This window comes from Oncorhynchus gorbuscha, linkage group LG13 (assembly GCF_021184085.1).
Source record: "Oncorhynchus gorbuscha isolate QuinsamMale2020 ecotype Even-year linkage group LG13, OgorEven_v1.0, whole genome shotgun sequence".
Lineage (NCBI taxonomy): Eukaryota > Metazoa > Chordata > Actinopteri > Salmoniformes > Salmonidae > Oncorhynchus > Oncorhynchus gorbuscha.
Window position 1 is genome coordinate 38482175 of NC_060185.1, and position 60948 is coordinate 38543122.

The 60948-nt window shown below is 44.3% G+C and overlaps 1 protein-coding gene and 1 pseudogene across 1 annotated transcript; one reads left to right on the forward strand and one right to left on the reverse strand.

The window, feature by feature from the left end:
* Positions 1–32910: 32910 nt before the first annotated feature.
* Positions 32911–33855, forward strand: LOC123992299 (olfactory receptor 1D5-like). The gene is made up of 2 exons (XM_046293459.1): positions 32911–33361; positions 33662–33855. Exons 1-2 carry the CDS (start codon positions 32920–32922, stop codon positions 33853–33855), a joined length of 636 nt encoding a protein of 211 aa, XP_046149415.1. The 5' UTR covers positions 32911–32919.
* Positions 33856–44056: 10201 nt separating this feature from the next.
* On the reverse strand, positions 44057–57276 carry LOC123992300 (annotated as a pseudogene).
* Positions 57277–60948: the final 3672 nt, after the last annotated feature.

Consider the following 60948-nt stretch of genomic DNA (forward strand, 5'->3'; position numbering starts at 1 on the left):
GAGAGGGGAGAAAGAGGTCAGAGCACAGGGTAGGGCAGTGTGAGCAGAACCAGCGGTGTCGTTTGACTTAGCAAACGAGGATCGGATGTCGTCAACCTTCTTTTCAAAATGGTTGACGAAGTCGTCTGCAGAGAGGGAGGAGGGGGGAGGGGAGGAGGATTCAGGAGGGAGGAGAAGGTGGCAAAGAGCTTCCTAGGGTTAGAGGCAGATGCTTGGAATTTAGCGTGGTAGAAAGTGGCTTTAGCAGCAGAGACAGAGGAGGAAAATGTAGAGAGGAGGGAGTGAAAGGATGCCAGGTCCGCAGGGAGGCGAGTTTTCCTCCATTTCCGCTCGGCTGCCCGGAGCCCTGTTCTGTGAGCTCGCAATGAGTCTTCGAGCCACGGAGCGGGAGGGGAGGACCGAGCCGGCCTGGAGGATAGGGGACATAGAGAGTCAAAGGATGCAGAGAGGGAGGAGAGGAGGGTTGAGGAGGCAGAATCAGGAGATAGGTTGGAGAAGGTTTGAGCGGAGGGAAGAGATGATAGGATGGAAGAGGAGAGAGTAGCGGGGGAGAGAGAGCGAAGGTTGGGACGGCGCGATACCATCCGAGTAGGGGCAGTGTGGGAGGTGTTGGATGAGAGCGAGAGGGAAAAGGATACAAGGTAGTGGTCGGAGACTTGGAGGGGAGTTGCAATGAGGTTAGTGGAAGAACAGCATCTAGTAAAGATGAGGTCGAGCGTATTGCCTACACTTCAAAACCAAAGTTGCGCCGCCCCCGAAAGGTATCAAGAAATAGGGAGCCATTTAACATTGCAACAGTTTTGTCCGATTATACCTTTATTTCTGTTGACTCCCTGTTGTGTAAGTCTGACATAGTCAGGAAATTTTCAGGTCAATGCCTGGAGGTCAGTCAGAATTGGTGTTGAGGGAGTCTAGTGGTTTTACTACCAGTCACTGTCTTCCACTGTTGTAGTGGCGGTAGGTATGAAGAAGTATACTTCATAGCTATGTTATCCACGGAGGAGCTAACCTCATGATGGAAGTAATCTAAGTATTAGACCAGTCGTACGTGGTGTGATCGTGGTTCATGACTTCTAATAACTTTTCTCCTGAACAGAGGGTTCTATTTATTAGTGGCGTGCGTAACCATTGGAAGAGTGCAATGGAGATTCCCTTCCCCGTGCTGCACTCTGAGTGACTCCTATGTTGCTATTATCAATAGCAATTTAACTTGTGAGGTTACTAATCCTCTTACTGAGTGTTGCTGGATTGACTGTGGTACTGGTACTCAAGGGATCCAGTTGTCCTACCGATTTATTCTGAAATGTTATCCTACAGGAATACATGATTAGAGCATTTTACTAGTTGCCTTGTAGTGACTACTACACATGGCAAGGAATGATTATTGTTGCCATTTGTTTTGGAGGTGGACAAGTCCACTGGACTTCCTTTACGACCAGTGTGGTACACCTCAGTACTATCTTAGACGTGTTCTAAGATAATCCCTGTCTAGGGGCCTGTCTGCTCCTCACTGATCTTAAAGGGGAGTTTACAACTAGATTTGATTTATTCATTTATCGTATGGTGTTGTCTGTAGTCTCAACCCCCCCCACAGGCCTCGATAAGGCTCATCATGGGTCTGGGCTACTATTCCCCCCCCCCTTTGTGTCTCGGGACCCCCCCACCAGTGGGTGGTGTTGGTGTCAGTGGCGCAAACGAAAAGTTCAGACCCTATGTACGAGTTGTCAGTGGCCCCGTTATTATGAGAGTGGCTGTAACCTTTCAACCAAATCTCCTGGTGTTTGTGCTTCAACACCCTCAGTGGCTGTCGAGGTCTGTAAGTCACCACCGCGTCCGCGTGTGGCAACCTCTTCAGTACCTGCAAACTGAGACGAGGATATCGGTCTGTGATATCGCAAAGTGTTTCACCAGAGGGAGTCATTGGGTCAGCTGCTGGACTGACGCTACTCTGCGCTTCAATGTTTTTCTTGCTGAGATGGCCGCAGTGCTTGCGGAAGTGTCCGAAGGGCACTTGTTCATCTCAACTACCGTATTGCACGACTGCAAGGAGGAGGGAAGTTGCTCATTCACAGAGACAGCTGGCTCGAAATCATGACAAGAATGGTCAATCAGATTGGCTGATGGAATGTGTCGAGATATCGTAATATCTCCTTGGATCGGATTCTGCCCCAAGAGGTTTCTAAACGTCTTTTTCCCAAGGGGTGCTTTCGACAGATACCCCTCATGAATGACTGTTGCAGCTAGTGTTAGGGGAAGACGGTGTGGTCACTGGAGAAGGAACTGTAGCCTGTGACCATACCTGGTTGGTTTTCCAATCCATCAATGAGAGTAACCGATCCATCAAGTCTGGTCCCAGTAGCAGGGGTACAGTTGAGGCTGATAACATACACAGGGGGGGACGAGCGATACGTCCTTGAAGTGTAGTTTCAGCATGACTCTCAATGTGAGAGGCGAGGTAGTCTGAGTGACCCCTCGAAGTGTAGTTTCGCATCGTTCCACTTTTAACCAACGTTTATTTGGCTTCAAAGTCCTTTTTAGATCATCAAACAATGTTTGAGAGATGAGTGATATTGTCGCACCCGAATCAATTAGCGCATGACAAGTTAACCTCTTGAAGCTAGGGGGCACTATTTTTATGTTTGGAAAAATAACGTTCCAAAAGTAAACGGCCTATTTCTCAGGACCAGATGCTAGAATATGCATATAATTGACAGATTAGGATAGAAAACACTCTAAAGTTTCCAAAACGGTCACAATATTGTCTGTGGGTATAACAGAACTGATATTGCAGGCGAACCCCTGAGAGAAATCAAACCAGGAAGTGGCTTCTATTTTGAAAAATCAATGTTCCATAGCCTCCCATTGCTCCAATTTAAAGGGATATCAACCAGATTCGATGCGAAAGCAAACCATGTGATTTTCTGAGGACAGTGCCCCGCATACAAGCACATGAAAAACATATATCACCTGCATTGTTTGCTGTTTGGGGTTTTAGGCTGGGTTTCTGTACAGCACTTTGAGATATCAGCTGATGTACGAAGGGCTATATAAATAAATTTGATTTGATTTGATTTGATATTTCAACTAGGCAGGTGCGACACAAAAGTAAAAAATATCGACATAACAAATTGCCTTACCTTTTCATGATCTTCTTCTGTTGGAACTCCAAAAAGTCCCAGTTACATCACAAATGGTCCTTTTGTTCGATAATGTCCTTCTTTATATCCATAAAAACTCAGTTTAGCTGGCGCGCTTCAGTCAATAATCCACCTAGTTTCCCTCCATCAAAATGCATACAAAACGAATCCCAAATGTTACTAATAAACTTTTCCAAACAAGTCAAACAACGTTTATAATCAAACCTTAGGTTTCCTAATATGCAAATAAACAATAACATTTAAGACAGTGAATCGTTATTGTTTTTACTGGAGAAAAATACCAAAGAAACCGCTTTCTTCCACGAGCTTGGAAACACTGCAGCCAAAATGGGAGCCACCTAGAAAAACTGCAATTTCTGGGTCATTTTTCCAAAAACCAGCCTGAAACTCTTTCTACAGACATTTGACATCTAGTGGAAGCCATAGGAACTGCAATCTGGGAGGACTTGGCCTTATAATTAAAGTAATAGCCATTGAAAAAAGTGGTAAGCAGAACATTTTTTGGGGGGGATGGTTTGTCCTCTGGGTTTCACCTGCCATATCAGTTCTGTTATACTCACATAAATTATTTTAACAGTTTTAGAAACTGTAGAGTGTTTCCTATCCAAATCAAATTATATGCTTCTGGGCCTGAGTAACGGGCAGTTTACTTTGGGCACGCTTTTCATCTGGATGTCAAAATACTGCCCCCTACCCCAGAGAGGTTTAAGAAGGAAAGAAATCCCACAAATGAACTTTTAACAAGGTACACAAATTCTTATTTACAATGACGGTTTATCAAAAGGCAAAAGGCCTCCTGCGGGGATGGGGGCTGGGATTAAAAATGTAAAAATATAAATATAGGACAAAAGGCACATCACGACAAGAGAGACAACACAACACTACATAAAGAGAGACCTATTACAACAACATAGCAAGGCAGCAACACATGACAACACACCATTGTAGCAACACAACATGACAACAACATGGTAGCAACACAACATGGTAGCAGCACCAAACATGGTACAAACATTATTGGGCACAGACAACAGCACAAAGGGCAAGAAGGTAGAGGCAACAATACATCATGTAAATCAACCACAACTGTCAGTAAGAGTGTCCATGATTGAGTCCTTGAATGAAGAGATTGAGATAAAACTGTCCAGTTTGAGTGATTGTTGCAGCTCGTTTCAGTAGCTGCAGCGAACTGAAAGGACGAGCGACCAAGGGATGTGTCTGCTTTGGGGACCTTTAACAGAATGTGACTGGCAGAACGGGTGTTGTATGTGGAGGATGAGGGCTGAAGTAGATATCTCAAATAAGGGAGTGAGGCCTAAGAGGGATTTATATACAAGCATCAAACAGTGGGTCTTGCAACGGGTATCCAGAGATGACCAGTTTACAGAGGAGTATAGAGCGCATTGATGTCTCCTATAAGGAGCATTGGTGGCAAATCTGATGGCCAAATAGTAAAGAATATCTAGCTGCTCGAGAGCACCCTTACCTGTCGATCTATAAATGATGTCTCCGTAATCTAGCAATGGTAGCATGGTCATCTGAACCAGGGTTAGTTTGGCAGCTGGGTTGAAAGAGGCGCGATTATGATAGAGGAAACCAAGTCCTAGATTTAGCCTTGGGGTACTCCCTTGGTGACAGGCAGTGGCTGAGACATAACATTTTCTGACTTTATACACTGCACTCTTTAAGAGAGGTAGTTAGCAAACCAGGCCAAAGACCACTCCGCGACACCAATACTCCTTAGCTGGCCCACAAGAATTGAATGGTCTACCGTATCAAAAGCTTTGGCTAAGTCAATGAAAATAGCAGCACAACATTGCTTAGAATCAAGGGAAATAGTGACATCATTGAGGACCTTTAACCTGTTTCGGCTAGGGGGCAGCATTTTCACGTTTGAATGAAAAGCGTGCCCACAGTAAACTGCCTGCTACTCAGTCCCAGATGCTAGTATATTTGGGATAGAAAACACTCTGAAGTTTATATAACTGTTTGAATGATGTCTGTGAGTATAACAGAACTCATATGGCAGGCAAAAACCTGAGAAGAATCCAACCAGGAAGTGAGAAATCTGAGGTTTGTAGTTTTTCAAGTGATTGCCTATCCAATATACTGTGTCTATGAGGTCTGATTGCACTTCCTAAGGCTTCCACTAGATGTCAACAGTCTATAGAACTTTGTTTCAGGCCTCTACTAGGAAGGGGGAACGAATAAGAGCTGTTTGAATCAGGGGTCTGGCTGAATGCCATTAGTTTAGTCACGTTCCTTTTCATTTCTAAAGACAAAGGAATTGTCCGGTTGGAATATTATTGAAGATATATGATAAAAACATCCTAAAGATTGATTCTATACATCTACATACTTTAATATAACTTTTTTGACTTTTCTTCGAGACTTTGTGCTCACGCCTTGTGCATTTTGATTACTGGACTAAACACGCTAACAAAAAAGGAGGTATTTGGACATAAATGATGGACTTTATCGAACAAAACAAACATTTGTTGTCTAACATGGCGACCTGGGCGTACCATCAGATAAAGATCATAAAAGGTAAGTGATTAATTTTAACTCTATTTCTGACTTTTGTGACACCTCTCCTTGTTTTGAAAATGGCTGTATGGTTTTCTATGGTTAGGCTCTGACCTAGCATAATCGCAAAGTGTGCTTTTGCCGTAAAGCCTTTTTGAAATCTGACACAGCGGTAGCATTAACCTTTTACGACTAGGGGGCAGTATTTTAATTTTTGGATAAAAAACGTTCCCGTTCTAAACGGGATATTTTGTCAGGACAAGATGCTCGACTATGCATATAATTGACAGCTTTTGGATAGAAAACACTGACGTTTCCAAAACTGCAAAAATATTGTCTGTGAGTGCAACAGAACTGATGTTACAGGCGAAACGCAGATAAAAATCCAATCAGGAATTGCCGCATTTTTTGAAACCGCTTCATGCCAATGACTCCTTATATGGCTGTGAATGGGCTACGAATGAGCTTATGCTTTCTACGTATTCCCCAAGGTGTCTACAGCATTGTGACGTCTTTTTAAGCATTAATGTTGAATAATAGCCGTAAGGGACCACATTGAGCAAGTGGTCACATGATGGCTCCTGCAGAAAATCTTGCGTAAAGTACAGAGGTAGCCATTTTTCCAATCGCTTCTTATGAGAAACCAATTGTCCCGACGGATATATTATCAGATAGATATGTGAAAAACACCTTGAGGATTGATTCTAAACAAAGTTTGCCATGTTTCTGTCGATATTATGGAGCTAATTTGGAAAAAGGTTTGGTGTTGTAGTGACCGCATTATCCGGTCGATTTCTCAGCCAAACGTGACGAACAAACGGGAGCTATTTCGCCTACAAAAATAATATTTTTGGAAAAAAGGAACATTTGCTATCTAACTGGGAGTCTCCTGAGTGAAAACATCTGAAGTTCTTCAAAGGTAAATGATTTAATTTGATTGCTTTTCTTATTTTTGTGAAAATGTTGCCTGCTGCCAGCAGATTATTGTGATTAACAAAAGGCTAAGCTGTGTCTCAATATATTTCATTTGTGATTTTCATGAATAGGAAGATTTTGTAGGAAGATTTATGTCCGCTGCGTTATGCTAATTAGTTTGAGGCGATGATTACGCTCCCGGATCCGGGTTTGAGAGTCACAAGAAGTTGAAGGAGAAGTTTATCTTTAAATGTATGTTAAACACTTGTATATTTGATCAATGTTTATGAGTATTTCTGTAATTTGTTGTGGCTCTCTGCACTTCCACCGGTTGTTTGTTTGAGACAATGCATTTCTGAACATAACGCGCCAATGTAAACTGAGATTTTCAGATATAAATATGAACTTTATCGAACAAAACATACATGTATTGTGTAACATGAAGTCCTATGAGTGCCATCTTATGAAGATCAAAGGTTAGTGATTCATTTAATCGCTATTTCTAACTTTTGTGAGCCCTCTCCTTGGCTGGAAAATGGCTGTATGGTTTTCCGTGAATAGGTGCTGACCTAACATAATCGCATGGTGTGATTTCACAGTAAAGCCTTATTGAAATCGGACACTGTGGTTGGATTTACAAGAAGTTTATCTTTACAATGATGAATAATACTTGTATGTTTGAGGAATTTTAATTATGTGATTTCTGTTGTTTTGAATTTGGCGCCCTGCAATTTCACTGGATGTTGTCGAGGTGGGACGCTACAGTCCCACTTGTACCAGAGAGGTTAAACAGCATTTTCATTACACAGGTGCACCTTGTACTGGGAACAATAAAAGGCCACTCTAAAATGTGCAGTGTTTCAAGTTTTGAGGGAACATGGAATTAGCATGCTGACTGCAGGAATGTCCACCAGAGCTGGTTCCAGATAACCGAATGCTAATATCTATAACATAAGCCGCCGCCAACATTGTTTTATAGAATTTAGCAGTACGTCCAACCGACCTCACAACAGCACATCACGTGTAACCTTGCCAGCCCACGACCTCCACATCCGGCTTCTGCAACTGCGGGATCGTCTGACGCTAGACAGCTGATGAAACTGTGGGTTTGCACAACCAAATCAACTGTCAGAAACCGTCTCAGGACAGCAGTGAAGCTCATCTGCGTGCTCATTGTGCACACCAGGGTCTAGACCTGGCTGCAGTTCGGCATCGTAACTGACTTCAGTTTTCAAATGCTCACCTTCGATGGCCACTTTCACGCTGGAGAAGTGTGCTCTTCACGGATAATCCCAGGCAGATGGCAGATGGCATGTTTTGCGTCTGTTGGGTAAGTGGTTTGCAGATGTCAACGTTGTGAACAAAGTTCCCCATGATGCAGTTTTATGGTATGGGTGACAATTGCACTTTATTGATGCCAATTTGAATGCACAGAGATACCATGATGAGATCTCATTGTCGTGCCATTCATCCGCTGCCATCATCTCATGTTTCAGCATGAAACGTTTCGTCATTGTTGGTAATCAAGCCTACCTCTATAGTGCAAACTTGATGATTGAGTTGGAGGCGAGCATGGCCCCGCAGTCATGGATGAACATGGAGTACAGGAGAGGGCTGATAATGCACCCTTGTGGGGCCCCAGTGTTGAGGATCAGCGGGGTGGAGATGTTGTTTCCTACCCCCACCAACTGGGGTTGAGACCCAGTGTGTCCGCATTATTACATAGGTATCCCTCATGTCCAGAAGGGTTAGGGGAATTTTCCAGTGTGATTGCGGCTGCGTCGTCTGTGGACTTATTGGGGCGATAAGCAAATTGGAGTGGGTCTGGTGTGTCAGGTAGGGTGGAGTTGATATGATATGATCCTTGATTAGTCTCTCAAAGCACTTCATGATGACGGAAGTTAGTGCTACGGGGTGATAGTTATTTAGTTCAGTTACCTTAGCTTTCTTGGGAAAAGGAACAATGGTGGCCCTCTTGAAGCATGTGGGAACAGCAGACTGGGATAGGGATTGATTGAATATGTCCGTAAACACACCAGCCAGCTGGTCCTCGCATGCTCTGAGGACGCGGATAGGGTTGCCGTCTGGGCCGGCAGATTTGCGAGGGTTAACACATTTAAATGTTTTACTTATGTTGGCCATGGTGAAGGAGAGCCCACAGGTTTTGGTAGCGGGCAGTGTCAGTGGCAATGTATTGACCTCAAAGCGAGCAAAGAAGTTGTTTAATTTGTCTGGGAGCAAGAGGTCGGTGTCTGCGATGGGGCTGGTTTTCCTTTTGTAATCCGTGATTGACTGTAGACCCTGCCACATACGTCTCGTGTCTGAGCCTTTGAATTGCGACTCTACTTTGTCTCTATACTGACGCTAAGCTTGTTTGATTGCCTTGCTGAGGGAATAGCTACACTGTTTGTGTTGTATAGCACACTGTATTACTTATACAACTAATATAAGGACAGGACATGAGACGGGAGTAGAAATTAACATGGGCATTGTTTAATGTGTTACACAGGAAGAACAGTCCAATCATTTCAACACAGGTAAGCAAGGGGGAGTTAACCTCTCTGCGCACGGAGCCCGCTAGCGTCCTGAAATTCCACAACATACGGTGATTGCTACATAAATAGTCATATTAAACATTCATGAAAATACAAGTGTCTCACATGTATCGAAAGCCTAGAATCTTGCTAATCCAACTGCGTTGTCAGATTCTAAAAAGCATTTACTACGAAAGAATACGATGCGATTATCTGAGCATTTTTTAACCAGCATAGGCGTAACATAATCACAAATTGCATTAAAATAAATTGTTTACCTTTGACGATCTTCGTCTGTTTGCAATTCCAATGCTCATTGTTACACAATGAATGATCTTTTGTTTGATAAAAATCCGTTTTTATAGCCTAACACGAAACATTTTGTTAACCGCTTGTGTCGTCAATTCCATCTCATTCCATTTTCGCCGACACATTCCAGATAAATAACCCACACAGAACGTGACTTTTCCAATCATGTTTGGTTTCACTGCAATCAACTGGTTTGTAACACAATCAAACCTGATGGGCCATTTCGCGGGAGGTATTGACTGAAAGAAACCGATTTGAAGACAACAAGTCATGACATCATTGTGCACCAATGATTTGCCTGCTGTTTCGTTGATTGATTGTCTTTTAACCCAATGACCACTGATCGTCTTGAAATCCAGCTGGGTAGATAGCCAATGAGCTGAGCTAAACGGCAATAGACCAACCCATGTAGTAAGCTCCAGCGTAAAGTGAGTCATTCCCTATTGAAGTTTCATACCGGAAGGAGAAACACATATCACGCACTGCATTGTTTGGTAAACGCGCAGATTCAGCTGTTTATATATCAATCATTATGGCGACTAAGTCAGGGAAAGCTAAATCTAAGTCTAGATATACAGATGTACACACAATTTTAGAATAAATTGATTGGGAAGGTGAGGCAGAAATTGTTGTAGGACGATTCATTTAGCGATTGTGGAGGAATATTTTTTGAACTGGAGAGGACATAGTTTTGGATTGGTATCTTATCATGCTAATGCCCTTGTTTGAAATGTATTATATAAAATATTATTTAGGATGATTTTTTTTAAATTTGAGAAACAATATATAAACATGTAATGTCATGAAATGTGACATGCGTGTGTCTGCCACCCCACCCCAACCCACATGAAATAGCCTATTTGAGGCTGTTGAGGGGAGGGCAGGCCCACACAACAATGGCCAAAGTGAAATGGAGACAGTAGATACAGCTTGTCTGTTGTAATATAATAAAGAGTAGATCTAGCTGGTCTGTCATACACTGCTCAAAAAAATAAAGGGAACACTTAAACAACACAATGTAACTCCAAGTCAATCACACTTCTGTGAAATCAAACTGTCCACTTAGGAAGCAACACTGATTGACAATAAATTTCACATGCTGTTGTGCAAATGGAGTAGACAACAGGTGGAAATTATAGGCAATTGGCAAGACACCCCCAATAAAGGAGTGGTTCTGCAGGTGGTGACCAGACCAATTCTCAGTACCTAAGCCTCCTGGCTGATGTTTTGGTCACTTTTGAATGCTGGCGGTGCTTTCACTCTAGTGGTTGCATGAGATGGAGTCTACAACCCAAACAAGTGGCTCAGGTAGTGCAGCTCATCCAGGATGGCACATCAATGCGAGCTGTGGCAAGAAGGTTTGCTGTGTCTGTCAGCGTAGTGTCCAGAGCATGGAGGTGCTACCAGGAGACAGGCCAGTACATCAGAGATGTGGAGGAGGACGTAGGAGGGCAACAACTCATGAGCAGGACCGCTACCTCTGCCTTTGTGCAAGGACGAGCAGGAGGAGCAATGCCAGAGCCCTGCAAAATGACCTCCAGCAGGCCACAAATGGGCATGTGTCTGCTCAAACGGTCAGAAACAGACCCCATGAGGGTGGTATGAGGGCCCGACGTGCCAGAGAACACCAAGATTGGCAAATTCGCCACTGGAGCCCTGTGCGAATTTCTGCTGAACGTTCTGCTGCCTGCAACATCCTCCAGCATGACCGGTTTGGTGGTGGGTCAGTCATGGTGTGGGGTGGCATTTCTTTGGGGGGCCGCACAGCCCCCCATGTGCTCGTCAGAGATATCCTGACTGCCATTCCGAGATGAGATCCTCAGACCCCTTGTGAGACCATATGCTGGTGCGGTTGGCCCTGGGTTCCTCCTGATGCAAGACAATGCTAAACCTCATGTGGCTGGAGTGTGTCAGCAGTTCCTGCAAGAGGAAGGCATTGATGCTATGGACTGGCCCGCCCGTTCCCCAGACCTGAATCCAATTGAGCACATCTGGGACATCATGTCTCGCTCCATCCACCAACGCCACGTTGCACCACAGACTGTCCAGGAGTTGGCAGATGCTTTAGTCCAGGTCTGGGAGGTGATCCCTCAGGAGACCATCCTCCATCTCATCAGGAGCATTCCCAGGCATTGTAGGGAGGTCATACAGGCACGTGGAGGCCACACACACTACTGAGCCTAATTTTGACTTGTTTTAAGGACATTACATCAAAGTTGGATCAGCCTGTAGTGTGGTTCACCACTTTAATTTTGAGTGTGACTCCAAATCCAGACCTCCATGGGTTGATAAATTTGATTTACATTGATAGTTTTTGTGTGATTTTGTTGTCAGCACATTCAACTATATAAAGAAAAGTGTTTAATAAGAATATTTAATTCATTCAGATCTAGGATGTGTTATTTTAGTGTTCCCTTTATTTTTTGAGCAGTGTATAATAGAGACACTAGATCTAGCTGAAATGTCATAATATAAAAGAGACAGATCTAGCAGGTCATAATAATGTATTCAACGTTATGTTCCCTGTACTCTCTCTATATATATATATGTTTATTATACGTGAAACTATTCTAACTGAACATTTTCTTTCACAGTGACACTGACTCTGAATGGGAGTCCCATCCAGTGTCCTGTGTGAATTTAAGTATGCTCTCTCTAATTCTCTCTTTCTCTCTCTCGGAGGACCTGAGCCCTAGGACCATGCGTCAGGACTACCTGGCACGATGACTCCTTGCTGTCCCCAGTCCACCTGGCCTTGCCGCTGTTCCTGCACACCATCCACCGCTTCCGAGCATATTACCCACCAATGTCCAATCTATAGATAACAAGGTGGACGAAATTAAGGCACAGGTTGCCTCACAGAGAGACATCAGAGATTGTAACATTCTTTGTTTCACGGAAACATGGCTCACTCGGAAAATGTTGTCAGAGTCGGTACAGCCACCCGGTTTCTTCAGGCATCACGCATCACGCATCACGCCAACAGAAACAAACATCTCTCTGGTAAGAAGAAGAAGGGGATGTATGCCTTATGAATAACGACTCATGGTATAATCACAACAACATACAGGAACTAAAGTCCTTTTGTTCACCTGACCTAGAATTCCTTACAATCAAATGCAGACCGTATTATCTTCCAAGAGAATTCTCTTCCGATTATAGTCACAGCCGTGTAAAAAAGCAGATACCTTATCGGCCCTGAAAGAACTTCACTGTGAGGTCTGCACAAAGCATCACCAGGGACAAACTAACTTCCCTCCAGGACACCTACAGCACCCAATGTCACAGGAACGCCAAAAAGATCATCAAGGACAACAACCACCCGAGCCACTGCCTGTTCACCCCGCTATTATCCAGAAGGCGAGGTGAGTACATATGCAACAAAGCTGGGACCGAGAAATTGAAGAACAGCTTCTATCTCAAGGCCATGACTTTTAAATAGCCATCACTAACTCAGAGGCTTCTGCCTACATTGAGACCCATCACTGGACACTTTAATAAATGGATCACTTGTCACTTTAAACAATTCCACTTAAAAAATCATGTGACTTTAATAATGTTTACATATCTTACATTACATATATCACATGTATATACTGTATTGAGACCCAGTGCAGTCCACGGGGAGGAGATGCACTGCAGTACTTAATGCATCTGGTGGCCACACCAGATACTGATTATTACTTTTGAGTTTGACCCCCCTATTGTTCAGGGACACATTATTCCATTTCTGTTAGTCACATGTCTGTGGAATTTGTTCAGTTTATGCCTCAGTTGTTGAATCTTATGATCATACAAATATTTACACATGTTAAGGTTGCTGTCGCTATCATCGCCAAGCCTATCTCTGACCTTTTTGAACTCTCTCCTCTCTGGGGAGGTTCCCATTGCTTGGAAGGAAGCCACAGTGCGTTGTTTATTTAAATGGGGAGATCATGCTGATCCTAGCTGTTATAGGCCAATTTCTATTTTGCCCTGTTAATCAAAAGTGTTGGAAAAACTTGACAATAATCATCTGACTGGCCTTCTTGATGTCTATAGAATTCTCCCTGGTATGCAATCTGGTTTCCGCTAAGGTTATGGATGTGTCACTGCAACCTTAAAGGTCCTCAATGATGTCACCATTGCTCTTGATTCTAAGCAATGGTGTGCTGTTATTTTTATTAACTTGGCCAAAGATTTTGATACGGTAAACCATTCCATTCTTGCGGGCCGGCTAAGGATTATTGGTGTCTATGAGGGGTCTTTGGCCTGGTTTGCTAACTCCCTCTCTCAAAGAGTGCAGTGTATAAAGTCAGAACAACTGCTGTCTCAGCCATTGCCTGTCACCAAGGGAGTACCCCAAGGTTCGATCCTAGGCTCCACTCTCTTCTCAATTTACATCAACAACATAGCTCAGGCAGTAGGAAGCTCTCTCATCCATTTATATGCAGATGATACAGTCTTATACTCAGCTGGCCCCTCCTCAGATTTTGTGTTAAAAAGCTCCACAACAAAGCTTTCTTAGTGTCCAACAAGCTTTCTCAGCCCTTAACCCTGTTCTGAACACCTCCAAAATAAAGGTAATGTGGTTTGGTAAGAAGAACGCTCCTCTCCATACCAGTGTGATTACTGCCTCTTAGATGAGCATCCCAAAGTCGACTCTTCACTGGTGTTTTGCAGGTAATATTTCATGAAGCTGAGAGTTGAGGACTTGTGAGGTGTCTTTTTCTCAAACTAGACGCTCAAATGTATTTGTCCTCTTGCTCAGTTGTGCACCGGGAAGACCTAATCCTCTTTCCATTCTGGTTAGAATCAGATTGCGCTGTTCTGTGAAGGGAGTAGTTAACAGCGTTGTACAAGATATTCAGTTTATTGGCAATTTCTCGCACTTTTTCTGGACAATTTGAGCCTGTAATTCAATATGTCCGTAAACACACCAGCTAGCTGGTCTGCGCATGCTCTGAGGAAGCGGCGAGGGATGCCGTCTGAGCCGGCAGCATTGCGAAGGTTAACACTTTTAAATGTCTTACTCACGTCGGCCAAGGAGAAGGAGAGTCCTTGGTAGCGGGCCGCGTCGGTAGCACTGTGTTATCCTCAAAGCTGGCACGAAGAAGTTTCGTTTGTCTGGACGCAAGACGTCGGTGTCCGTGACGTGTTTGATTTTCTTTTTGTAGTCCGTGATTGTCTGTAGACCCTGCCACATACGTCTTATGGTGTAATTGTAACAAGACACTAGTCGTTAATCATGAAACATACACCCCCGCCTTTCTTTTTCCAGGAGAGACGTTTATAACCGTCGGCGCGACGCACAAAGAATCCCGGTGGCTGTACCGACTCCTACAGCATTTCCCCAGAGAGCCATGTTTCCGTGAGACAGAGTATGTTACAATCCCAGATGTCTCTCTGGAAAGCAACCCTAGCCCTAATTTTGTCTACCTTGTTATCTAGAGACTGGACATTAGCGAGTAAAATAATTGAAAGCGGTGGGTGGGGTGTGTGCCTCTGAAGTCTCACCAGAAGCCCGCTCCATCTACCTCTGCTATGGCGACGTTGTTTTGGGTTAGCCTCTTTAATCAGTTTGAATGCCTTGGGTGGTTCGAACAAAGCATCTGCTCCGGGAAAGTCATTTTCTGGTCATAGTGCTTGTAAGTTGACGTCACTCTGATATCCAATAGTTTTTCTGGACTAACAATGTAAGAAATAATACATAAAAAACAAGGACGAGAAGCGAGGCGATCCTCTCTGTAGGCGCCATCTTGCTGACTATTATTGGTGTCATTGGAGTTCAAGTAAACTCACTGCTGTACACTGTTTTTTTCTTCCTTTAAAGGGACACTGACAAAAAAACATACAGATGTAGGCATATGTCTATACCATAGCAGTCTGGAGAAAGATACAAGGTGATCTAGACTTACATACTCTTTAAGACGAATCTTGTTTTTATATACAGTGGGCAGAACAAGTATTTGATTCACTGACGATTTTGCAGTTTTCCTACTTACAAAGCATGTAGAGTTCTGTAATTGTTATCATAGGTACACTTCAACTGTGAGAGACAGTTAATTTGCATTTTATTGCATGACCTAATTATTTGATCACCTACCAACCAGTAAGAATTCCGGCTCTCACAGCCCTCCTGTTCTCCACTCAATACCTATATTAACTGCACCTGTTTGAACTCGTTACCTGTATAAAAGACACTTATCCACACACTCAATCAAACAGACTCCAACCTCTCCACAATGGCCAAGACCAGAGAGCTGTGTAAGGACATCAGAGATACAATTGAAGACCTGCACAAGGCTGGGACGGGCTACAGGACAATAGGCAAGCAGCTTGGTGAGAAGACAACAACTGTTGGCGCAATTATTAGAAAAGGGAAGAAGTTCAAGATGACGGTCAATCAACCTCGGTCTGGGGCTCCACGCAAGATCTCACCTCGTAGGGCATCAATGATCATGAGGGAGGTGAGGGATCAGCCCAGAAGTACACGGTAGGACCTGGTCAATGACCTGAAGAGAGCTGGGACCACAGTCTCAAAGAATTAGTATTAATTCTGGTAATGGTAAATATACCATTAGTTACTGTAATGGCATTCTTCGTTTGTAGAAAGAGAGTCGGACCGAAATGCAGCGTGGTGGTTACTCATGACTTTAATAAATGAAGAGCGATACATGAAATAACTATTACAAATGCAAAACAACAAACGGAACGTGAAACCTAATTACAGCCTATCTGGTGAAACTACACAGAGACACGAACAATCACCCATGAAATACACAGTGAAACCCAGGCTACCTAAATACGGTTCCCCATCAGAGACAACAAGAATCACCTGACTCTGATTGAGAACCGCCTCAGGCAGCCAAGCCTATACTAGACACACCCCTAATCAACCACAATCCCAATGCCTACAAAAACCCCAATACGACAATACAATAAACCCATGTCACACCCAGGCCTGAACAAATAATTAAAGAAAACACAAAATACTAAGACCAAGGCGTGACAGAACCCCCCTACGGTGCGGACTCCCGGACGCACCTCAAAACCATAGGGAGGGTCCGGGTGGGCGTCTGTCCATGGTGGCGGTTCCGGCTCGGGACGTGGACCCCACTCCATAAAAGTCATAGTTCCTCCCCTTTGCATCCTGGGATAATCCACCCTCGCCGCCGACCATGGCCTAATAGTCCTCACCCAGAACCCCACTGAACTGAGGAGCAGCTCGTGACTGAGGGGCAGCTGGGGACTGAGGGGCAGCTGGGGACTGAGGGGCAGCTGGGGACTGAGGGGCAGCTGGGGACTGAGGGGCAGCTCGGGACTGAGGGGCAGCCTGGAACTGAGGGGAAGCCCAGTACTGAGAGGAAGCCCAGTACTGAGAGGAAGCCAGGTACTGAGAGGAAGCCCAGTACTGAGATGAAGCTCAGGCAGGTAGTAGGCTCCGGTAGATCCTGGCTGGCTGGCTGATCTCGAAGATTCTGGTTGACTAGCAGATCTGGAAGATTCTGGTTGACTGGCAGATCTAGCTTCTCTATGCAGACTGGCAGATCTGGAAGAGACTGGTTGACTGGTAGGTCTGGAAGAATCTGGTTGACTGGCGGATCTAGCTGCTCTATGCAGACTGACAGCGCCTTGCAGACTGACAGCTCTGGCTGCTCCATGCAGGCTGACAGCTCCTTGCAGACTGACAGCTCCTTGCAGTCTGGCAGCTCTTTGCAGACTGACATCTCTGGCTGCTTCATGCAGACTGACAGCTCTGGCTGCTCCATGCAGGCTGACAGCTCTGGCTGCTCCATGCAGGCTGGCAGCACCTTGCAGACTGGCAGCTCCTTGCAGACTGGCAGCTCAGGCTGCTCCATGCAGGCTGACAGCTCAGGCTGCTCCGAACAGGCAGGAGGCTCCGGCAGCGCTGTAGAGGAGGAAGGCTCTGATAGCGCTGAACAGGCGGGAGACTCCGACAGCACAGGAGGGAAGGAAGGCTCTGATAGCGCTGAACAGACAGGAGACTCCAGTAGCGAAGGAGGGAAGGAAGGCTCTGGATGTGCTGAACAGGCGAGGCGCACTGACGGCCTGGTGCGTGGTGCTGGAACTGGTGCAACAGGATCGAGGACACGCACAGGAAGCCTGGTGCGGGGAGCTGCTACCGGAGGACTGGTGTGTGAAGGTGGCACAGGATGGACTGGACCGTGAAGGTGTACTGGAGAGCCTGAGAGCAGGACTGGCACAGGACGTGCAAGGCTAGGTAGGTACACAGGAGGCATGGTGCGTGAGGCTGGCACATTTTTCACCAGCCGACTAACACGCACCTCAGGACGAGTATGGAGCGCTGACCCAGGTGCCATTAAATCCCCGAAATGCTCCATCTGACGAATATCGTACCTATAGCACCATACTAGCAACTCCCTCATTACTCTCTCCTCCACTTTCCCCATTAACTCCTTCACAGTCTCTGCTTCGCTCACCTCTAACACCGTCTCTGGTTCTGGTCTCCTCCTTGGCTCCTCACGATGAACAAGGAGAGTTGGCTCTGGATAGGCCGGACCGTGCAGGCGCACTGGAGCTCTTGAGCACCGAGCCTGCCCAACCTTACCTGGCTCGATGCCCACTCTAGCCCGGCCAATACGAAGGGCTGGTATGAACCGCACCGGGCTATGCACCCGCATTGGAAACACCGTGCGCTCCATAGCATAACACGGTGCCTGCCCGGTCTCTCTAGCCCCCCGGTAAGCACAGGGAGTTTGCGCAGGTCTCCTACCTGGCATAGCCAAACTCCCTTTAAGCCCCCCCCCCCAATACATTTTTGGGGCTGCTTTTCGGGCTTCCTTGCCAACCGTGTTCCCTCGTATCGTCGGCTCCTATCTCCGGCTGCCTCTGCTCTCCTAAAGTGCCTCCACCTGTTCCCATGGGAGGCAATCTCTTCCGGCCAGTATCTCCTCCCAAGTGTAACAACCTTTACCATCCAACACGTCTTCCCATGTCCATTCTCCGAATAATTCATCCTCCTTTCGCTGCTCATGCTGTCGCTGCCTGTTACCAGGCCACTCGGTCCGTGTGTGGTGGGTGATTCTGTAACGGCGTTCTTCGTTTGTAGAAAGAGAGTCGGACCGAAATGTAGCGTGGTGGTTACTAATGACTTTAATAAACGAAGAGCGATACATGAAATAACTATTACAAATGCAAAACAACAAACGGAACGTGAAACCTAATTACAGCATATCTGGTGAAACTACACAGAGACAGGAACAATCACCCACGAAATACACAGTGAAACCCAGGCTACCTAAATACAGTTCCCCGTCAGAGACAACAAGAATCACCTGACTCTGATTGAGAACCGCCTCAGGCAGCCAAGCCTATACTAGACACACCCCTAATCAACCACAATCCCAATGCCTACAAAAACCCCAATACTGCAACCTACAAAGCATTACATGGAACAAATAATTAAAGCTTGCTCCTACCTACCTCTCTGATTTGGTCCTGCAGCGCATACCTACACGTCCCCCTGCTACGGTCACAGACGCATGCCTCAATTGTCCCTAGAATTTCTAAGCAAACAGCTGGAGGCAGGGCTTTCTCATAGAGCTCCATTTTTAGACAAAAATGGAGCGGTCTGCCTACCCATGTCAGAAGAAGAAGGATGACGTACAAACCGGTCTCAACCTTTAAGTCTTTACTGAAGACTCATCTCTTCAGTGGGTCATATGATTGAGTGTAGTCTGGCCCAGGAGGGGAAGGTGAACGGAAAGGATCTGGAGCAACAACCGCCTTGCTGTCTCTGCCTGGCCGGTTCCCCTGGGTTTCCACTGGGATTCTCTGCCTCTAACCCTGTTAACGGGGGCTGAGTCACTGGCTTGTGGGGCTCTCTCGCCGTCTCCTGGGGGTGCCACCTGGGTGGGTTGATTCACTGTTGTGCCCAGCAACAGCCCCCCCCCTGGGTTGTCTGTGTCGGAGATCTTTGTGGGCTAAAATCCCTGCCTTGTCTCAGGATGGTAAGTTGGTGGTTGAAGATTTCCCTCTGTGGTGTGGGGGCTGTGCTTTGGCAAAGTGGGTGGGGTTATATCCTTCCTGTTTGGCCCTGTCCGGGCAAATGTCCTCGGATGGGGCCACAGTGTTTCCTGACCCCTCCTGTCTCAGCCTCCAGTATTTATGCTGCAGTAGTTTATGTGTCGGGGGCTAGGGTCAGTTTGTTTATCTGGAGTACTTCTCCTGTCCTATTTACAGACGGTGGAAAACCTGTGTAAATCTAAGTGTATTCTCTAATTCTCTCCTTAGGCACTATTCTTTCTTTCTCTCAATCTTTATACGGAGGACCACTGAGCCCTATTTCATTAGGACCATGCCCCAGGACTACCTGACATGATGACTCCTTGCTGTCCCCAGTCCACCTGGCCATGCTCCTGCTCAGTTTCAACTTGACCTGAGCCCTGGACCGTGCCCCAGGACTACCTGACATGATGGCTCCTTGCTGTTTATTCCCAGTCCACCTGACTGTGCTGCTGCTCCAGTTTCAACTGTTCTGCCTTATCCTCTAGTCTATTTGACCATGCTGGTCATTTATGAACATTTGAACATCTTGGTTCTGTTATAATCTCTACAGGGCCCAATCACAGAATTCCAAGAACCGACGGGAGGACTGGAACACAAAGGAAGAAATAGCTCTAATTCCTCTCTAACAGTTTCTTCCTAGGGGAATAGGTTTTGGCCTTTCTAGGGAGTTTTTCCTAGCCACCGTGCTTTTACACCTGCATTGTTTGCTGTTTGGGGTTTTAGGCTGGGTTTGACTGTACAGCACTTTGAGATATCAGCTGATGTACGAAGGGCTATATAAATAAATTTGATTTGATTTTGATTTGAAAAACCCCAATACGACAATACAATAAACCCATGTCACACCCTGGCCTGAACAAATAATTAAAGAAAACACAAAATACTAAGACCAAGGCGTGACAGTTACACACTACGCCGTCATGGATTAAAATCCTGCAGCGCACGCAAGGTCCCCCTGCTCAAGCCAGCGCATGTCCAGGCCCGTCTGAAGTTTGCCAATGACCATCTGGATGATCCAGAGGAGGAATGTGAGAAGGTTAACTGGATGATCCAGAGGAGGAATGTGAGAAGGTCATGTGGTCTGATGAGACAAAAATAGAGCTTTTTGGTCTAAACTCCACTCGCCGTGTTTCGAGGAAGAAGAAGGATGAGTACAAACCCAAGAACACCAACCTAACCATGAAGCATGGAGGAGGAAACATCGTTCTTTGGGAATGCTTTTCTGCAAAGGGGACAGGACGACTGCACCGTATTGAGGGGAGGATGGATGTGGCCATGTATCGCGAGATCTTGGCCAACAACCTCCTTCCCTCAATTAGAGCATTGAAGATGGGTCGTGGCTGGGTCTTCCAGCATAACAACAACCCGAAACACACAACTAAGGAGTGGCTCCGTAAGAAGCATCTTAACGTCCTGGAGTGGCCTCGCCAGTCTCCAGACCTGAACCCAATAGAAAATCTTTGGAGGGAGCTGAAAGTCCTTATTGCCCAGCAACAGCCCCGAAACCTGAAGGATCTGGAGAAGTTCTGTATGGAGGAGTGGGCCAAAATCCCTGCTGCAGTGTGTGCAAACCTGGTCAAGAACTACAGGAAACATATGACCTCTGTAATTGCAAACAAAGGTTTCTGTACCAAATATTAAGTTCTGCTTTTCTGATGTATCAAATACTTGTGTCATGCAATAAAATGCAAATTAATTACTTAGAAATCATACAATGTGATTTTCTGGATTTCTGTTTTAAATTATGTCTCTCACAGTTGAAGTGTACCTATGATAAAAATTACAGACCTCTACATGCTTTGTAAGTAGGAAAACCTGCAAAATTGGCAGTGTATCAAATACTTGTTCTCCCCACTGTACCTCTATAGGCACTATTAGGAAAATGATGAACTCAACTCAATTCACGTAATTTATACGAGCTGGATATTTTGACCGTTGACACTGAAAGTACTAGTATTTCATTACAATAACTGTCTTATACGTCTCCATAGTTTTTGCGAACACAGTGCTTATTGTGGTTATATGTATGGAGAGAAGCCTTCATGAATCCATATATCTGTTTCTGGGAGCAGGAACGGAACGATAGAGAGAAGAGAGAGCGAGAGAGTGAGAGAGGGAGGGGGAGAGAGAGGGATAGAAAGAGGGAAAGAACCAGTTGACCAGCAGAGGGAAACGAATCAGAATGGGGAGCACAGGGACAAGACATTGTAAATGACTTGTATGGTAGCACTGGTTTGTTTCCTGCTCTCATGACTCATTTGGTTTCAGATGACCATACAGTTTCCACTGTGTGCTGTTACCTACAGATCTTTTGCATTTACAGATGGAACCATTGAATTCAGCAATTGTCCTATGACAGGTACCTTGCTACTGTATATGTTATCCACTGCAGTATTACAGCATCATGACAACCAACAGGGTGTGTATTTTAATGTGTGTAATATGGTGTACTCTTTTGCAAAAAGCATCATAACACTGACTTTAACCATTCATTTGCAATTGTGTCGGAACGTTATAGACAAAGTGTATTGTGTTATGATGTTATAGACTAAGTTACACCCACCTTATTGCCCACCTGCCACCATTACGTCCATCCCTAATAGGAAATAGGCCCTTTAAGGTGCTGGGACAACCACACATCCATCTAGTTTTTCAAGTGCCACTGTGAGATATGTTTGACCCACAGAATAAAACAATACAGTAAGGGTAATGATGATGTGTTGTATGTATAAGGCACAGTGGTTGTGTACTCCATCCATCGTGTAAAATAGCTGTAAAAAGTTGAGGAGTTCTGTCACTTAAGATTATGTCCGAAACACCAGTCATTTTTTTACTCCATGCATACCTTACCATGGGGAAAGCAGAAGCTAATAACACAATAACAAGAGCATAATAAACATGTTTATTGAGTCATTAGGTACGAGGTCATTAGTCCACTCTATCACCTCATTCCCTGGGACCCAATTAATGCACCTATTAACCTGTAGAGACCTGAGGGGCTCAAGGAGATGCACAGCTTGGCTTCGAATGCACACCAAATGGTACCCTATTCCCTATATTGACCAGAGCCCACTTGGTCAAAGGTGGTGCACTATATAGGGAATAGAGTGCCATTTGGGATGCCCACCATCTGTCATCGCCTCTGGGAGTGTCCACCCTGAAAGTATACTGTAGGCCTAGGATCGCCTAGAGTGACAATAAGGGTCCCCACTTTTACCTCAGCAGGAATAGCTCTGGGCCTAGATTTTAATATATCTCTATGAATTAGGGTCCAGAGTTATTCTCTCTTTTCTCTTGTTAGGTCATATGTTCGGGGAAACCGTTCCTGTCAAAGGCTTTGGATTGGCTTCACTGAACCTTTTATTTATTGTAAGGACAGAGCCGGCTGAGGCGTGAAAGCCTGACCATCCCGCTTAGGCGTGGGATTCTGACAGGCTGGCTGAGGCATGGGAGCCTGACGAGTTGGGTGAGGACAACGGGGGAGCCCGACGGGCCAGCTGAGGCCCCCCCGGCTACATTGGCAGAGGCACTCTGACCCGACGTCACCTACAAAAACAATAAACAAAAACTGCCTGGTGCTTTAAATTGTGGTGTCAGCCGTCTGTAAGGCCAGACGCTTGGAGACGAGATGGAAGTACAGGGAGTGAACATTTAATTAATAAACAGATGTGAAACAGGACAGGACAGCATCTGGACATTAATGCTGACACCGGGATGAAACAGAGGAACAGACAGATATAGGGAAGTTAATCAAAACGTGAAGGAGTACAGGTGAGTCCAATGAAGCGCTGATGCGGGTATGATTGGCTGCCTGGCGCCCTCGAGCTCCAGGGATGGGGAGCAGGCGTGACAATTTATTGGAACTTGGCACACAATACATAGCACACAAACTCCTCCAAAAACTTTAATGATAGATCTGATAGCTTTGTCTGCCCAGCCCATTGGTGTTGCCACAAACAGTGCATTCAGAAAGTATTCAGACCCCTTTCCTTTTTCTACATTTTGTTACGTTACAGTCTTATTAAAAATGGGTTGAATAAATAAAATCCTCAATCTACATACAATACCATATAATAACAAAGCAAAAACAGGGTTTCATAGGAATACCTTATTTACAGAAGTATTCAGACTTTTTGCTATGAGACTCAAAATTTAGCTCAGGTACATCCTGTTTCCATTGATCATCCTTGAGATGTTTCTACAACTTGATTGTAGTCCAACTGTGGTATATTCATTTGATTGGATGTTATTTGGAAAGGCACACACCTGTCTATACTGTACAAGGTCCCACAGTTGACAATGCATGTCAGAGCAAAAACAAAGCCATGAGGTGGAAGGAATTGTCCGTGGAGCTCAGAGACAGGATTGTGTTGAGGCACAGATATGGGGAAGGGTACCAAACAAATTCTGCAGCATTGAAGGTCCCCAAGAACACAGTGGCCTCATTCTTAAATGAAAGAATTTTGGAACCAATACTACTCTTCCTAGAGCTGGTCGCACGACCAAACTGAGCAATAAAGGTAGAAGGGCCTTGGTCAGGGAGGTGACCAAGAACCCAATGGTCACTCTGACAGAGCTCCAGAGTTCTTCCGTGGAGATGGAAGAACCTTTCAGAAGGACAACCATCTCTGCAGCACTCCACTAATCAGGCCTTTATGGTAGAATGGCCAGACGGAAGCCACCTCTCAGTAAAAGGCACATGAAATCCCGCTTGGAGTTCACCAAAAGAACTCTAAGACAATGAGAATCAAGACTCTCTGGTATGAACTCTTTGGCCTGAATGCCAGGTGTCACGTCTGGAGGAAACCTGGCACCATCCCTACGGCGAAACATGGTGCTGGTAGCATCATGCTGTGTGGATGTTTTTGAGCAGCAGGGACTGGGAGACTAGTCAGGATCGAGGGAAAGATGAATGGAGCAAAGTATAGAGAGATCCTTGATGAAATCCTTCTCAGGGGGCTTAGGACCTCAGACTGGGGTGGAGGTTCAACTTCCAACAGGACAATGACCCTATGCACACAGGAATGGCTTTGGGACAAGTCTCTGAATGTCCTTGAGTGGCCCAGCCAGAGCCATGACTTGAATCCGATCCAACATCTCCGGAGAGACCTGAAAATAGCTGTTTAGCGATGCTCTCCATCCAGACCTGACACAGCTTGAGAGGATCTGCAGAGAATGGGAGAAACTCCCCAAATACCAGTGTGCCAAGCTTGTAGAGTCATACCCAAGAAGACTCAAGGCTGTAATTGCTGCCAAAGGGGACTCTGTAAGTGCTCTGTAAAGGGTCTGATTACTTATGTAAATTTAATATTTACGTTTAAAAAAAATATATACATTTGATAACGTTTTTAAAAACATGTTTTTGCTTTGTCATGATGGGGTATTGTGTGTAGATTGAAGGGGGGGGGACAATTAATTCAATTTTAGAATAAGACTTAACCAAATGTCGAAAAAGTCAAGGGGTGTGAATACTTTCTGAATGGACTGTACGTCTTCTACAGTGTAGAGTGCAAGGCTAGAGGGTCCCCACACATACATTTTTTCAAACTGGATCATAGGCCACTAACACAGCCTGTTCAAGAACATAACATTAAGGATGTGCATTCTTCTGATGTGCTGTACTAATCAAATCATATCAAACTATCATACCAATCTACTATTTTTATTAAGGAATGTCACACTGGCCATGTGTAACAGTGTTGCTTCCGTCCCTCACCTTCCCCCAACCTGGGCTTTAACCAGGGACTCTCTGAACACATCGACAACTGAAATGAACTGTCTAAATTTTGTGTTTAGCATACTTTACATGTAATAAATGTGTTATTTTGCCTTTGAATGTACTCAGTAATATTTTAAGAAACACAGACAGCCGTTCAACTTGCTCTTCAAAGTTGTAATAGTAGAATGCACAAGGTGCAATTTTGAAATTGGGTAGTTGTTTTCCTCTTGTCATTTCAGACATTTCAGACCAACTAGCTCATGTCAGCTAACATTTTTGAGCTAGGTTTTTTAGCCCATTGAGTTTGTTGTAATGTTTGAGTCAGCAGATATCACATGAACATGCATAAGACATGTTCCCCAATGATGAAGGGGGGGCCTGAGTGAAAATGTTGGGGAACCACCGCTCTACTGTATAACAATATTATGAAACCTAAAATAATTAGTGGCTGAATTCTGTTGTCCTGGTTGTATTCTTTTTTCATGGATGTCATCCCTATCTCCCTGAGTTTGTGACTGCAGTTTTGTGACAATGTTATAGACAGAGTGTATTGTGACAACCACTCGGTGGTCAAGCTTTCCTGGTCAAACATTACACGAAAATATAACATGTGGTCTTGTTATAACTGTACTTTCTTTGGCTTGTGCTATATTTCCTAACATGTAAGAATTCTAGAAATATGTTTACAGTCTTAAAAAAAACGAAACCAAAAGGTATTAACACTTGTACACCATATACATATAGCCTCTGCTGAAATTCTCCTTTGACTGTTTATTTTTGATTCTACAAGGCAGACATGATACTGCACAGAGTCCACCTATACTTCACAGTTTTATTTGTTTATTTTCCAATATCTCCACCACTTTTCAATCCTATTATGTATAGCTTTAGGATCAATAAAACCAGGCAGGTTTGTAAAAAGGTACTAGGCCTTCACTTCACCCTAAAACGTAACATGATTGTTTATTTTTCTAATATTTAATTGTGTTTTGTTGCTACAATTGACTATTCAAAAATGTGGCATTTCCGCATAGTATTGTCACTGCAAATGTTTGATGTAATATTAGGTATCTGATCTTTATAATTCACCGATTAAATATGGTGTTCCCCAAGGCTCTGTTTTAGAACCATTCTGGTTTTATACAGTATCCAGATTTGGGGTGAAAAATTATATTGTACTGGCAGATGTTTGGATTGGTTCCTTGCAAATAAACATTTGTCGTTAGGACGTCCCTGGAACGTCACAAAATGGTCACCTAAAGTGGTCCCCTGGAGGTTTGGTGTCGTTCCCAGTTTATTCCGGAGGCTTCCCTGATTACTTTTTAGATGTCGTTTTAATTTGTAATTCATCTTTTCAATCAATTTTATGACGTAGATTCAGAGGGGTTGGGTTAAATGCGAAAGACACAATTTGGTTGAATGCATTCAGTTGTGCAACTGACTAGGTATCCCCTTTCACTGCCACGCAATAGTATGAGAACAGAATTGTGGTTTGAGAGTGGAATGAACCAACCACATTTTGACCTGTAATGGGTGGAACCATATAAAAAAAATAAGTGACTTATCTAGGTACGTCACTATTGAGTGCGCAAGAGCAAAGAATCAGTGGCAATAGCAAGCAGTAGTCTTCCCACGCTAGTAGCTAGCGTGTGTTTTAATAGTGTGACAATGGCGACAACAGCTACAGCAGCAGCAATTGTTATCAACTTCAAGGTGGATGACTGCAATTTTGTATTTTTTTTATTGACTTTTAAACGTACAATCCACTTGCAGTGAAGCTTCTCAACATTTACATTACATTTTAGTCATCTAACAGATGCGTCTATCCAGATCGACCCACAGCAGCCAGTCCAGGCATTGGATGTAACAACCTTCCTTTTTGGGGGGGGTTGGTAGTTGTTTATTTTTTTTACTGTCATTTTGCCCCTCACTCAGCAACTTCACTCTCACTTATCTCCAGTTCTAGATTCCAACCCTCGGTTTCCCTCATCCCATCCCACCTATCTCTGCTGACCATCCCCTTCGGATTTCAGCGCATGTTGTCTGTTATTTTTCTACATAGGCTAGATCTTTATTCCCTCTGAAGGACTATGTTCAATAGTCACGGTTCGTCACTGCATTTTTAGGACATTCTTGGGACATTGTGTCATGGTCCTAGTTCCCGTTTTTTCCCGGGGACTTCACTTCATGGTAGCAAAGAAACGTTCACACCCCCCCCAAAATAAATTATAGCCAGGGCATGCATACCCTAGTTTCATTACACATCACCCCTTGCTACTGTTGCCAATCAAATCAAGTCCCTGATTTGTGAACCACTGATCCATTCACAGCTCTTTGTCTTTTGACAATGTTAATGAAACCCCCCTACACAGTGCTTTTACCATATAATGTTTTCAACTAACATATTTGACATACTGTGCATGATTACATTGTGCATGTTCATTTATACAGTAATTATTAGAAACATGTCCTCACATGGGATTTGAACTCACAACCATTCATAGCTTTCCGATATTCCTGCCATACCACCGTGTCTATGTCAATGACTGATTTCACATGTATTCCTACACGTCGCACTTCAAAGTAAATCTCAGCGCTGTTAAAAATACACTCAAGAAAAACTATTATACTATAATAGTGATTCAGGAGTACGATTCAAACCGAACAATATAACCCACCAACATTAGACAACTATACTGAAGACCCAAACTGAAATAGCTGAAATAAGTCAATCAATAATAATAGAATATTCAGATTAACTGATAACTCAGAGCAGATGGCACTCTTATGCTGATTAGAGATGTATTATAGGTAATGAATCTGCAGAGGGGGGACTTCTGAAATTTTCTAGACTTTGTGGCACAGCAGAAAGACCAGTACTCCCCAAATTCAGAGATAGTTCATTCAAATCCCAGGAGGGGTCATAATTAAAAGTCAGTACTAAGTAATCATGTCAAATGTAATCATATTGTTACTGATCAAAAATGTTAGCTGAACAGCGTACAACTTACCTTAACACCCCCATACCATTTAATTATTTTACTTATAATGGTTTTGGCCATCTGGGACCATCATGTGAATGACAGAACTTCCAAAGAATTCCCACAACTTCCCAAGGATGTCCTAAAAATGTTCTCGGGATGTTCCTGGAACAAACCGGGAACTAGAAAAAAACTCCACGGGACCATGGCACAATATCCTGACTACTTTAGAACACAATTTCGTGACCTTCCAGGAATGCCCTAACAAATATATTTTTGTTTGCAGGGATGTTCCCTTGGGACCATCACGCAATGTCCCAATGACTATTAAAATTAAAGTCCTGAGATCGTCCTAAGAAAGTCCTGATATGATCCTCAGTGACGTCCCAGTAACTTAGCAAGAAATAGACAAAGGTCCCCCAGAGAAAGTTCCATTGGGACCATCATGCAACATACTGAAGATTACTCAAATTAAGTACTGAGAACGTCCTAAAAAGTACCTGACATGGTCCTGATATGTATCGTGTCATTGGCATCATTAAACTGAGGACTGTTAGTTTATCAAATCAATTCTCTGTAATTATTCTTACATGATTAACTAATCAGGTAAATGTAATTAACTAGGAAGTCGGGGCACCAAGGAAAATACTTGGAATTCAAATTGAATTTACTAATATAACATTCACATTTTTTAATATCTGACCAATTAGTGTTCTAATTAATGATGTTTTGTCAAGGTTTACAGGCAACTTTTGAAATATTTTGTAGTCACGTTGCGCAAGTTGGAACTGGTGTTTTTCTGGATCAAACGCACCAAATAAATTGACATTTTGGATATATATCGACTAAATTAATCAAACAAAAGGACCCTTTGTGATGTTTATGGGACATATTGGAGTGCCAACAAAAGAAGCTCGTCAAAGGTAAGGCATGAATCATATTTTTATTTCTGCGTTTTGTGTCGCGCCTGCAGGGTTGAAATATGGTTTATTTTATTTTTTACGGCGGTGCTATCCTCAGATAATAGCATCGTTTGCTTTCGCCGATAAGCCTTTTTGAAATCTTACATGTTGGCTGGATTCACAACAAGTGTAGCTTTAATTTGCTATCTTGCATGTGTGATTAAATGAAAGTTTGATTTTTATAGTAATTTATTTGAATTTGACGCTCTGCATTTTCCCTGACTTTTGGCCAGGTGGGTAACGTCCCACATATCCCAGAGAGGTCAATGCAACCGCTGTGTCAGATTTCAAAAAGCTTTACGGAAAAAGAACACCATGCATTAATCTGAGTACAGTGCTCAAGCACCAAAACAAGCCATACAGATTCCCGCCATGTTGTGGAGTCAACAGAAGTCAGAAATAGCATTATAAATATTTACTTACCTTTGATGATCTTCATCAGAATGCACCCCCAGGAATCCCAGTTCCACAATAAATGTTTGTTTTGTTCGATGAAGTTCATAATTTATGTCCAAATACCTCCTTTTTGTTTGCGTGTTTAGGTCACAAATCCAAATTCAAGAGGCGCAAGCACTTAGTCCAGACAAAAAGTCCAAAAAGTTATATTACAGTTCGTAGAAACATGTCAAACGATGTATAGAATCAATCTTTAGGATGTTTTTAACATACATCTTCAATAATATTCCAACCGGACAATTCCTTTGTCTTTAGAAAGGAAAAGGAACGCAGCTAACTCTCACGGGCACGCGCCTGACTGAGCTCATGACATTCTGCCAGACACCCGACTCAAACAGCTCTTATTCTCTACCCATTCACAGTAGAAGTCTGAAACAAGGTTCTAAAGACTGTTGACATCTAGTGGAAGCCGTAGGAAGTTAAATCGGACCAAACCTTACACTGTATATTGGATAGGCAAAGACTTGAAAACCTACAAACCTCAGATTTCCCACTACCTGGTTGGATTTTTTCTCGGGTTATGCCATATGAGTTCTGTTATACTCACAGACATCATTCAAACAGTTTTAGAATCTTCAGAGTGTTTTCTTTCCAAATATACTAATACTACCTTAGCATCTGGCCCTGAGTAGTAGGCAGTTTACTCTGGGCACCTGATTCATCCAAGCTACTCAAAACTGCCCCCCCAGCCATAAGAAGTTAAAATCATATGAAATAGGTTCATCTTTATTCATTCATTTTATACAACAATTAGATGCAAGCCTCACAACTGAGACTCATGTATAAAGAGAGTTATGGTAATGTGGCTCTATTGTCTCTCATGAGTTTCACAAAATTGTACAAAATGGACCAGTTCGTTGCTGGGTTCTTCCCTGACCATGTACAACTTCTCCAAAACATGGACATTGTTCAATTCTCATGTTCTATGATGTGGAAGAGGTTCCTTTGTTCTCCTGTGAACCTCACTCCCTCTCTCCTCTAGCCATGAGGAGAGAACTCCTCTAGGAATTTATGACCTGGCTAACAGAGCCTGGGTGCAGGGGGAAGTATGAGAGGTGGTGAGAGAGGGAGATGGTGCAGAGAGAGGGGGATGGTGCTCGCTGTACCCAAAGAGGGCCACGTCATGACATATGGTACTCGGTAACATCCTATTAACTTACAGGGAACTAGACAAAGGTTCCCCAAAGAACCTTCCCTTTCGACCATCTCGTGAGGTCCTGAAGACTAGTAAAGGGAAGTCTTGAGAACGGCCTAAAAACTACCATCATGTGACATCCCCTTGACTATAATGAAATGTCTCCTTTTGGACATTGAATGTCTCATGGACAATGTCCGACACAAATAGGAACCTTTTTCTAATGTTCCCTAATGCACATCAAAATACAATGAAGCAACATGTAAATTATTGTAAATTATTGGTCCCATGTTTCATGAGAGGAAATGAAAGATCCCGGAATTGATCCATACCCACAAAAAGTAGATTTTCTCAAATTTGGTCCACAAATTTAGTTACATCCCTGTTAGTGTGCAATTCTCATTTGCCAAGATAATCCATCCACCTGACAGGTGTGGCATATCAAGAAGCTGATTAAACAGCATGATAATTATACATGTGCACCTTGTGCTGGGGACAATAAAATGTCACACAACAAAATACCACAGATGGCTCAAGTTTTGAGGGAGGGTGCAATTGGCATGCTGACTGCAGGAATGTCTACCAGAGCTGTTGCCAAATAATTGAATGTTCATTTCTCTACCATAAGCAGCCTCCAACGTTGTTTAGAGAATTTTGATGTAAATTCAACCAACCTCACATCTGCAGACTACGTTTATGGTGTGGTGTGGGCGAGCAGGTTTTCTGATGTCAACTTTGTGAACAGGGTGTTGGGGTTATGGTATAGGCAAGCATAAGCTATGGACAGAGAACACAATTGCATTTTGTCGATTGCAATTTGAATGTACAGACACACCATGACGAGATCCTGAGGCCCATTGTCGTGCCGCTCATCAGCTGCCATCACCTCAAGTTTTAGCATGATAATACACAGCCCCATGTAGCATGGATCTGTACACAATTTCTGGAAGCTGAAAATGTCCCCGTTCTTCCATGATCTGCATACTCACCAGACATGTCACTCATTGAGCGTGTTTTGGATAATCTGGATCGACATGTACAACAGGGTGTTCCAGTTCCCGCCAATATCCAGCAACTTCGCACGGCCATTGGAGAGGAGTGGGACAACATTCCACAATCAACAGCATGATCAACGCTATGCCAATGAGATGTGTTGCGCTGTATGAGGCAAATGGTGATCACCAGATACTGACTGGATTGCTGATCCACACCCCTACCTTTTCTTAAAGGGTCTATTCCCAGTCATATGAAATCCAGAGATTATGGCCTAATTTATTTATTTCAATTGACTGACTTCCGTATAGGAACTGTAACTCACTAAAAACTTAAAATAAATCAAATCAGTATACCTTAAAATAACGTTACACTGTGACCAAACTGATATTTGTTCTGAACGCCCTCTTATGGTCCCGAGGTAAATGTCATGTTTTAATGTTCCTACAATGTTCTGACTATTGAACAAAGTCATCAGTGGGATGACGTCACGTGTGAAACCCCTAAAGCAACTTTTCCCAAACTTTGACCTGGGGACCCAAAAGGGGTGCACATTTTGTTTTTTTGCCTTAGCACTACACAGCTGATTCAAATAATTAACTAATCATTAAGATTTAATTATTTGAATCAGCTATGTAGTACTTGGGCAAAAATGCACGTGCACCACTTGGGGTCCCCAGGACAGTTTGGGAAACGCTGCCTTAAAGGGATCTAATGGGAACTTTGCCGAATGTCTTTAGGACATCCCCTGTTTGCTGGGTTAAAACATAAAGAAAGTAAATATAATCCAATTAGTTTCTTGTCATAAACTCAATATAGATCCATCTCTATGGAGTAGTTACATGATGACACTGAAACTACAATCCCATGTGATCATACACTATGGTATATTTAGAGGCTACCAGGACAAGATATTGGAGCAGTCTCCCCTGTCAAGCAAGAAGACATTTTATGGACACAAGTTTTTTCATTTCTTTCACACCTCCGAAGTCTGATAATGTACAGATATTATCGGGATCTTTTTTTTACAAGAGTTTGAGGGAGGATGTGAATTTATTTTGTTAAAACTATTGTGTTTAGTCTGAGCCTAAACAGAATCAAATGATTCACACTTGAATTCATTCACATCCATACACACTCAAGCCTTGCAAGGACTAAGAATTGCTGCATTAACCGGAGGAAGAAAATTAACAAAATCTATGGAGAACTCAACCCAAGTCAAGTTATTTTATCTCTTTGGCTTACAAGAGACATTTAACAACAAATCGGTCTATTTTACCTTGTCTCTTATCACATACCTTCTCATCATCACTGTGAATCTGACTCTGATCATAACAATCATTCAGCAGAAAGGTCTCCATGAGCCCATGTATATCTTTCTGTGTAGTCTATGTATCAATGGATTGTATGGAACTGCTGGTTTCTACCCCAAGTTCTTACTGGACCTTCAGTCAGATGTTCAGGTGATATCTTATGGTGGATGTTTGACTCAAACCTTTGTAATATACACATCTGTCATGTGTGAAATGTCTACTCTAACAGTGATGTCTTACGACAGGTATGTGGCAATATGCAGACCACTACTATATCATACCATTGTGACATCTTTAACTGTTAGAAAGTTACTCTTATTGTCTTGGTGTTATCCTTTATTTATAGGACTCATAGTAGTTAGTTTAGCCGTCAGAGTTCCTTTGTGTGGATCTCGCATTGATAAGATATTCTGTGACATTCCGTCTATACTGAAACATGCATGTTTACCTATTCCCATCAATCAGATTTTGAACAAATTTGTAATTATGGTTCATGTTTTACCGATACTTTTCATTGTATTTTCTTACTGTCAGATTGTAAGGAATTGTGTAAAGTCAGATAAGGGAAGGATTAAGTTCACACAGACATGTGTGCCACATTTAATAACAATATTTATTTTCATCACAGTGACCCTGTTTGACAATTTGCAAGGGTGGAATAATGTAAACAGTACACTAAATATGCGTAATGCAATGGCTGTACAATTCCTTGTTATTCCACCTGTCTTTAACCCTCTCATATATGGACTTAACCTCCAGCAGATTCGAAGGGCAGTTTTTAGAAAGTGTAATCCACATAACATCATTGATATGAAATTTTAGTTACATAATTTTACACACCAGGGAGACTTCCTGATATCATAAGTCAACAAATACAAAGGTAAAATCTGCCAAAACTGTTGCAAAATGGCGCCTCATTTCTTGATACCTGTCGCCAAGAGCGCAACTTTTGTTTTAGAAGTGGAGAGGAAGGGGGGGACAACACCTGGCAGGGGGTCCTCCCTAAATGTCACTCTACCCGACCCCAAAAAATCTTAGTCAACCATTGAGTAGTCTTTTCTTTCGATCTAATGGATTTGTATACATTTAAAATATATATATTTTTCCATATATACACCCAACCTATGTGCCAATTTATTTTACCATATCTACCAATCTGAACATTTTCTTTTAATATATAATAGTCTTTGTATCTCAAAATCATTGTCTGTGGTTTATCTACAATCTTAATCTAAATGAAAAAGATACAAATCTAAAAGTAACGTTTATTGCATTTGCCAACTATGTAAACATAGCCTAGATAACATAGCGGCAGGGTAGCCTAGTGGTTAGAGCATTGGACTAGTAACCGGAAGGTTGCAAGTTCAAACCCCCGAGCTGACAAGGTACAAATCTGTTCTTCTGCCCCTGAACAGGCAGTTAACCCACTGTTCCTAGGCTGTCGTTGTAAATAAGAATTTGTTCTTAACTGACTTGCCTAGTTAGATAAAGGTAAAATAAATGAAAAAAATAAAGCCAACACGTAAAAATATTATCCTGATAAAATCACATTGGCCTTGCATGACCTGTCTGCAAATAACTCTAAACATTTTATCAACTGTGTCAAGTATTTTATGATGTTTCCATTGGATCATACCATTACATTGTTCCCTTCTTGCTGAGTGGTTATCAAAAGGGAGAGAAATGGAAATGTTGTTCAAATACTTTGAGGAACTATTGTTATTCTCAATTGTTTCTTGAAACATACTTTGTTTCCTTGCTGTTTGAGGTGAAGAAAAATTACTTTGAGAAGCTCCACAGTTCATTAATGGTGGTGAGTTAAGGCAATCAGAAATACTATCAGACATCCCCAAATGGGCACATTTATAGGCCTAAATTTGCACAAAGGACAGGTAGACTAGTCGTACTTCTATATGGGTTATCAGGTGCCTTACTCAACATTGAGAGCAGAGTATAAACATTTTTTATTTTTTTATTGACAAAACTTGTAAATGGAATGAAATTAACAAACACGAGTTTCTCACGAGTTTCTCACGAGTGTAGCATAGGTTGTGAGTTCTGCAAAAGACATATCCACTCCAACATTGAGAACGGAAAATAACTGTAATAATAATAATATATTCAATGAATTATCAGAAATTACCGTAACCAAATAAACATTGCAGATTAGAAATGATGGGAATGAACAGTAAATGTAGGCTATTACTGATGATATTTGTCATGGGGTATTGATAGACATAGTAAACAATGCACACAATGAAGTTATGAAACAATTAATACCCATGAAATGGCAGGAGAGAGCTCATTCTGGAGAGAGACATGCCTTGTGCGTCTGAGCCACAATCCCCATATTCTTGGACCGGGGGATCCCTGCGGCCTCCTCAATGGATTAGTCCACTAAAACAGGTGCAAATCACATAGGTGTCTCGTGTGCCATAGAAAATATACATATGCTTGACAAAAAAAAAATTGAATGTTTTCTACACAGGCCCATTTTGTCATACAGTATTCCATAAGACACCCAGACCTTATCAAAGTTTAACAGTATACCCTTAATCTAGTAATAAATCAAATCTAGTGACATTATTTGACATTTCGGGCATCCATTGTGACATTGTGGGAGGATGACCAACCTTCCAATTATTGGCAATGCATTTCTTAACTGCTATAAATGCTATGGCTACACAGTTATTCTTATTATAACAGCCTCCAGTATCAACATTTCCAAGCAAAAAAAAAAGAGAATGTAGCCAGCATTCACAAGAACATAACATATGCAAATATGGCCCCTTCTGTTTTTTACACCTCCAGCTATGGAACGCCGTTTGGGTCTTTTGCGTGTCAAAAAGATACACGACAAATAATACTATGTAAACTATATGCAAATGTTGGCCAATCACTGTATGAAAAACTTCTCATTCATCATCACCAACAACGACTAAGTCATGTCAAACCTTGAAAACATGAGAGACTGCTTTTTACGTTGTTCCAGCCAAGTGCAACCACCTTTACAACCACCCCAGGAGGATCGGGTGGTTCAAAGGTAGGATTCATTCTGGTAGGTTAGGCAAAAGTCAACAGTAACCGGCACAACTACCTAGTAACGTTAGCTAGCTAATGATTGCAACAGCTAACGTTACCGCGGGGTGCGCGACTCTGGGCGGCGTCGATTATGCAGAGTGTCATTATTGTAATTTTTATAACGTTTGCACATGTCACATTTCAATCATTCAGGAGACGGAATAATGCTGGAGTCCAAAGATGACAAACCGAGAGAAGCAGGCTGATAACTATGAGGGTTTGCCTCATCGCTGACCCTACTATCCGGCAGCTGAACAGGATAGGTACATTTTCCCTATATCCATGTAGTACATGAGGACACGGTGCGGTGCACAGTGCTTGCTTTGTAAGTAAGCTAAGTGTGAATCTATCTTGTGATTAAACATAGACTTATTGAATGTTATTTTACTGATTTGAAGATCATGGACTGTTTCCCTGTTTTATATTAGGATCATTTTTCCATATCCCAGTATCTTTAGAGTATCCTGTGAGGCAGATCAATGTGCATTATGGTCAGGAGGAGAGCAGCTTCTTGAAGGTTTTGGGGGAAACATTCCTCCAGATGAATCCAAATGTAGAGGCCTTTAAAGACAGACGGGAAGAGGAGGCTCATTCTCCTACAGCTGGACAACATGTGTCCAGCTGCAATAAAATCAGCTGGGCTAGGGAGATTGAAAGGTATTAAGACTGAAGGTATTTGATAGCTTATGTGTTAGGAAGGGGGAGGTAGATTGAGCTCTATTATGTCACGTGATAAATGCCAGAGGTAATTAATTAATTTTAAAATAAACTGGATTTCCCTCTGTACACAAAAGTTTTAAAGTAATTGAGCAACTAGTGATTTCTTGTATTTTTTATGTTAAAGGAAACTGTAAGGGAGGACAGAACCTCAGAGACAGAGACTCAGCCTATGGAGACAGGCCTCCCTGTTGCCTCACAACAAGCTTCAATGACACTAGAGGTTTGGAACGTTAAATTACTTCTTCCACTTTTAGCATCAAATTATAAAGTATAATATTAGTTATAGGATTGTCATTGTAACGTAACAATCAGAATGGTTTTATGTATTACTGTACCTGTATTGATTTCAGTCTCCAGAGGAAATGCGGGAGATACGGCATTTTCAAGACGAGGCCAACCATCTCTCTCTGGCTGCAGACCAGGAGAAAGTATGTATATGATATAGCTTAGTAAATCTGTTCAGATCACACATCAACGGCATTCCAACAGGAAACACTTACATTTTCATACACAAAACAGATTAATTCAATACTTATTTTTGCCACAGGAGATGAAATGTCATCGTTTTGAGGAGTGGGAGAGCAGGCGGGGGACGGTAAGAGATTTCACCAAGTTGATATCACCTGTACATTATGTAAGAGATAAATGCAGACGTTCTTTATATTACCTTGGAAATAATGGATGACGCAGCGGGACAAGGTGGAGCCGAGTCCCTTTGTGGAGTTCATTTTTCCAAGGTAATGTACAGAAAGGAGATGTTTATCCTTCTTATATTACAGTTACCAAGAAAATAATACTAAAGCACACATTTATCGGCAGAAATCCTGTTGCTACTGCTACTATGTACTGGCTTCTTGCTCCAACCAGCACCTCAGGCTTCACCTGTTAGGTTATGTGTTCCTGCCGGGGCCATTGGTATAGCTTATCATACTCACTGCCTGTAGGCTATTTGAAATTGACGCTTTGCTTGGGCAGTGAGCTACCCTGAATAAGCAGAGCCTATATCGCCACGGCTTGTATTATTCATTGCTTAATACATGGTATTTTCTTTCTGAACTGGTTTTAATGCCCATTCTAGAATTCAACAATGCTGTGGTATAAAAAAAATTGTAAGTTAACACTAACAGTAATGCATATTGTAGTCAATAGAGGAGAGAAGACAGAGGGTGGTCTCTCATCCAGAGCAGCCTGATGGAGTGCCCTTTTAGATAAAATACCCAGATGCGAGGGAGCGGATTAGGAGATTACGGCTGTCACACCCTGACCATAGTTTGCTTTGTATGTTTCTATGTTTTGTTTGGTGAGGGTGTGATCTGAGTGGGCATTCTATGTTGTGTGTCTAGTTTGTCTGTTTCTGTGTTTGGCCTGATATGGTTCTCAATCAGAGGCAGGTGTTAGTCATTGTCTCTGATTGGGAACCATATTTAGGTAGGCTGTTTGGTGTTGGGTTTTGTGGGTGATTGTCTCCTGTGTCAGTGTTTGTACCACACGGGACTGTTTCGGGTTTTCACGGTTCTTGTTTTTGTAGTTTATTCATGTATAGTTTCTTTATTAAAGAACCATGAATTATAACCACGCTGCATTTTGGTCCGCCTCTCCTTCCCAGGAAGAACCCTGTTACAACGGCTCTCTGAATCCTGAATACTCAGGTCACTGCTGAAGATATAACTTCCAATCCCTCATCCCAGTAGGGGAGTATCAGGGGTGTAGGAAGTCAGGTTGGAGGAGGAACGAGTGGCGCTGAAGATATTACTGTTATGTTGGTGAATGAGGACCCAAAAGCGACTTAACAGAAACAGAGTTTATTCCAGTCTTAAACAACAACGATAATCCTGGAGATGCGACCACAGACTGCAGGTCGCTTCGGGAAGGCGCAGGCCGTAGCTGATATAGACACCTGCTCACACGCAGCATCTGAAGAAGGCAAAAACACGACAGGACGGAACAAGGACACAGAACAGCAAACAAGGATCCGACAAGGACAGAAGCGAAAACAGAGAGAGAAATAGGGACTTAATCAGAGGGCAAAATAGGAAACAGGTGTGAAAGAGTAAATGAGGTAGTAAGGAGAATGAGGAACAGCTGGGAGCAGTAACGGAACGATAGGGAGAGAGAGAGAGAGAGGGAGGGGGAGAGAGAGGGATAGAAAGAGGGAAAGAACCTAATAAGACCAGCAGGGGGAAACGAATAGAAGAGGGAGCACAGGGACAAGACATGACAATCTAGGACAAAACATGACAGTACCCCCCCACTCACCGAGCGCCTCCTGGCGCACTCGAGGAGGAACCCTGGCAGCAACGGAGGAAATCATCAATCAACGAACGGTCCAGCACGTCCCGAGATGGAACCCAACTCCTCTCCTCAGGACCGTAACCCTCCCAATCCACTAAGTACTGGTGACCACGTCCCCGAGAACGCATGTCCATGATCTTCCGTACCCTGTAAATAGGTGCGCCCTCGACAAGGACGGGGGGAGACGAACGGGGGCGCGAAGAAAAGGCTTGACACAGGAGACATGGAAGACAGGGTGGACGCGACGAAGATGTCGCGGAAGAAGCAGTCGCACTGCGACAGGATTGACGACCTGAGAAACACGGAACGGACCAATGAACCGCGGAGTCAACTTGCGAGAAGCTGTCATAAGGGGAAGGTTACGAGTGGAAAGCCACACTCTCTGACCGCGACAATACCTAGGACTCTTAATCCTACGTTTATTGGCGGCTCTCACAGTCTGCGCCCTGTAACGGCAAAGTGCAGACCTGACCCTCCTCCAGGTGCGCTCACAACGTTGGACAAAAGCCTGAGCGGAGGGAACGCTGGACTCGGCGAGCTGGGACGAGAACAGAGGAGGCTGGTACCCAAGACTACTCTGAAAAGGAGATAGCCCGGTAGCAGACGAAGGAAGCGAGTTGTGAGCGTATTCTGCCCAGGGGAGCTGTTCTGCCCAAGACGCAGGGTTTCGAAACGAAAGGCTGCGTAATATGCAACCAATCGTCTGATTGGCTCGTTCTGCTTGACCGTTAGACTGGGGATGAAAACTGGAAGAGAGACTGACGGAAGCACCAATCAAACGACAGAACTCCCTCCAAAACTGTGACGTGAATTGCGGACCTCTGTCCGAAACGGCGTCTAACGGGAGGCCATGAATTCTGAACACATTCTCAATGATGATTTGTGCCGTCTCCTTAGCGGAAGGAAGCTTAGCGAGGGGAATAAAATGAGCCGCCTTAGAGAACCTATCGACAACCGTAAGAATCACAGTCTTCCCCGCAGACGAAGGCAGACCGGTAATAAAGTCTAAGGCGATGTGAGACCATGGTCGAGAAGGAATGGGAAGCGGTCTGAGACGACCGGCAGGAGGAGAGTTACCTGACTTAGTCTGCACGCAGTCCGAACAAGCAGCCACGAAACGGCGCGTGTCACGCTCCTGAGTAGGCCACCAAAACCGCTGGCGAATAGAAGCAAGCGTGCCCCGAACGCTGGGGTGGCCAGCTAACTTGGCAGAGTGAGCCCACTGAAGAACAGCCAGACGAGTAGAGACAGGAACGAAAAGAAGGTTACTAGGACAAGCGCGCGGCGACGCAGTGTGAGTGAGTGCTTGCTTTACCTGTCTCTCAATTCCCCAGACAGTCAACCCGACAACACGCCCTTCAGGGAGAATCCCCTCGGGGTCGGTAGAAGCTACAGAAGAACTGAAGAGACGGGATAAGGCATCAGGCTTGGTGTTCTTATTTCCCGGGCGATAAGAAATAACGAACTCGAAACGAGCGAAAAACAACGACCAACGAGCTTGACGTGCATTGAGTCGTTTGGCAGAACGGATGTACTCAAGGTTCTTATGGTCAGTCCAAACGACAAAAGGAACGGTCGCCCCCTCCAACCACTGTCGCCATTCGCCTAGGGCTAAGCGGGTTGGCGAGCAGTTCGCGGTTACCCACATCATAGTTGCGTTCCGATGGCGACAGGCGATGAGAAAAATATGCGCAAGGATGGACCTTATCGTCAGAATGGAAGCGCTGGGACAGAATGGCTCCCACGCCCACCTCTGAAGCGTCAACCTCGACAATGAATTGTTTAGTGACGTCAGGAGTAACAGGGATAGGAGCGGATGTAAAACGCTTCTTGAGGAGATCAAAAGCTCCCTGGGCGGAACCGGACCACTTAAAGCACGTCTTGACAGAAGTAAGGGCTGTGAGAGGGGCTGCCACTTGACCGAAATTACGAATGAAACGCCGATAGAAATTCGCGAAACCGAGAAAGCGCTGCAACTCGACACGGGACGGGCCAATCGCTGACAGCCTGGACCTTAGCGGGATCCATCTGAATGCCTTCAGCGGAAATAACAGAACCGAGAAATGTGACAGAGGAGACATGAAAGGCGCACTTCTCAGCCTTCACATAGAGACAATTCTCTAAAAGGCGCTGGAGTACACGTCGAACGTGCTGAACATGAATCTCGAGTGACGGTGAAAAAATCAGGATATCGTCAAGGTAAACGAAAACAAAGATGTTCAGCATGTCTCTCAGTACATCATTAACTAATGCCTGAAAGACAGCTGGAGCATTAGCGAGACCGAACGGCAGAACCCGGTATTCAAAATGCCCTAACGGAGTGTTAAACGCCGTTTTCCACTCGTCCCCCTCTCTCTGATGCGCACGAGATGGTAAGCGTTACGAAGGTCCAACTTAGTAAAGAACCTGGCTCCCTGCAGAATCTCGAAGGCTGACGACATAAGGGGAAGCGGATAACGATTCTTAACCATTATGTCATTCAGCCCTCGATAATCCACGCAGGGGCGCAGGGTACCGTCCTTCTTCTTAACAAAAAAAAACCCCGCTCCGGCGGGAGAGGAAGAAGGCTCAACGGTACCGGCGTCGAGAGAAACAGACAGATAATCTTCGAGAGCCTTACGTTCGGGAGCCGACAGAGAGTATAGTCTACCCCGAGGGGGAGTGGTCCCCGGAAGGAGATCAATACAACAATCATACGACCGGTGAGGAGGAAGGGAGTTGGCTCTGGACCGACTGAAGACCGTGCGCAGATCATGATATTCCTCCGGCACTCCTGTCAAATCACCAGGTTCCTCCTGAGAAGAGGGGACAGAAGAAACAGGAGGGATAGCAGACATTAAACACTACACATGACAAGAAACGTTCCAGGATAGGATAGAATTACTAGACCAATTAATAGAAGGATTATGACATACTAGCCAGGGATGACCCAAAACAACAGGTGTAAAAGGTGAACGAAAAATCAAAAAGGAAATGGTCTCACTGTGGTTACCAGATACTGTGAGGGTTAAAGGTAGTGTCTCACATATGATACTGGGGAGAAGACTAGCATCTAAGGCGAACATGGGCGTGGGCTCCCCTAACTGTCTGAGAGGAATGTCATGTTTCCGAGCCCATGCTTCGTCCATAAAACAACCCTCAGCCCCAGAGTCTATCAAGGCACTGCAGGAAGCTGCCGAACCGGTCCAGCGTAGATGGACCGACAAGGTAGTACAGGATCTTGATGGAGAGACCTGAGTAGTAGCGCTCACCAGTAGCCCTCCGCTTACTGATGAGCTCTGGCCTTTTACTGGACATGAAATGACAAAATGTCCAGCAGAACCACAATAGAAGCAAAGGCGGTTGGTGATTCTCTGTTCCCTCTCCTTAGTCGAGATGCGAATACCTCCCAGCTGCATGGGCTCAATCTCTGAGCCAGTAGGAGGAGATGGTTGAGATGCGGCGAGGGGGAACCCCGTTAACGCGAGCTCTCTTCCACGAGCTCGGTGACGAAGATCTACCCGTCGTTCTATGCGGATGACGAGTGCAATCAAAGAATCCACGCTGGAAGGAACCTCCCGGGAGAGAATCTCATCCTTAACCTCAGCGTGGAGTCCCTCCAGAAAACGAGCGAGCAACGCCGGCTCGTTCCAGTCACTGGAGGCAGCAAGAGTGCGAAACTCTATAGAGTAATCCGTTATGGATCGATCACCTTGACATAGGGAAGCCAGAGCCCTGGAAGCCTCCCTCCCAAAAACTGAACGATCAAAAACCCGTATCATCTCCTCTTTAAAGTTCTGATACTCGTTAGTACACTCAGCCCTTGCCTCCCAGATAGCTGTGCCCCACTCCCGAGCCCGTCCAGTAAGCAGTGATATGACGTAGGCGATCCGAGCTCTCTCTCGAGTATGTGTTGGGCTGGAGAGAGAACACAATATCACACTGGGTGAGAAAGGAGCGGCACTCAGTGGGCTGCCCAGAGTAACATGGTGGGTTATTAACCCTAGGTTCCGGAGACTCGGAAGACCAGGAAGTGGCTGGTGGCTCGAGACGGAGATTCTGAAACTGTCTTGAGAGGTCTGAGACCTGAGCGGCCAGGGTCTCAACGGCATGGCGAGCAGCAGACAATTCCAGCTCGTGTCTGCCGAGCATCGATCCCTGGATCTTGACGGCTGAGTTGCGAGAATCCGTAGTCGCTGGGTCCATTCTTGGTCGGATCCTTCTGTTATGTTGGTGAATGAGGACCCAAAAGCGACTTAACAGAAACAGAGTTTATTCCAGTCTTAAACAACAACGATAATCCTGGAGATGCGACCACAGACTGCAGGTCGCTTCGGGAAGGCGCAGGCCGTAGCTGATATAGACACCTGCTCACACGCAGCATCTGAAGAAGGCAAAAACACGACAGGACGGAACAAGGACACAGAACAGCAAACAAGGATCCGACAAGGACAGAAGCGAAAACAGAGAGAGAAATAGGGACTTAGTCAGAGGGCAAAATAGGAAACAGGTGTGAAAGAGTAAATGAGGTAGTTAGGAGAATGAGGAAAAGCTGGGAGCAGGAACGGAACGATAGGGAGAGAGAGAGAGAGAGAGAGAGAGAGGGGGAGAGAGAGGGATAGAAAGAGGGAAAGAACCTAATAAGACCAGCAGGGGGAAACGAATAGAAGAGGGAGCACAGGGACAAGACATGACAATCTATGACAAAACATGACAATTACTGCCATAACCATCTGTAGAATTTGAACTCCCAGGCTGCTTCTGGGGCCATCCACTGGATGTATTGTCCGCAACAGTTCCATCAGTGTGTTGCTGATGGTGAACTGGATTTGTGCCACAATCATCCCTTCTGACCAATAAAGAGCTGCGGCACCAGTGGTTGGAGGAGCTGAGGTGGTGGTTGGAGGAGGTTGGTTGGATTGTCCCTCTGCATTTCCAGGGAACCCGAGACTTACAACTGCAGAGGTGACTGCCGTTGTTCAGTCCTCAGCCCATGTTGGTTCCACTGACTGGCAAACACAGCAAGATCTCTGTTCACCCGTGGCAGGAACACAAAGTGCAGTGCCCACAGATCCACCTCATTGATGATGTCGATGATCTGCTCCGTCTCTAAGAAGGTGAACAGGTCAGGTAAACGTTGGAGACTCCATGCCAGACGTCCCCCCACAGCCGCTCTATCCCCTGGTTGTGAGTGCTCCTTCCTCTGAGGGCACTTCCCCTCTCACCACCCCTGAATTGCTCCATGAAGGCACAGATACAGTTGTTTTCACCACCCCGGTCACATCTCACCCGGGATGGTACTCCGTAGCTGGTGATGGCTGCTTCGAATGACTCCATGACTGTGGCAGTCCTGTTGTTGTCAGAGGCCTTCAGAAACACAACAAGTCTGCTGTAACCATCCACAGCACCATGGATAACGATCCTCCACCTAAAAAACAAGACATTTGTTTTACAAAACGTTTTTTTCTCTTCTAGTGACGCCATTCTGTTTTTATTATTGATAACATTATTACAGTGCCGTGAGATGAGGTAGTCATTCAAAAATCCTATTTAAACACTTATTGCACACAGTGTCTCCATGCAATTATTATGTGACACTTTTATTCCTGAACTTATTTTGGCTGATCATAACAAAGGGGTTGAATACTTACTGACTCAAGACATTTTAGCTTTTAATTTTTAAATGAATTGAATGAATGTACAACATAATTCCACTTGGGTATTGTGTGTAGGCCAGTGACAAAGTCTCAATTTAGTCCATTTTAAATTCAGTTTGTACCAAAACAAAATGTGGAAAAAGTCAAGGTGTAAATATTTTCTGAATGGACCATATAAGCAGATAAATCATTATTTTTTTACAATGTTAAGTTTGTAAAAACATGTAGCGTGAATCGTTGTGACATATGAAATACGAGTGAGAGTGTAATCAATGTCTAATAACCACGTACATTTTTTATGAATGTGTTAAATTATTATGTGACTTGGAGTCATATTCATGTCTTGATTGGTCAAGAAGCTAATTTGACGGTCCAATAGGGTTATTTGACAGGTCATATAGTGTTATTTGACGTGTATCTTTTTGACATGCAAAGACCCAAATGATGTTCCATATCCAGCAGAGGAATTATATTTCTGAGTGCATGATATTCAGTTTCACTGGAATATAATATGTTATATAGATGGTCGTAAACTGAAGTAATTCATGTCTGGTTGAAGTCCATGAATGGGCATTGAAACATATCTGTATCCATTCATCATCAGAAGTGTCTCCCAGGTCTCCCTCACATTTTTGTTTGACGTGTTTTGTTTCATCAGAAAAAGCCTCTATCAACCCTTGATACAATTTGGAAATCAACTTCAGAGGTTTGTCAGACTGCCTTAAAATAGTTTCAGTCTTTGAAGCTTCTGGTGTGTCCAGTGTTTGCTGCGCCGAGAGAATAAAGTGTTGCATCTGAAAAAGTTCATCTCAGCAGTCACAGACTGGTCTTCCCTGGCTGCTTGACCATGCTGAGACCCCTGTCACCATCTGATCCTGCTCAGGCATGACAAAGAATTGCCTTGAAGTACATTTATACATTATATTATCCAAGAATAGAATCAATGGTTCAACCATTGAAATGACCATTATTCCCAGATCCCAGACTGTATCATACCATCAACTCAAGATGGAACTTTGTATCCATTCATTGACTGTTATAATATACTGCAAATTTCAACTGAGCTCTGTAGACTGGTCTTTACTGGCTGTCTGACCCTGCTAGGACACCGGTCAACATCTGATCCTTCTAAGACATGATGAGCATAATGTTGTGTACTGACTGACAGTGAAGCCTGTAGAGCTGTTTATACAATAGTGTGAAACGGAGGGAATTATATAGGGAAACTGACAGATCAATAACTTTACATTGCTATACTGACTAATAAAAGCTCCTTGCGCTGTCAAAAACCATCAGAATATTGGTCTTCAATTGTTTGGCCACTGGTTCCATTTCATACACGAAACATAAACTCTTTAATCCCAACCCTCAGCCACTCTCAGCCCATCCCAACTATCACCATAGACCACCCTTGTTTGGTTTCCATGAGCCATATATTTATCAATTGTGCTGTGATGTTTTACAAAATGTTAAAAACCTTTCTACTCATATTTTATCCACAGATTGTGAGCTAAAGATGAAAACCTTTCCTATTAGTATTATTATATTATTTATTGACTGACTATGGCTTTCCAAATTGCCCTACACTGCTATTTTTAAGGTTCATTTTAATTGCACATGATTTTTTTAACCAATCCTGGACCTGTGACCAGAATTAAGCTACATAGGGGCAATACCAGAATAAAATATCTATTGATTCTGTCTCTTCGCAGAAAAATCTACAGAGCTGGGATTGTTTTATGCCCCATATATATATATATATATATATAGTAATCTATTGGTGGCAAAAATTGTATATAGTAATTTAAATGGAAAAACTCTTAAGTGTTGAATCAAGTGTAGTTTGAATCAATCGTAACACTCTCACTACTTCATCACAGAGGGAAAGGCCAGCAAATCATATTATTTATTGGGCAAACATTGCATCTTGAGTTAGATAGACATATTGACTAGCCAACCATTGATTGTAGCTTTGCTGGCACTTCCCTCTGTGATTAAGTAGTGGTAGTGTTATGATTTTTAAGAGGATGAAAAATAGCTTCTATACATAACTACATTTTGCAGTATTGCAGTCAACGGAAGTGCCATGTTCGTTAACAGATTTCTACATTTTATTTCAGTGCCAGCTGGCAAGTGTCTTCACTGACATGTTCAACCTCTCCCTGACCGAGTCTATAATACCTACATGTTCAAGCAGACCACCATAATGCCTGTGGCCAATAAAGCGAAGGTAACCTGCCTAAATGACTACCGCTAAGTAGCACTCAAGTCAGTAGCCATGAAGTGCTTTGAAAGGCTGGACATGGGTTACATCAACACCATCATCCCAGAAATCCTAGACCCATTCCAATTTGCATTCCGCCCCAACAGATCCACAGATGACGCAATCTCAATCTCACTCAACACTTCCCTTTCCCACCTGGACAAAAATAACACCTATGTGAGAATGCTGTTCATTGACTACAGCTCAGCGTTCATCACCATAGTGCCCACAAATCTCATCACTAAGCTAAGGACCCTTGGACTAAACACCTCCCTCTGCAACTGGATCCTGGACTTCCTGGCGGGCTGACCCAGGTGGTAAGGGTAGGCAACAACACATCTGCCACACTGATCCTCAACACGGGGGCCCCTCAGGGGTGCGTACTTAGTCCCCTTCTGTACTCCCTGTTTACACTGTTATTAAGTTTGCTGACGACACAACTGTGGTAGGCCTGATCACTGACGACGATAAGAGAGCAGGTCAGAGATCTGGTGGTGCCAGGACAACAACCTCTTCCTCAACATGAGCAAGACAAAGGAGATGATCATGGACTACAGGAAAAGGAGTGCTGAACACGCCCCCACATCGACAGGGCTGTAGTGGAGCAGGTCAAGAGTTTCATGTTCCTTGGTGTCAACATCACGAACAGACTCTTGTGGTCCAAACACACCAAGAAAGTCGTGAAGAGGGCACTACAATGCCTTTTCCCCCTCAGGAGACTGAAAAGATTTGACACGTTGTAGTGGAAATTTCCTGTATTACCAAATCATGAGAGCAAACCACCACACAAGTCAGAGTTATAAAGTCCATCTTTAATTATTATGAGCTCCATCACAACCCTGTGACTCTCAGATCAATTCAGTGTCTATAAATTAATTCTCTGAGAGTGCTTACACATTGCAACTGAGATCCTTTATAGCAAAGACACACATAGCCAGACAGCATTGGCTATAAATTATCGTTCAGCTTTGTCTCCTAAACTATGTTCTTATCTCGCTCTTGGTACCACTCAGGACCAAAAACAAAACCTCATCCAATAGCATATATCAAATACACCCCTTCCTGGACAAGATCACAGAGAGACAGTGACTGGCACACAGACATTGTGGAGCCAAGAGATAATTGGTTCCCCCTCAATCATCCCTTCACATGGTTTAAAAGATACGTTTACACATGACATATTCACAGATAAGACTAACCAGACCTCTCCCCCCTCTGGGCCCACATAAGCATGCTATAAAACGAATAAAACATCTTATTTATAAATGTTACCTAAAGAATTCTGATTCTGCTTCGACAACGTGTCCCCAGATCCTCAAAAAGTTTTACAGCTGCACCATTGAGAGCATCCTGACCGGTTGCTTGACTGCCTGGTATGGCAACTGCTTGGCATCTGACCATAAGGTGTTACAGAGGGTAGTGTGTACAGCCCCAATACATCACTGGGGCCAATCTTCCTGCCATCCAGGACCTATGTAGCAAGCGGTGTCAGAGGAAGGCCCCAAAAAATAGCCAAAGACTCGTCACCCAAGTCATAGATTGCTACTGTACAGAAAGCAGTACCGGAGCGCCAATGTCTAGATCCAAAAGGCTCCATAACAGCTTCTACCCCCAAGTCATAAGACTGCTGAACAATTAATCAAATGGCCACCCGGACAAATTACATTGATCCCCCTTTGCTTTTACACTGCTGCTACTCACTGTTTATTCTCTATGAATAGTCACTGTACCCCTACCTACATGTACAAATTGTGGCGCTACAAAGTATTAACTTATGGGGGCGGAATAATTTTGCACGCCCAATTTTTCAGTTTTTGATTTGTTAAAAAAGTTTGAAATATCCAATAAATGTCGTTCCACTTCATGATTGTGTCCCACTTGTTGTTGATTCTTAAAAAAAAATACAGTTTTATATCTTTATGTTTGAAGCCTGAAATGTGGCAAAAGGTCGCAAAGTTCAAGGGGTCCGAATACTTTCGCAAGGCACTGTATATACTTCTCTTCTGTCATATGTTGCCCTAGAAGACTAAATGAAACCTTGCTCGTCAGAATATCATAAATCGATAGAATGAATTCTTCAATTTAGTTGACATCTGTAAAGCTTTCTCTGTGACCTCTGGTTCTTTCATGGAGCCAAGATGTTTAGGGCCCGGGGAGAAAATGCAATAACTAAAAAAAGAACAGTGCTAAATTTTCACATTTTTCAAATGTCATCACTTTGACCAATTGTAAGGAAATAGAAAGCATGTTTCAGATAAGATTTCCCGACATGTTTCTGATAAGATTTCAGTTCGACTTGGATACATATTTTATGTGGTTGAAATACTATCCGATTTTTATGATTCTGATAAATATAGCGCCTCTGTCAGGATTTGGCCAGGGTTGTTCCGGTTTTTGGTCACTAGATGCCCCCATTGTGCCTTTTGACCTTTTGTTTTCCCTTGATCCCCATTATTATTTGCACCTGTGCCTCGTTTCCCCTGATTGTATTTAAACCCTTTGTTTTCCTCAGTTCTTTGCTCTGTGTTTGTATGTTAGCACCCAGCCCTAGTACTCTGTGAACTCTTGTTGATCCCGGTGGACTCTCTTGTGGAATTCTGTTTTTTGTTCTTGTTTGTTTATTTTTGAGTATCTTTTGAGGCTTTTTGTGCTATACCTTCCACCTTGTGGATTTACCTTTTTGTCTTGGAGGATTACCTTTGTTCTTGTGGGATTCTTTTTGAGGTTGTGGAGTTACATGTTTTCCTGAAGAACTTCACTTTTTACTTCATTAAATACACCGTTTCAAGTACTGCTGTGTCTGCCTCATCTTCTGGGTTCTGCCGACTATTCGTGGTTCAGTTAGTTAAGTGACTGTTTCTCACTCCGGAGACCTGGGAGTGATGGTATCCAACTGTGCATTCACATTCTCCTCCACTCCTGTTCTCGAGTCCAATTTTGGACTACATTTAGTGTATAATTGTACTGCAAGAAATGCTTACTTTTGCAGCAGTTCATGTTGAGGCTATGTGAGAGGTAATAGATCTACAGTCTGTGTCCAGATTTCAGATTCCATTTATCCCATCTGAACAGTAGGCCACAGTTCCCTTGATGTGCCACAGGCCTATTTGAAGTCCCGATCTTGTGACTGTCTAATTTGTATAGTACCTCAATCATCACACATAACATAGCTGACACTGCTATCACCCTCTTTTACCAATTCATCACATTTTTCCCAAACATTAATTTTCTGGTCCTCCCTTCTCTTTATTTTCAACTCTCCAAATGGCAGCTTTTGTCTTATTGAATTAAACTCAGCACTTTGTCATTTTTGGCTCCATGGGATCGACATGAACTTTCTCTGCCCTTTCCCAAAAGCATTTGGTGACGGGCATGTAGCACGTCTACAGTTTGGCCCTAAGCTTAGACTTACTCACTAATCGATATAGCCTAAAAAAAGGGCTGCCCAACCCTCTTCCTGGAGATCTACCGTTCTGTGGGTTTTCAGTCTAACCCTAATTTAACACACCTGATTCTTCTAATTAGCTGCTCAACAAGACCTTAACTAGCTGAATCAGATATGCTAAATTAGGGTTGGACTGAAAACCTACAGGACAGTAGATCTCCAGGAAGAGGGTTGGGCAGCCCTGGCCAAAAATAATGAAAGAAAAACGTCAATGAAGCCTATAGATAGATATAAATTGTACAAGAATGATACATTTGTTATGTTTTAAGATAGGTTATTGTTTTCTCTTCATTCAGTCCGCCCACCACCCACCCTCCCTTCAATCACACAATACTTAATCATCCTAAACCCACCTGCCCCACTGATATATCCGCGGTGGAGTTGAGGTTATGAGTCAATCCGTACATCACACACACACACACACACACACACACACACACACACACACACAAACACACACACACACACACACACACACACACACACACACACACACACACACACACACAAATTTAAATTTAGCCTTTTGGGGGCCCTATGTGGGATTTGGCAGCGGAGAGAAAAATTTGCATCCCATTTATGTCGCTTGTTGTCGCTTGTTGACTGAGCCAGCACTGCACTAACCTAACCAGGAGGATGAGAGTCACACCATGACAATTTCATTCTTGGTGTAATTTTTCTTCCTTTAAAAGGTATAAAGGGTCAGTGATGTGACAGTAGTTTAGTGTGGAATAGTTTCGTTTGTTCACAAACTTGAGAGTGTGACTTTGAGCGAGCACAACTGAATTTCCGCATGCAGTAAATTTGAGAGCAGAGATGTATGTATTCTCACAAATACGCTGTATCCCCACACTGATGTCTTTTCTCCCTCTCACACCAATTTTCCAGTTCGCTCTCCAAAATGTATTTTGCTCTTGCAACTGCTTTCTATAATTTTATAACAGGGGGAAATTCTAGCCAATGAACATAACTTGTAGCAGTTACCTGAAACACAATTGATCAGGATGTTGGACCAATCACGGTTTGACTGCCCTCTAACTGGATTTTTGACCATGGAGATGAAAGGGAAAAGTGAAATGTGAATGATGGCTGACAATAATAAAGAGGTAAGTTCAATAGTTTTTCAGTAGAGCAACTAGCTGACCAACTAGCTAACTAATCAACTATGATTTCAATTTAATCAGCTAACAGAGACAGGAGATACAGGAGTCCATTCTGTTCCAAGTAAATGACCTTGGCTCTCCTTTTTGCACAGCACTTCCTGCAGGTAACCTTGACACCACCCCTGTAACTTATTCATTACTGGTACTAAGAGTTCCTCTAATTTCTTTGAAGCTCTATGAAGGCATTGTGCATAGGACATTTGTCACGTAGAGAGGATGATGACCACTGGCCCCCAATATAGTGTAGGTAAAGGATGAAGTGATAACCTATTGTACGATAGCTCTCCACATGGTTGGTTGGGCATGAAATAACAGCAGGCTGTTCAATACTGAGCCATGCTGACTGACAAGTGGCTTGGATTTATACAGGGCAATTCCCCTGATAACAGATTGATGCTGAGACTCAGATCATATTTTTCACTTTAAAATATACTGAACAAAAATCTAATGCAACATGTAAAGTGTTGGTTCCATGTTTCATGAGCTGAAATACAACATCCCATACATTTTCCATATGCATTTATCTCAAATGTTTCGTCCAAATTTGTTTAGATCCCTGTTAGTGAGCATTTCTCCTTTGACAATATAATCCATCCACCTGACAGGTGTGGCATATCAAGAAGCTGATTAACCTCACTGGTGTAGGGGGCAGTATTTTCACATCTGGATGAAATTACATGCCCAGAGTAAACAGCCTGCTACTGGCCCAGAGGCTAGGATGTGCATATTATTAGTGGATTTGGATAGAAAACACCCTAAAGTTTCTAAAACTGTTTGAATGATGTCTGTGAGTATAACATAACTCATATGGCAGGCAAAAACCTGAGAAAAATCCAACCAGGAAGTTGGAAATCTGAGGTTTGTAGTTTTTCAAGTGATTGCCTATCCAATATACTTTGTCTATGGGGTCAGCTTGCACTTCCTACGGCTTCCACTAGATGTCAACAGTCTTTAGAACTTTGTTTCAGGCTTCTACTGTGAAGGGGGAGTGAATAAGAGCTGTTTGAATCAGGGGTCTGGTAGAAAGCCATTAGTTTAGTTACGCGCGCGGCCGTGAGCACGAGCTGTGTTCCTTTTAATTTCTAAAGACAAAGGAATTGTCCGGTTGAAACATTATTGAAGATTTATGATAAAAACATGCTAAAGATTGATTCTATACATCGTTTGACATGTTTTCACGAACTTATTGTGGAACTGGGATTCCTGGGAGTGTATTCCGATGAAGATCATCAAAGGTAAGTGAATATTTAGAATGCTATTTCTGACCTTTGTTGACTCCACAACATGGCGGGTATCTGTTTGGTGGCTGAGCACTGTACTCAAATTATCGCATGGTGTGCTTTTGCCGTAAAGCTTTTTTGAAATCTGACACAGTTGTTGCATTAACCCTCCCGTTGTCCTGGTACTGTGTCTAGTCCCTGTGTCCTCTGGGTCACCCTGTCCCGTCCTGGCTAAAGGCCCAATGTGCGCAAGTGTGACAGTAGGTGTGTGAACAGCCTTTGCAGATGTATTTCTTACACCTGCAGCACACCGTGTGTGTCTTGGAGTCCTTCTTGGGTGGGCAGAGCCGACACCTCTTCCTCTTACTTGCCCCGGTGGCCGGGGCAACGAGCGGGGCAGCGGCCGTGCCAGCGGCGGGGCCCTGGCGCTGTTGCTCAGGAGGCGCCGCCGTAGCACTCTGTAGGACTTTGACAAGCGCTGAGGCCGCTTCGGTGCGGGGCAGATGCTGCCTTCTTTGGATCAGCGGCTTCACGAGTGCCTTTCCCGGCTGCTCGAGGAACACCCTGCGCTTGTTCCGCTTGCCAGGCATCCAGTCAGGCTTGACCTCTCGCCATATGACAAAGGCGTTGTAGGAGAACACGTCGAGGATGTTGTGGAAGACGACCAGGGGCCAGCGGGCAGTCATCCGTCTGCAGCTGTAGGTGCCCACCACCTTGTCTAGGTTGTCCACGCCACCCTTGTTGTAGTTGTAGTCTAGGATGAGGGCCGGCTTCTTGTCGCGGCGATCGCTGATGTGGCCCTCTGTGTGCAGCGTGCTCAAGAGTAGCACGTTCTTGTTTCTCTTTGCCAGGTAGGACACCAGAGTGGCGGTGGGCGTGAAGGCGAACCTGGAGGACAGGACCTGTCTGCCCCTGGACTCGAGCAGCGCAGGCGGGAGCTCGGCCTTGTTCTTTCTCACCGTGCCCACCATGGTGAGGTTCCTCTCGAGGAGCCGCTGGCCCAGGTCGTAGGAGGTGAAGAAGTTGTTGCAGGTGACGTTGCGACCGCTCAGACCCGTTGTCAGATCGAGGACAACGCGCATCCCCTGGTTCTTCTCGGGGCCTCCGCCGGCCGCCTTGTCGGTGTACACTTGCATCTTCCAAGCGTAGCTGGACTTGGCGTCGCAGGCCACCCACGACTTGATGTCGTATTTGGCCGGCTTGTTGGGGATGTACTAACGGAAGGGACAGCGGCCTTTTTGGAAAGGGGACAAGACATTTGTGTGGTTACTGTGTGCAACGGGGTAGACAAGGGCCAACTGTTGTGTTACACACGCTCTGTATAGACATGTAAGCACATGCACACGCACGCACGCGCACAAGCGCAAGCACAGTACCTCTGAACGGGACCAGTTGCTCGTCCACCGTCACGTCGGGCCCCGGGTTGTAGAGGGCCGACAGCCACGCCTCCCACAGGTCCCAGACCTCCCGTATGGCTGCGAGTTTGTCCGTGGCGAGTCTGGCGGGTCTCGACTGGCGGTCGTCAAATCGCAGCAGCCTCGAATACCTGTGAAAGACCTTGAGCGACATGGTGGCTCGGAACACGGTCCTGCCGCTCTCGGCGTCCCACAGGCTTGCCGCGGCCTCGCCCCGGGACCTGTAGACGCCCGCTAGGATCAGCAGCCCTAGGTAGGCGCGCAGGTCCGTGGCGTCCATGGGTCGCCAGCCGTCGCCGTATTTTCTGGCCCCGTGCAGGTTCGTCATTTCCACAATTATCCTTTCTATCGCCGGTGTGACAAACAGGTGGAAGGCGGACGCGATGTCGCGGGCCTGTGTCGCGGCATAGGCCGTGGGGCCCGGAGTCTGGTCCGGCCCGGCGTGGCAGATCGCCAGGGGCCCGCGGTGGCGGCCGTAGGCCATGGGGGACCACTCGATTTTGCCGTTTTTCGACATCAACGGAGGCTCCCGTCGGTCCGGGTCCGAGGAGATCTCTTGCTCGCCGCGGTCCTCGTGCTCGTCCTCGTGCTCGTCCTCGGGCGCCTCTTCCTCGGGCTGCTCTTCCCCAGAAGAGGGAGAAGAGGCATCGTCGACCTCGCGGCTCTCGGGGTTGTATTCCTCACCGTCTTCCTCTTCCGAAACCTCTTCGTCCTCCTCCTCCTGGCAATCCGAGTAGTCTTCTTGGTCCACGCTGGACAAGATCTGTTCTAGAACCTGCGCGGCCGTAAAACGCGCGGCCATGGCTGATCGGTGGAGCCGAGCGGGTCCGCTGAGCTGCGGGCAAGAGCGCACTTGGCACGGGTGGGGAGCCGGTCACTTTGTGTGTGTGTGTGTGTGTGTGTGTGTGTGTGTGTGTGTGTGTGTGTGTGTGTGTGTGTGTGTGTGTGTGTGTGTGTGTGTGTGTGTGTGTGTGTGTGTGTGTGTGTGTGTGTGTGTGTGTGTGTGTGTGTGTGTGAGGGTGTTGCCGCTGACAATATTAGTATCCTCTCTACGTAGGGCCGGCCGGCCGGACTGGGAAGACCTAGCAACAACACCCTTCGGCTTAGTACTGAAACATCCATCGGTTGGCCAGGTAATCCAACCTCACATCATAGTTGTGTCTCACATCTTCTAGGCTATCATGTTTCCTATATAAGCTAGTGGTGGTGTAGATACTCTTTCAACGGTAGCTTCTGCAATGGCATCGAACTCAGGCTTCAATGGCAAACCCACACAGGAGCCTTCACTGGTATGCCAAGGTAGCAATCGCTTCCTGATGTTAACTGACGAAAGCAGCCCCTGGCTTCGGGCTGAGACGAGTGATACGGCCGATATGACCGATGCAGCTAATGATATGTTCAACCGTATGGTCGAATTTGCTACATCAGGCCCTCCTTTCACATTAACTTTCAAAGTGATGATGTCAAGCTACGGCAGAGTCAATACGTCTATCTCTGTGGAGGGCAACAGAAGAATGATGGCCATTTTGCAGGATATACACGAGTGCCCGTATAGGCACAGCATCTATCACACCTATATGTATAGGGCTCACATGGTATGTATAAGTCATTTATAAGCGCTGTAGGTGCTGCTGCTGACAAAGCACCGGGAACGTCTTCTCGGGTGTCAAACTGCTCCGGCGACGTCAAACAACCAACCCAAGACGACTTTGATGTTTGCCTTACCACGGAGATCGATCAAACTCTACAGCATCAGACTAGGATTGAGACTGGTCCTAGGTGCCCCAAGAACATGATACTCATCTTGAACAAGGGACGGGGTTATAACATGGAAGACATCTGGTGCGCAATGAAGAATGTGGTGTGCCGAGTGTTGCTCTCTACCTACCTGCCACTCTGTGGACTAGATGGAATGGGGAGGGATATGAGCAAGATGATGGAAGGACCAAGTGTGGAAGGGGCAAGCTCAGAAGGAGCAGGTGTGGATGTAGGACAACCGGTAGCCGCCACGGATGAAGGGTCCGGTGTGGATCTCGGACACCCGGCATGTAACAAATAGCCCAATCCGCATTGCCAGGATAGTGGCGCAGGTTTGCTTTTAATATGTATCACTTCTATATTATTGAGAATATAACCATGTCAATGTACCATTGTGTCTGTATCCATTGCAAATGATCCACTGCAAACGAACACTAGTAAAATTATGAAATGCTACAGAAGTGTGTGTGTGTGTGTGTGTGTACAATAAAACTCACAAACACAGAGTGCATCTGGTAACATCATGTATTTCATGTACAACTGCAACAGAAACTGTTCACAATCATTCATTGTGTCAGAACGAGTGTCATCTGGAGCCGTGTTCAACTCTGGTTAACAAGTGTGTGGCACGGGTACAAGTCACAGCCTGGATCCCATAGCGGTCTTAGTCGTGACTTAGCGGTCGATCGTAGCGCCGGGTGGAGAGTGGCACTCAGTGGTCATCACATCATGCGGAGCACTTTATATATGCATCGTGTCCAACCCAGTGCATAGTGAGAGGGGAGTAAAATAGAAGAGTATTGCCATTTCCAAAGCAGTCAAAGCCTTGCTTTGTGCACGACCAAAACTGATTTTACCCTCTGTGTAAATAGACAGACCCGGACATGCTATGCTCCCGAACTGGGACTCAGTGAGATCTCTCACGGCGATATATCCACTCAGGCGGAATGCAAGTGGAACTCCGTTATCCTGGGGTCTCTGAACCTTGAGGGGGATAAGGAGACAGAATCAATGTGTTACACAAGCTCACTACCTTACCCTTGTCCGTTTAACACAGTGACAGTGTATGACTTACGGCGCAATCAAGGTATTTCCTAATGCACATCTTAAGGTCTGTCAGACCCTTGGAGCCTGGTCCATTGTCAAAGGATGTGTTCTCTAACAGTGTCTATGGACAGGATACCATTCTGTGGTGAGAAGGTTCCATTTATCTGGAAGTGTAGGTGAGACCGGTATAAGTGCTGGGCCATTCTTGCAGGATAACAGCACTCTTTGATAGTGAGGCAAAATAGATAGAACAGGTGTTTGTAGGACAGGTCCTCCAATTACCAAGCTAGGAGCATCATCATGGTTATATTGCAAATGAATGGCTGGACGGTCTTGTCCTAATCGGGTCCTCAAAGGAACCATTGTTTACCAAGGATTACCAAGCTTGAGGCAGCAACATGGTTGACTTGTGCATCTGTGGTCGGATTGGTCAGACAGATGTGGAATACACAGCACTGTTTGGTCAGACCTTAACAACCCCCTCAAAAGTCAATGAGGCTATATATAAGCTACTATAACTGAACTACTATACCAATCAGAATGGAGAAATACAAGAGAGGCCCTGTTCTAGGCAACGGGTGCATATGGAACCGTGTACAAAGTTAGACGTGTGACTATCTCCACCTACGAGATTATCACAAGGACTCTATGTCCCAAAGACCACCCCAGTGCATCAAGTACCCGGACCTGTGCAGCGGCTGGCTGGGTCGCTCTGACCCACGAGCGCAGAGCTCAACTACAACACTCGGCTGCTCTCTAGCACACAGCGGAGCACGTCCGGATCTGTGCAGCAGCTGGCTGGGTCGCTCTGACCCACGAGCGCAGAGCGCAGAGTCCTGGAAACACAGGGCCTGGGTCGCTCTGACCCACGAGCGTAGAGCGCAGAGCCCTGGAAACACAGGGCCTGGGTCGCTCTGACCCACGAGTGCAGAGCGCAGAGCACGACTCTAAGACTCGCAGACTCTCTACTACGCTCAAAGGCACACGCCTCGCCAGTGGCTGGCAAGGTCGCTCTGACCCATGAGTGCAGAGCGCAGAGCCCTGGAAACACAGGGCCTGGGTCGCTCTGACCCGCGAGCGCAGAGCGCAGAAAGGGGAGCCCTCCACACACAGAACCTGGGTCACCCCGACCCCAGGACCACGGGAGGGTTAAGGAGAAGTATATATTTAATTCTATGCATAACACTTGTATCTTTCATCAATCTTTATGATGAGTATTCCTGTAAATTGATGTGGCTCTCTGCAAAATTAACGGATGTTTTGGAGGCAAAACATTACTGAACATAACGTGCCATTATAATATTTGGATATACTAACCAAAAGGAGGTTTTTGGACATAAATGATGAACTTTATCGAACAAATCAAACATTTATTGTGGAACTGGGATTCCTGGGAGTCAATTCTGATGAAGATCATCAAAGGTAAGTGAATATTTATAACGCTATTTCTGACTTCTGTTGACTCCAACATGGCGGATATCTGTTTGGGATGTGTTGGTCTCTGAGCGCCGCACTCAGATTATTGCATGGTTTGCTTTTTCCATAATTAAAAAAAAAAATCTGACACAGCGGTTGCATTAAGGAGAAGTATATTTTAAATTCTGTGAATAACACTTGTATCTTTTATCAATGTTTATTATGAGTATTTCTGTAAATTGATGTGACTCTGTGCAAATTCACGGGATGTTTTGGAGGCAAAGCCAAATGTAAACATAGGTTTTTGGATATAAATATGAACTTGATCGAACAAAACATACATGTATTGTGTAACATGTTGTCCCAGGAGTATCATCTGATGAAGAATATCAAAGGTTAGTGATTCATTTTATCTATTTCTGCTTTTTGTGACTCATCTCTTTGGTTGGAAAATCGCTGTATGCTTTCTGTGACTAGTTGCTGATCTAACATAATGATATGTTCTGCTTTCGCCGAAAAGCCTTTTTGAAATCGGACACTGTGGTTGGATTAACGAGAATTTTATCTTTAAAATGGTGTCTAATACTTGTGTTTGAGAAATTAGAATTATGAGATTTCTGACCCTGTTCCTAGACAGGTTAAGGTTGCAGTGACACATCCATAACCTGAGCAGAAACCAGATTGCATACCAGAGAGAATACTGAAGACATAAAGATAGCCAGTCAGTTGATTATTGTCAAGTTTTTCCAACACTTTTGATGAACAGGGCAAAATAGACATAGACCTATCACAGTTAGGATCAGCTTGATCCTAAAAATAACATGGGTAACTATTTACACACTTTCAATATTTGGAAGACCCTCAGTCCTCTATCAAATCAAATCGCTTTGTATAGCCCTAGCCTAAAACCCCAAACAGCAAGCAATACAGGTGTAGAAGCACGGTGGCTAGGAAAAACTCCCGAGAAAGGAAAAAACCTAGGAAAAAACCTAGAGAGGAACCAGGCTATGAGGGGTGGCCAGTCCTCTTCTGGCTGTGCCGGGTGGAGATCACAGTAGTTGTAGAGGGTGCAACAGGACAGCACCTCAAGAGTAAAAATGAACAGTTTAGGGTTCCATAGCCGCAGGCAGAACAGTTGAAACTGGAACAGCAGCAAGGCCGGGTGGACTGGAGACAGCAAGGAGTCATCATGGCAGGTAGTCCTGAAGCATGGTCCAAGGGCTCAGGTCCTACGAGAGAAAGAAGGAGAGCAGACTTAAATTCACACAAGACACCGGATAAGACAGGAAACGTACTCCAGATATAACATACTGATCCTAGCCCCCACCCACTTTGCCATACAACCCCACCAACTTTGCCAAAACTCAAGACAATATTCTGCTGCTGATGCCAGATGCCATAGCAGTCTCTTTCTGATGTAAAGCAGAGTGTCACTGAGCATGTGGTGCATGTGATGGGAGACTTCATCTTGCAAACAACACAGCAACGCATCCAAATATATTTGGGCAGATGAACACTTGTGGCAGGAGCAGAAGGTACAGGGCTTGGTGCAGTGGTGCTGTAGCCAGCAAGCTCCTTGATGTTCCCTCTAATGTAGACTGATTGGAGGAAGCATGCTGGCTGTGTTGAGATGTATGGGTTTGCATTCTACACAATACCATTTTATATATATATATATATATATATATATATATATATATATATATATATATATATATATATATATATATATATATATACACACAGACATAGGCTATGGTCGTTCTCATACAAACAAACAGACCCTCACTCACAATGACTAGCTAACGTGTACTTTATCCATTTCATTACATCTTTATATATTGCAAATAAAATGTAAAAACAATCACAAATAATATTTTATATTCATGTCAAACAACTGCATAAGCATGAGAACAACTTACCAGTCCAAAACAATGTCCTCTCCGTTCAAAAAATATGCCTCAGTTTCAGAGTCTTCAAAATGGAGTCTTCAAAAAGCAGATCTGTCTCACTTTCACAATGAATTTCCTCTAAAATTGTTTCTGCATTTGTATATCTAGTCTTAGAATTAGCTTTCCTTGACTTATTCGCCATGATGTTGGATAAATAAACAGCTGAAGATGCAAGTCACCGAAATACTGCTGTGCCTAATAAGCTTTGCTCCTTCACGGTTGAATTGGCAATGGCGAAAGAGCGGTCCTTACGCCAGCGTTCAATGGAAAGGTTTGTCTTACAACAAAGAATCATGGGATATTGCTGTTTACCACTGCTCATTGGCTATCTACCCAGCTAGATTTCAAGACGATCAGTGGTCATTGGGTTAAAACACAGTCAATCATATAATTGGTGCACAATGGGCTCGTCACTTGTTGTCTTCCAATCAGTTTTTCCGGGTCAATACGTCCCGCAAAATGACCCATCAGGTTTGGTTGTGTTACAAACGAACAGTTGATTGCAAG

Bases quoted from the DNA above. Each gene is read 5' to 3' on its own strand.
- LOC123992299 (XM_046293459.1), top strand. From the start codon at position 32,920: ATGGAGAACTCAACCCAAGTCAAGTTATTTTATCTCTTTGGCTTACAA. The intron at 33,362-33,661 runs GTTATCCTTTAT...TTTTCATCACAG, and splicing joins GTTACTCTTATTGTCTTGGT to TGACCCTGTTTGACAATTTG.